The sequence below is a fragment of the Lepidochelys kempii genome, chromosome 3 (genome assembly GCF_965140285.1).
Source record: "Lepidochelys kempii isolate rLepKem1 chromosome 3, rLepKem1.hap1, whole genome shotgun sequence".
Classification (NCBI taxonomy): domain Eukaryota; kingdom Metazoa; phylum Chordata; order Testudines; family Cheloniidae; genus Lepidochelys; species Lepidochelys kempii.
The window spans coordinates 24,906,420-24,978,508 of NC_136382.1; the positions used below are offsets into that span (position 1 = coordinate 24,906,420).

The following is a 72,089-nucleotide window of genomic DNA, read 5'->3' on the forward strand; positions in this document are numbered from 1 at the left end:
TCTGGATATTGATAAAACATTATCTTCTATTTTATTAACAAATATTGTAATTCTGTTTACTTGTTGGGGATGACACGTTATTTTCACTTTCCATCTCTATTCCTGCCATTTTAAATCTGCTGTCAGTTGAGGGATCAGTTGACCTTCACATCAAAGAAAGCTCCCAATGTTAAACTACAGAAGACCGTTCTGTGGCAAACTGACTTTGTAGCATCAGATGTGATGCTACAAATCATCAGATGTGAGGATTTGAAAGATTAATATCCCAGAAAAACTGAAATAGAACATTAATATACAGCACCCGAGAAGAGAAATCTATTCTTTGTAATAAATTTGATAAGCAAAATAAAAAGACTTTTAAAAATACATAAGCATGAGCATAACACATCTTTCTTCATATCCTAAGCAGGAATAAGTAGATTAAATACATAAAATATATTTAATCATATCTATATTTTCTAGAAACTCGTAAGTCCAGGTACAAGAGAGCACATGTAATGAGTCTAGAGACTAAGGACAAGATTCTTAAAATGGTATGGTTAAATTAAGGCTTCTAAACTCATATTTAGATATTTAAATAAGTACCTGATTTTCAAAAGCGCTAAGCACCCAGCAGTTCCCATTGACTTCACTGGGTTATCAGCATGTTTGAAAATCAGGCTATTAACTTAGGCCTTACATCCTCAGTTGTATTTAAGCACCTTATTCCCATTGAAATCAATTGGAGATAAGGACCTAACTACCTTTGAGGGTCTAGATCAAGGTGCCTGAATATGGATACAGAAGACTTAATTTAGGCACCCAGTGTTTAAAATTTTGGCCCAAGTCCACAGATTATTTATTAATTATTATTATTATTAAATATTTATATTGTGGTAGCACCTAAAGGTCACCAAAAGGTTGGGCCCCATTGTCCTAGCCTCTGTATAAGCAAATGATAAATAATAGTCCCTGTTTCAAACACTTTGCAACCTGAAAGACAAGACAAGACTAACAGGTGGCTGGCACAAACAGGCAGGCTGAGGTGGGGAAGGGGAGATGGGGTGACACATTCTTAGCTGGTCTGTGGCAGTGATCACAGAAGACAAATCTGCATGAATGAAAAGAGGGACTTCCATAATGTTTTAGCTTGTGACTCTGGAGAGGAAGAAGAAAAGAAGCTCAACTTCCACTAAAAACAAAACAAAACAAGAGGATTCTGTGCATGCGATCTGAGGGTCAGAACAATGAATGTGCATATTAGTCTGAAATTTATATTCAGGTAGGGAAAATAATGTGCCATTGCTCCCTGTGCTAGGGTCTTCTGAGGCTGAGTGGCCTAGAGGCTAGATTGCTGGTCTTGCGGTCTGTAAGGCCAGAGGGGATGATAGGGGGACTTGGGCCCTACCTCTCTATTGGGTCCCAGCCCAGGACCTTGTGTAGTTTAACTCCTAAACAGGGGATATGAGTCTCCCTCACAGTGGGGGGCAGGATAGCAGTCAAGACCAGTTTCCCTGGGCTAATTCCTATAAGTTTCTTTAGTATGAGCCATGGCCCTGCTAGTCCTGTTGCACCGCAGTTGGGGTTTATTTGCAGGCTCCTCTTGGTGGGAGGAGCTTCACTTGCCTTAAGTGGCTGCGCTGGCTGGCAGGTCATTGATTCATCCCTTTCGGGCAGGCAGACAGAGAGCCTCTGCCTCCTCACCAGTCAGCCCCAAACGGAGCCAGGCTCCCTTCTTTTATCCCCCACCCCCACCCCCAAGCGTGGCATTGGCTGAAGATATGGCAGGGCGAGACTAGCTGTACCCAAAGGTTTTCTTTAACTCCCGCTGTACTGGACAGCAGTTTCTGCTCCCTCACACTCCCCCTAAAAAAAGCAAGAGAGAAGAATGGTATTTAGATTCGAGGTATAAAACCAGGTTACACAGATTACCATACCTTACCATACATTTTAAGAGCAGGCAAGTCTTCACTTCTGTTTATTCTGATTGTCAGATAGCCATCTATAACTACATATAGGCAGCGAGAAATTGGCTGCAATAATTGAATGACATAACTGAATGGTAAATAAGAAGATCGCACATAAATATCGTGCATTACACACAAATGTCCCTGGACAGTAGGCAGTCCTCATATTTTGTGGGGCCCAAAACTGGACAGTACTGTGTCCAGTTTTGGGCCCCACACTACAAGAAGGATGTGGATAAATTGGAGAGAGTCCAGCGAAGGGCAACAAAAATGATTAGGGGTCTAGAACACATGACTTATGAGGAGAGGCTGAGGGAGCTGGGATTGTTTAGTCTGCAGAAGAGAAGAATGAGGGGGGATTTGATAGCTGCTTTCAACTACCTGAAAGGGGGTTCCAAAGAGGATGGCTCTAGACTGTTCTCAATGGTAGCAGATGACAGAACGAGGAGTAATGGTCTCAAGTTGCAGTGGGGGAGGTTTAGATTGGATATTAGGAAAAACTTTTTCACTATGAGGGTGGTGAAACACTGGAATGCTTTACCTAGGGAGGTGGTAGAATCTCCTTCCTTAGAGGTTTTTAAGGTCAGGCTTGACAAAGCCCTGGCTGGGATGATTTAACTGGGAATTGTTCCTGCTTCGAGCAGGGGGTTGGACTAGATGACCTTCTGGGGTCCCTTCCAACCCTGATATTCTATGATTCTATGATTTGTCAACACATAACTCTTCTGTGTAATCATAACACTCTACCTTTCTTCTCATTTGGTTCCAAACTGTGCAAAACACTGTCCCACCCAGCAGAGTTCTCTGCTGCAAACTAAACTTGAGGCCAAATTAATCCCTGATGTAATTCCATCAGGTTCAATTTGTTCTAGGGACAGAACATCTATAGATTGATCCAATGGCCTCATGAGGGAGCTGTCTCCATCATTCAGCAGCCAGTATCAGTGGATAAAGAAGACAAGCTGCATATGTCCTAAAACTGCTGAAGTTACCAAACTGGGATTGGTTGTTGTGAGGACATTCCCCTACCTTGTGAGGCCCACATAAGGGCCGACCAGAATTGCAGTCCCTCCTCAGTGGACTGCAGTCTCCTTCACTAGTCACTCTAGGGTGCCAAGGGTTGCCACACCTCAAAGGGAGCCAGGAAGGGTAAAAAAAAGGTGGAGTCATGGATTTGTGTCCCTTATGTGCTGGCTATAGAGTACACTGCACTTCATGAGGTGGTATAACCTTAAGTGTGCGTAACCATGGGGTGGTGTAACCTGTTCGTTGCAGGTTTCCCTGCTCTGCCTGATCCACAGAAAATATATCGTTTATACTCGTTCATAAGCTGAATATTTTTAGTAAAAAAGTGATGCATCAAAGAGCGGGGGTCGGCTTATAAACGGGTCTACACCAAAATGTGATGATTTTAAACTCTATGGAATCATTGAATTGAATATCTAATACATTGTCATTTCGTTTACCTGGAGAGTCTGCAGGCATGGAGCCCCTCAGCTCCCTGTGGCTGCGGTTCACCGCGGCCACAGGGAGCTGAGGGGCTCCATGCCTGTAGACGCTCCAAGTAAACAAAACGTCCTGACCCACCAGCAGCTTACCCTGACGGGCTGGGAGCCAAAGTTTGCCAACCCATTTTTTGATGTCAATACTGCAGCCTTTTAAAGTTGCAAAGGCTCTGTTTAGTGGATTAGATTGGCTTGAAAGGAATACTAAAAGAGCAATGCCGCAGAACTGCAAGACATTTGACCAATGCATTCCACAAAATGCTCTGCCTTACAAGCCAATCAGAAAAATACAATGAATGATAGTACTATGGCACTGGTGTCCGTCCGCTACTATGTAATTTGATCTCTTCATGCATTTCTACCAATGGACCGCATAAGTCTCGAGCCAATATGAAAATATAATGTGCAGAATCGATGGAATCTCTAATAAAATTAAAATAGCCTGTTATCCCCACAGACATGCCAATCTACAGGGCTGCTTTGAAATAAACAAAGAACAATAATAATTTGACAGTGATAAAGCAGGTGACATTCCTATATAAAGTCCTACAAGATCTATAACTACAATACTAATAATAATCTATTTTCATACCAGTATTTAAAATGAACAACGATGAAATCAAAAGAAAAAGGTCTGCTTATCACGCAGCGTTCGAACTGAAAGTTGTTGAATATGCAGAAGCAAACAATAATTGCACCGCTGCTTGTGAATTCTGTATCAATGAGAAGCAAGTCAAAGAAAGGCGAAAAAATAAAACAACACTAAGAGACATGCCAAGAAGCAAGAAAAAATGTCCAACGAGGTGCACCTCATTTACTGAGCTGGAGAAAGATCTCAATAATTGGGCTGTTGAATGTCCACAAAATGGGTAGATTGTCACTAGAACTGGAATTCGTCTGCATGCTCTGCAAATGTCGAAAGACGACAAATACAAGTCAGTAAAGCCATCAATGTTTGTTGCATCAGCGGGTTGGTGAACTTGCTTCATGAACCATCATGGTCTCTGTCTTCGTCAGTGAACAAAGATAATGAAAAAGCTGCCGAGACATCTGGAAGAAAAGATCGAATCTTTCCAAAGGTTTATTATAAAATATCAAAAGGACTATGCATTTGAACTCTCACAAATAGGAAATATGGATGAAACACCGATGACATTCGATCTCCCGAGCAACAGAACGGTAACCGGTGTTGGTGAAAAAACAGTTTTAATTAAAACCACTGGCCATGAAAAAATCCATTTTATGGTGATTTTATCGTGTTTGGCAAATGAATCAAAGCTCCCTCCTGTTGTTATTTTTAAAAGAAAAGCCTTGCCTAAAAGCATGAAATTTCCTGCTGGTGTCATCGTACGTACACATGAAAAGGGATGGATGGATGAAAGTTGAATGGCTGGGAAAAGTGTGGAATAAGAGACCAGGAGCACTTTTCAAGAAACCTGCTATGCTCATCTGGGACATGTTCAGGGCACACAAGACAGATGAGGTGAAAAATGTGGCCAAAAATATGAAAACTACTTTGGCTGTAATACCTAGAGGCTTAACTTCAGTTCTACAAGCGCTTGATGTCTGCCTGATCAAACCCTTTAAAGACAGGCTACACAAAATGTGGTCTGAATGGATGTGCTCAGGCATGGTGAAGTTGACAAAAGGCAGGAATCTTATGAAGCCCGAAATCAATCTGGTCGCCCAGTGGATCAAGGACACATGGATGTCCATTCCCTCGGAAATGATAAAAAAATCTTTCAGGAAATGCTGTATCAGCAATGCACTCGACAGGTCAGAAGATGACGGCACAACAAAGGCTGATGATGAGAAGGAATCTGAGTCTGAAGACGACACTGCTGACATCTACAATGACAATGCACGTGCAGCTGTGACTGAAGTCGAGTTTAATGAACTATTTGGTGAATCAGAGACTGATTCAGACTTCGAAGGATTTTAAGACTTTTTAAAGTCTCATTTTGTTCTAAGTTACTTGTTTTAAATATCCATTTACTGATTTTACATAGTAACTGTAATTTTGAAGGTGAATACATATTTGTTCAGTTATGATTCTAACAACAACAGGTTTTTCGTTAGATTACATTAAAATAACTCTAGCAAAACTTTTGAGTGTTTCTTGTGGAAATTGGTGCACCACTTCCCGCAGCTCCCATTGGCTGGGAACGGCAAACCGCGGCCACTAGAAGCTGAGGGGCTCTGTGCCTGGGAACACTCCAGGTAAACAAAACATCTAGGCCCGCTAGCGGCTTACCCTAATGGGCCAGGAGCCAAAGTTTGCCAACCCCTGAAATATAGGGTCGGCTTATGAAAGGGTCATATAGTTTTTGCTATTTTTACCTAACCATCTTGGGCGGTCGGCTTATAAACGAATGGGCTAATGAATGAATATATATGGGTAAGTCTTTTACAGCCCCACCTAGGGAGCTTCAGCTCATGCTTTCAGTTCTGGAGGTTCCCAGTTCAATCCCTGGTGTGTCAGCCAAGATTGCAGCCATCCCACGTGCTCCCCCTGTGCACTGGGGAGCCCCAGAAGTCATTCTGCAGCTCTGAGACAGAGTCCTCTCTGGGGAATGTGGGTTCCACCCCACCCACAAAGCAGGATTGTGCCTGAATGCCACTATCAAGTCCTAAATGATTTAGTAACTCATTAGTATCCCCCAAGGACTCATATCTGGCTATGGAGGCAGTGCAGACCAGAAGGCTGAGTCCTAGTTAATTACCTTTCTAGCTAATGTGTCTGCTTTTGTAGGCAGCACTTACAGCTGAATTGCATATTTTTTGGCTTCACTATTTTTACATGGGAAATGTTTGAATAAGCTTAGTACACGAGCAAGCTGCCTGGAAACATCTTCCTTTGGTAGGAAACAGAATGAGAGGTTCATGAGGCAGTTAGTCGAACCTCCTAACATGAGAAGATGCACAAAAATGGCACCATGTAAGGGTAAGGAGAAGAAGGAAGAGCAGGTCACCATCTTAGGACCGCAGGCTGCCAAAGGGGAAAACGTGTTTGGTGACTGCCATATCTTTGCTTCCTTCAATGACACTTTTGTCCACGTAACTGATCTCTGTGGCAAGGAACCCATCTGCCGAGTGACTGGTGGTATGAAGGTGAAGGCCGACAGAGACGAGCCTTTGCCCTATGCTGCTATGTTGGCAGCCCAGGATGTTGCCCAGTAGCGCAAGGAGCTGGGCATCACTGCCCTTCACATCAAGCTGCGAGCTATATGTGGAAATAGGACCAAGACTCCTGGACCTGGTGCCCAGTCAGCCCTCAGAGCTCTCGCTCGTTCTGGAATGAAGATTGGGCGCATTGAGGGTGTCACCCCCATCCCCTCTGACAGCACTCGCAGAAAGGGTGATCGCCTGGGTCATCGTCTGTAAACAGTGGCTGGCTTTTGTTTCACCATTAAATCTCTCAAAGAAAACAAACAAACAAAAAAACCCCCCAGAAAACACTACATTGTAAACCCCTCTGAAGAAAATTACACTGAATTTCCCCTTAGGTGTGTTACCAGGGTTTTTAGTCTGCTCTTGTCATCTAAGGGGGAGATTGTAAAATTGCTCTTGGTTTTATTGTTTCCATTACCATAAAGTAACTTATTATCCAACTACAGGGGAATTATCATGTTGTTTTGGCCATGAGGATATGGAGTTAAAAAAAGCGTTAAAGTTCCAGTTAACTGGTAGTCACTTTAGAAAATTGTCGCCATTATGTCTCCTTTCGTAGTCTAAGGGTCTTGGGTTTCCTTGCCCTAACCCTACTTGCCAGTTGTGGGGTTTTTGCTACTGATCCTACGGTTATTAGTAGCGAGAGAATCATCTTTTACCCAAAAGGTAAAACAAAATTAAGAAATGACAATACTGACCGCTAATATAGCCACATGCTACCAAACAGTCACAAACCCTGTGTTGTGTGTGATACTATATCATTTCCTTCACTTTGTCCCATAATTATAATGATAGTTATAGATTTTAAAGGCCAGAAGGGACCACTGTGATAATCTCTAAGCTGATCTCGTTAATGCAGGCCATAGAATTTCAGTATTCTTTAGAGACAGAGATTGTGATAATCAGGCTCCTGCTGGGTTTAGATTGGAATCAGCTGATCATTTTGGTCACATAGGACTCCCCAGCATCCTTTGTTTTGAATGATCACAAGCTTCAACTTCCTTTCACACTACTGATGGTTGGTTTGTTGCCAACTACTGTGGTCTGACGATTGCAGGAGCAGCTCGCGTAGCTCTAATAGAAATGAGAAAGAACTAAATAGAGGAACTCTACACTAGTAAGAAGCACCTCCCAAACCCCACCGTGTTGTTCGAGTGAGCTTCATTCTCTTGTGACACTGCCCCTTAGACTCATTCCATACATGATAAAGGCACAGTAGAGATGTAACTGCTAACCACAAGTAGCTGACCATCTGTAGCAAAGCATCTCAGGCACAAATGGCTCATACAGGACTGATGGGAAAGGGCTCACTACCTGCACAAAACTACTCTCAAAAAGTTGTTTCTCCTGCAAATTGGACGCCCTGTAGCCGCCTGAGGAAATTTCAGCTATTGTTTTAGTGATACCCAAAAGCAGGCTCTGGAAATTGTCTATTTGTTATATTGTAAGTGTATACTGCAAACATAAATAAATAAATCCATATTTAAATAACTGGAGCACTATCCATATTAACAACAATAGGATATGTTGCACTGTTCAATAATTAAAAACTGATTGCTTGATTAGACTATTATTAATTTTTATCATTTATTATTTACACAGTTCCATTGGTCTGCACAGTTGTTTGCAGCCAAAGTCCCTGCCCTAGAGAGTTAAAAATCTGAACAGAGACAGTTGTATGCAGTGTAGCGGTTGCTGTGTTGATCCTAGGGTATTAGAGAGATGAGGTGGGTGAGGTAATACAGGAAGTTGGTCCAATAAAAGATATTACCTCACCCACCTTGTCTCTGAACAGACGCAGCTCAGACGAGGAAGGAATGAACGGATGCAGCATAAAAGCAAAAAGATTGAGCAGCTTGGGTTTGTGACACACCTTGTTTCCTGGCTAAGGAAAATTCTAACCTGTTCTATTCCAAACTCTAATAAATTCTGAAACAAGACATCTCTCTCCTCCTATTGGTGCTGTTAGCTCAGGGAAAGACGTGAGATACCAGATAGGAGGGTCTTAGGCTCCCTCATGAGGGCACCTTTGAAATGACAACCGAAAATGGTCCAGCCATGTAGAAGCAGGTCCTTAGGAGCCACTACTTCTGTGGCCTTCACACACTTAAAGGAGGAAACAAAGCCCAGGGCAATGCATATGAAAACTGGAAACAAAGCATTCTTGGTCGAGGGGATCCAGCTATGAAACAAATTTCCACAGGAGAGCAGGCCACTCTGATCATCTTCAGGAAATGCTGCCATATCTTCCTCTTTGAAAAGGCCTTTCCAAGCATAAGAATGACACTGACTTTGTTAGTCTCTAAGGTGCCACAAGTACTCCTGTTCTTTTTTCTTTTTACTGACTTCATTGACACTCCCTTTATCTCAACCCCCTTCAAACAAACAAACAAAAAGAGGAAATCAATAAAATCTAACAAGCTAAAACAAACACACCCACACTATGCCAAGCAAGGTTTTAACCCTGAAAAGGGGCAATGGAAAGGGTGCATGAAATCCAGTAGGGACTTCACTGTTGCTAATTATTTTAACATGGAGGTAACATCAGATACAACAGTGATGGGTAGCAGAATGAAACCTTTAGATTAGATTAGATAGGTAGACAGATATAATCTAAACTTCATTATCAGAAACTGCCAGTCGTCCAAGAGCTGTTCTATCTTTTGGAAACTACTGTAGAATGTATTAAAGAAAGCAAAAAGAAAAGGAGTACTTGTGGCACCTTAGAGACTAACCAATTTATTTGAGCATAAGCTTTCGTGAGCTACAGCTCACTGCATCGAAAGCAGTTTCTTAAGGAAATATTATGTAGTACTCAAGATGCCCAGTACATTTTCATCTCAATGTACAGGCATAACTCCCATTATAATTATTAGGAATCACTTGGCAAGACTAGAATTTTGCTTATAAATGCTACACAGTTTGTACACCTTCTTTACCTTATGTCTCTGGGTTGAATTTCTCCCATTGATTTCAGTGAGGTCAGGATTTTACCCACAGTCTCTGTGATTTGCTCACCTGTTCAGAAGAAACTTTGCCAGGCTGTGGAAGCTGGCATTAGGCAAAAAAAAATGCTTAACACCCACTATGCCGTATCCCTGCAGGACTGGCAAAAACTGAGAGCTCATCTGCCCAGTCACTGAATGAGAGATCATTCATAAGCTTAGTCTGATACTGTGCCCTGCATGTAGAGAGGTGGTATCTTCTATTTTTGTAATTCTTGTATATAAAGATACATTGGCTTTTGCATCTTACTAAAATTTAATATTGCTTTTTATTGTCTAGAAGCTTCATGTATAACCAGGTTATTCTCTGACAATTGTATACTTCTGCATCTTGGAAACACTGTTTTTTTTAAATAAACCAGAAATTATTCCTAGATTATAAGGCCAGAAGGGACCACCGTGATTATCTAGTTTGACCTCCTGTTAAACAAAGGCCATTGGACTCCCCTGAATTAATTCCTGCTTGAACTACAGCATATTTCATAGAAAAACATTCAGCCTTGTTTTAAAAATTGCTAGAGGTGGAGAATCCATCACAACCTTTGTAAGTTGTTCCGGTTATTTAATACCCTCACTTTTAAAAATGTGTGCCTTATTTCCAGTTTGAATTTGTCTAGCTTCAGCTTCCAGTCATTGGATCTTATTATACTTTTGTCTAAAAGAATGAAGAGCCCGATATCAAATAGTTGCTCCCCATGTAGGTACTCAGACACTGTGATCAAGTCATCCCTTAACCTTCTCTCTGTTAAGCTAGACGGAGTTCCTTGAGTCTATCACTACAAGGCAGGTTTTCTAATCCTTAAATCATTGCCATGGCTCTTCTCTGAACCCTCTCCAGTTTACCAGGATCCTTCTTGAATTGTGTTCACTAAGGCTATATCCACACTTGAAGCGAGGGGTGTGATTCCCGCTCAAGTAGACATACTCATGCTAGCTCTCACTGAGCTAGTGCACTAAAAATAGTAGTGTAACCACAGTAGCATGGGCAGTGGCATGGGCTAGGTGCCCCGAGTAGAAATCCTCCTGGACAACACAGGTATGTACTCAGGGGCTATCCCATGTCGCCAATGCCTGTGTACTGCAGCTCACTACTATTTTTAGCACCTTAGCTCAATAAGAGCTAGCACATGTATGTCTACTTGAGCTGGAAATCATACCCCCAACCTCCAGGTGTAGACATAGCCTAAAACTGGACACAGTATTCCAGTAGTGACCACACCAGTGCCAAATACAGAGGTAATATAACCTTCTTACTCCAACCCAACATTCCCTTATTTATATATCCAAGGATTGCATTAGTCCTTTGACCCACAGCATCACACTGGGAGCTCATGTTCAGCTGATTATCCAGCATGACTCCCAAGTCTTTTTCAGAGTCACTGCTTCCCAAGATAGCATCCCCCATCCTGTAAGTATGGTCTGTCTTTTTTGTTCCAGAAATATGACTTTACATTTTGGCCATATTACGCATATTGTTTGCTGGTGCCCAGATTACCAAGAACTCCAGATTGCTCTGTATCAATGACCTATCTTCTTCATTATTTATCCCTCCCGCAATGTTCTGGTCATCTGCAAATGTTAGTAGTGCTGATTTTGTTTTCTTCCAGATCATTGACAAATGTGTTAAATAGCACAGGGCCAAAAACCCATCCGTGAGGAACCCCACTAGAAACATACTTGCTGGACAATGATTCCCCATTTACTGTCACATTTTGAGACCTATCGATCAGCTATCTTTAATCCGTTTAATGTGTGCCATGTTAATTCTGAATTGTTCTAGTTTTTTAATCAAATCTCATGTGGTGCCAAGTCAAGTGCCTTACAGAAGTCAATGACGTCAGCACTATTATCTTTATCAACCAAAGTTCTCATCTCATCAAAACAAGATATCAAGTTAGCTTGACGGAATCTATTTTCCATAGACCCAAGTTGATTAGCATTAATTATATTTACCCACCTTTAATACCTTATTGATCAAATCTCATATCAGCTGTTCCATTAACTCCACTCTTGCCTCTCCAAGCTGTGAAAATGCAGAGGACTCCCATCAAGTAGATGGTGTCTCAAGAGCGAAGTTTTCCATTCATCTGAAAAGATTTAAGGTGAAAATGCTCACTTTCCAGCAAGATGGAAATGTGCTACTGGAACAGGTGAGTAGCACCTCTGCAGCCTTTCTCTTGATTAAATAATACCCAGCTCTTATGCAGTACTTTTATCAATAGATCTCAAAGTGCTTTACAAAGGAGCTTAGGATCATAACCCTATCTTGCAGATAAGGAAACTAAGGCAGAGGAAAATAAACTGACTTACCTAGGGTCACCCAGTAGACCAGAAGCAGAGCTGGGAATAGAACCCAGGTCTCCTCAGTGCCAGGCAGTGCTCTAAAACTACTAGTGGTCTGGGGGCTGGCACTCTTGAGTCATGACTCCAGAATAACTATACACAGTGACCACTGCTCCAAAAGTTAAAGCTTTCTCTTACTTAGTCTAATCCTTGCTGGAGTTTGCCACAGAGCACTCTCCCGTCGACGTCTGTACTCCACTTTCCCAAGAGGCGGAAGGTAAGTCGGTGGGAGAGCATCTCCTGTCAACACAGCACGGCGTAGACACTGCTGTAAGTCAACCTAAGTTACATCAACTCCAGTTATGTAACTTACGTAACTGAAGTAGTGTAACTTAGATCGACTTACAGCTTTAGTGTAGACCAGCCCTAAATTTACAGTTAGGCTTTCAGATGACAGCTGTGTACTACCCCATTAAACGTGAGGATTTTAGGTGAAGTTACTTAGACAAGCCGGCATCCACAACTAGCCAAAGAAGACAGACAGTCTTCATCAGGGATTCCCAGTGCTAAGAGGAGTGGACAGGGAGTTCTGCCAGGCACAGATGGATAGCTGGAGCATTTGCTGCCTTCCAGGAGTGAAGACTAAGGCCACCACTGCAAGTATAAACAAGATTCTGAGTTTGACAGAAGTGACTCCTTAGGTGATCACAGTGTTGTTGTAACTGTGTTTGGCTGTGTAGCTTGAATGCTTGTCTCTTTCACCAAACAGAAGCTGATCCAATAAAAGATATTATCTCACCCACCTTGTCTCTCCTTTGGCGATCTACAGTGGCAGTCACAACACTGCATCAGATACCATTTCATGGCTCCTGGAAGACTTCAGGGAAGGGAGACAAAGGAGAGGAATATCATGTGCCTTTCCTGTTCCTTGAGGAAAACAAAGAGAGGATACTGGAGGTGAACAGTGGCTAAGAAAGTGGTGTGGATGGATGAGGGAGGTTTTAGGGAACACAGGGGTGCCTACTACAAGAGAAGAGGTTATAGGGTTCTGACTGCCTCCATCTCAGTAGGGGCACCAATTTCAAGGATGACCAGCTAAGGTAGGCAGGAGGGCTTTACACTATCACTGAAGGGGGAGGTAGATGATGGGGAATCATGGTACAAACATCCAGATCTGTAAATCAGCACCAAGGCATCGCACATGACAAATCCAAGCACTAAAGTGCATGTAAGGAACATATTCTTTGTCTATATACTACTGCTAGGAGCCAAGGTATGAAACAAGAGTTGGAGATCCTCATGCATGAAAAGAAAGGAGGGTTCATGTTACTGAAATTTGGTGGGATAGATCCTTTTATTGGAATATTAAAATAGATGTCTAAACTTGTTCTGTAAGGATGGAATGGGCAGAAAAGGGGCTGGGATGGCAATTTATATAAAAGATGTTAATTATATACAATGCAGGACCTCAAATGTTTATGGATTAAACTTCTAACCAGTCAAACTAAAGGTGAGGTACTGGTGCAAATCTGTTACAGATCACCAAATCTCACTGGAGCCCAGGACAAACAGACCTAAAAAATGGAATCTGGTGATCATGGTCTGGTTATATCTACTTTCTGCAACCAGAATGGGGTATCAACCAGCAATTTGCATGTTTGAAACTTCAAAGGGCCACTCTGCCAAAATGTGAAGCAATTATTAGAATGAGGACTCAAACTTAATGAAGGAGTATTTAATGAAAACTGGGAATTGTTCAAGGATATCCCACTCAATGACAATGCCCAAAGAGCCACTATTCCACAAACACAACAAAGTTATGCTAAGCAAGAAGCCATCCTGTTTAGAAGGAGGTGTGGAAGCAGTGATTAGGGTGACCAGATGTCCCAATTTTATGGGGACAGTCCCAATATTTGGGGCTTTGTTTTATATAGGTGCCTATTACCTCTCACCCCATCCTGATTTTTCATAATTACCATCTGGTCACCCTAGCAATGATTCAGAATAACTTCCTCCCCTTGTGTCCCTTCTTCTCCTCCCCCCCCCTTTATGGTCCAACTGCACTGAATATCAAGTTTAATGTAGGTGAGAAGAGAAGCTAAGCATAGTGTATGCTGCAAACATGAATAGAGTGCTGTGCATTTTAACAAGAGGGTATGCTGCACTATTCAATGATTAAACATTGCTTGCTTGACTGTAGTATTATTTATACAGCACCACTGGTGTGCATGATGCTTTACAGGCAAATTCCTTGACTTGAAGAGGTAAAAGTCTGCACGGACACAGCCCAGGCAAAGGAGGAAAGAAGGGATGCAGCATAAAGAGATGCTGCAAGGAGATCGAACAGCTTCAGTTTGGCCTAAGGAAAATTCTAACCTGATTTAGCGTGAGCTCTAACAAATTCTAAAACAAGATGTGTCCTTCTTCATGCTGATGCTGGGAGGGAGAGATACCAGATAAGATGGTCTGAGGCTCCCTCATGAGGATATTTTTGAAAATGACAACCTAATATGCTTCAGCAATGCTCTTCACACATTTACAGGAGGAAACAAGCCCTGGGAGCTGCACATGAGATCTGGGAACAAAACACCCTGGTCGAGGGGATCCAGCTATGGAACAAACTTCCAGAGGAGAGCAGGCCACTCTGAGCCTCTTTAGGAAAATGCTGCCAAACCTTCCTCTTCCTTTGCATCATAAGAACAAGAGTGCCAATGTTGTGACTGGCTTCTATCCCACACCCTGCCACCAAGCACAGAAAGAGAGAGGAAATTAATAATGATAATAAATGAACAAATAGCTTATCCCAAGCAGAGTGTTGATCCCTAAAAGGAAAAAGAGCCAGATACTCTAAGAAGTTTAGGAGGGAGTGACACAGTTCAGAACAACTGCACCTGTATTCCTTCTCTGTGGTTCCTCAAGGGCACCCACTCTATCCTTTTGGCTCCTCAGCCATCACCTCTCTTGGACAGAGACCCATGTCTCTCCCCTCCTGAGTGGGATTTTTCTAGGCTGTACAGTTCCCTGCCAATACTGTGATATCCCCAGCAAGCCAGACTGCCTAAACAGGACTGCCCCATCTCTACTTTACTTTATCTAGAGATTATGAACAGCTGTAATTGCCAGTAGTTACAAGTTACCACACAGCTATTTATAAGCAAGCACAGTTATTCTTAAGGTGAAAACACTACAGAGAAAACATATAAAAATAATAGAAGAACCTACATGCATGCTAAATAGCTTACCAGAGGCCACTTGGGTAGGTGTTAGACCTTCAGAACCCAATAACTGGATTTTCCTCATGGTTACAATTTAATAACTGTCTCAGATTTGGAACCAGAACACCTGTAAATAGGTTACTCTTTCTTTACACAGCTCAGACCTTTGATCTTAAAACCCTGGGAACAGATAATCAGCAGATAAATGTCCTCTTCTCAAGGCATAGCTTCACAGGCTGGGTTTTTGCACACCCAAAGGTGGGAATTTGCATTTGCTTCCCCCAAGAGATTCCCCAGGCAGACCACATGACTTTGTTTGTCCCAAAAGTCCACTCCTGACTGCCACATTGTTCAGCAAAGTCATCTGATGTTTGTAAAATATCCTGGGTTCACCTCCTCCCCTATATGGATGTTGCATACAATCCTGGCCCACAATAATACATAAACTTTGATTTAATACAATGGACTCCAAAGATATTACAGGAAAATGCCATATTTGTCACAGGGAGTTCATTCTGCCTATTGATTTTACATGAAAACTAATCAGATACTATGGTGATGGGCATCAACATAAAACCTTAAGAGAGAGAGAAACAAGGATAAGCAATAATTTAAACTTCATAATCACGAACTGCACGTCATCCAAGAGCTGTTCTATCTTTTTAATTTATTAGAGTAAGCAGTTTCCTAAGGCAATATTGCATACTATTCAAGGGCTCTGCATCCTAAGATTCCCAGAACATTTTCATCTCAATGTGCAAGCATAACTCCCATCACAATTATTAAGATTCACATGCCGAGACTAGAATTGTGTTCCTAAATGCTACACAACATTTGTGCCTTCTGTGACCTATGCCAAATCTGCGGATATCCATCCACTATATATCCGCGTCTATCCACATCCACAGACCGGATGCGGATATCCACAGACCATGTTTGCAGATCGCCAATGGATGCAAATCCAAATTTTATATCTAGAGCCCTGCAAAACTGCAGATATTTGCTTTATATCCACAGATATCTGTATCCACACCTGCTTTATATCCACAGATATCTGCATCCACGTATGGATATCCGCAGACCATGTTTGCAGATTGCGGATCGGATACGGATACAAATTTTGTATCCGTGCAGAGCTCTACCTATGGGGTGAATTCCTGGCTCAGAGACTCCTAGTCTCTATGGGACTTGCTCATCTGTTCAGAGGAAACTTTGCCAGGTGGTGAAAGCTGGCACTAGGTAAAATAATTGCTTAATACCCACTATGTCCATATCCCTGCAGGACTGGCAATGCTGAGCTTCCCATTTATCTAGTTAGGGAATGAAAGATCATCTATAAAATCGGCCTGATTCTGTGATCTGCCTGGCCAGAGCTGGTAGACTTCTATTCTTGTAACACTTGTATATAAGGTAAAGACAAAGGCTAAGTCTACACTTAGAGTTGCAGGTAGGGTGACCAGATAGAAAGTGTGAAAAACTGGGACAGGGGTTAGGGGTAATAGGCGCCTATATAAAAAAAAGCCCTGACTATCGGGACTGTCCCTATAAAATGGGGACATCTGGTCACCCCAGCTGCCAGTGTGATTCCCAGCTCAGGTAGACATACTTGTGCTAGCTCTCATCAAGCTAACACTAAAAACTGTAGACCTGGTAGCAGCGAGTGGAGGTACAGGCTAGTTGCCTCAAGTACGTAGCCCGGGGGTCCAGTTGAGATTGTACTCAGGGTTGCTAGCCTATGTCACTACTCAGCTACATTACTATTTTTAGCATGGTAACTTGATGAGAGCTAGAGTGAGTATGTCTGCTCGGGCTGGGAATCACACACCCCGTGCCAAGTTTACACATAGCCATAGTGTTGCAGAAGCAGGTTGTGGGATAGATTTTTACCCTTCACAGTTTATATAGCAGCCATAATCCATGAATATAGGGATTTTATAATGGAAATCTTGAAAGATAAGGCCCCCAATAAGCTCTTTTATAATATGATTATATTAAAAAATGGACTCACCTTGTTATTGACTTGAATTTTACAGTGTCTTTTGCTCTTTAGCTACTCCAAAGTGCTTTGCAAAATAATGAGTTTGATCCTGATAGCACCGTGACTATACAACCAAAGTAGTCAGGGGTTATCATGAACTCAGTAATATCTCAGACTGTGTGAGCTGACAGATCCTGCTTTTTTTACAATCCCTTTTGAAAATATAGGCCATTGTCTCTATAGCAATTAGGTAGTCTTAAAATTGGTGGGCAAAAATGTCTAAACCTGTACCTCTCTCCACTCTCCCCCACCCCCAAATCTTTTTGAAAGGGAAATCTTTTTAAAATCCCGATTTAAAATAAACAAAGTTAACTGCACCCTTTGTGAGCTGTTATCAGTTTCTATACTTTTTTTTCTGAAAGTTGTAATGTCATGTTGTTCTTAGTACATTCAAAGGTAAGACAGACCTAATTCACAACATGGAAAGCAGACAGTGTAAGGAGGATGTTAATGGAATGCAGATCTTGCAAATTCTAGGAGCAGAGCTGGGTGCATTTTTTTGCATTAATAGTTTATTTGCCAAAAAAAAAATGAAATTTCAGTCCACCTAGAACTATTTGTGAATTTGACCTAGATGCCATTCACAGAACAGGAGGAGGTGATGGTACACTATTTATAATTTCTAGGCTAGGGCACTCATCTGGGAGAGACAGATTTTATTCCCCCCTCTGGGGAAAAGGATTTGAACCTAGATCTCCAACTTCATAAGACAGTGCCCCAAACCACTGAGCAATGAGATCTTCCACAACAGGACTTTTTCATTCTCTCCTGTTGAAGCTGTTTCACTTTGTATAACTGATGAAATACTCATTGACCCAGGAACTCATTGGCACTCACCTGCTAGGTGAGTGGTCTAACCACTACACTATACAGTCATTCTCACTTGTCTGGCCACAGACTAGTCCAGTATTTATACAAAGTAGAACAGCTTCAGCAGGAGAGATTCAGGGAGCCCCTCACACACCTCTACACCAGAATATCCAATAGACTGGCAGTTAAAGCACACACCACTGATATGAGACTTTGGTTTCATCTGACCCAAAACAGGCATTTTTGATTTACTGAAAATTCTGATTCTGTTTGACTCAAACTAATTTTTTTCCTAATTTTTTGGAATTGCCAGTTCTAACTGGGAGATACACTTGCAGGAAAGTAACTCAAGGCTAGTGGTCTTCAAACTACCTCCATTTGGAGTTTACTAATTATCTCATTATCTCTAACAGCCTCATCAGTATCACTCAGGAATTGGCAAAAATCACCTCTGAAGGAACACAGAAAATAATATAATTAACCATGGAAGTGAATTACTAGGTGAATTGAATTATAGGTGTCTGACTGGGGAAGCAGCTGTAAATGATTTGCATGAGTATAAAAATGGAGCCTTTGCTGTTCTTTCTATTGTGAATCCAAAGCCTTAAGAACGCAGTTTGGGGGGTTTAACACTGCAAGCTTGCTCAGGATTCTCAAACTTTTGGTCTGCTTGTCATAGCAAGAGAAAAGAGGCTACAGCTGGTAGCTGCTCTAAAGCGCAATGGTGCCAAACCTTGTGTTGAGGTGAGTGTTTGTGGTGTTTCTGTTGATTATGATTCTCTCTGTGGGGTGTAGGCTGTGGTAGTCTCATGACTATCTCCTAAAAGTAAAGGAGAACAAGCCTGTATGCCCCAAAGGAGGAGACTTAGACTTGAAAAGTCTAAATATCTAATCCTACCTATAGAAGCTTTATATTAGAATTAAGCAATACTTAAATGAAACTCTTTCCAACTAAAGACACAGTTGTCTTAGTAGCAGTTTATCTGCACATACTTCTTTCTCTTGCAGGTTGTTCCTAATAGGTGTATTAGCCTCTGAAATATGGACCCAAGACAGGCCAGGTAACTAGATTTGTTAACTATTTGCCTGCATTTCAAGGCAGTTTTCAGACCCTCCCCTCCCCCCCTGCTTTTCAGTAAATGGTGTTCAGCTTCAATGCCCTAGTATGGTGCTAGGGCAGGATGTGGCTTCTATAAGCACTGGCCAGGTGTGGTGGCTCTACTTGAGTCTCTTGTCTCAGTAGACAACTTGCTCTATTCTCTAAATTTATGCCTAGAGTACTTAATACTGTCACATGAGAGAAGTGCACTGGCCCAATAAACTGCTCTAGGGATATGGCTACCCCCAGAGATGTGAGGCCAAGCTCAAGACCTACTTGCACTAGCTCTGATCAAACTAGAGCACAAAAAACAATGTAGCTGCAACAATGTGAGAAGTTAGAGGCTGTAAGTACCTAGCCTCTCTGACTGTGTCCCCCCTCAAGCTGGGGACTGCACCTCTAGCATGATCCTCAGAATAGCCTTCCACCTGTTGCCCACTGGCTTCATTGTGGGATCAATGCAGTAGTCCTGCTCAGAGCATTCCTAATGGATCCATCTTCTGCCCCTGCTTAGAAATTTCTTTGGAGGAGGAAGAGAGGGTGGCTCTCTAATTGAAGTCTCAAACATGGGAGACCCAGGCTCAATTCCCTTGGGGGAGGGTAGATGAGAGAGAGGACTTGAACTAAGGGTCTCCACCTCTTATAACCCAATTGTTAGGGTACTTAAGATTCTCATGTGGGGCTCACTCAGTTTCTCCTAGTGAAGCTGTTTCACTTTGGATGACATCTTACAGTCATTAAGTAGGAGTCTTGGAACCTAAGTGCCCTCATACCAAGCTACAGTAATTCTCCCTAGCATCACAATCCTGTGTCTTGTCCGAGTGGTCTTACAACTTGTCAGAAAGACCCTTCTAATGCCTCAGCCTTGCAAACACTTGTTCCCGTAGCTCTGCATATGAGTAGTCCCTGACTTCTGTGGGATTGCTTGTGTGTAAAGTGATTCCCATGAAGGGGTCTGTGGGACTGAGTCCTTAGTTTATAGCTGGGGTTGCCTCTAAAACTCCTGGAGAGCAGTAAATCTAAATTAAATATTTAGCTCAAGGCAGCAACTTAAAGCCTTCTGTTGACAAGCTGTTAATCTCAATCCTAGGTTGAAAAAACAAAGCTACCTTGCAGGGTGGTGATTACCCCAGCCTCTGAGTCGCTTCAAAATGTCCCCCTGTGGTATCCAGCCCCTCATGACTGAATACCTCCCAGATCCTCTGCTCACAAAGCAGTTTACCAGGCATACTCTAGACCATTGCTCCTGTACTATGCACAGCACTTGAGCTCAATTATATTTTAAAAAGGAAATTTAAGAGACTAGGGACTTGAATACTATGACTTTATTTTTATGTGTAACCATACATTCTTGTGCCTGAACTTAACTGACAAGTTCTCACCCAGAGTTATTCCAGACTTGCCAGCTAAGTCTGGCTGAGATCCCTTTCAGGAAGCAAATCCACTCTCCATTTCATCCTAGGTGAAAGATGCTAGGGCTTCTTTCTGCAACCTCAAATATACTAGGACAGACCTTTAATGTTCACCTCAAAATAGGGTGCTCTTCCCCCTGCTGTTTACTACTTCCTGTTAAACTCTGGCAGAGCCTTTAGAAGCCTTCTAAGTCAAATAACAAAATAGGTATGTCATACAACAGGGATATATCCATGGTTGACCACTGTATAGCCCATCACTATCTAGAGATGTTTCACTCAAGACTTGCTACCTTTGAGTGACCTGCTTCTAACTGCAGATTTAGAGAACATAATTTTTAGTGTTTTTATAATTAGTGTGATATCCTTTCAGTAAAGATTTTACATGACCCTTTCTGGTGAACCCATGGGATCCCTGTGCCATCTGCCAGTTGGTCTCAGACCCTTGATGTGCATGAGTGTGTGTTCTCTGACTAGGTGAAACTACAGGTGGCTATGGTCTTAACCATGTACTGACAAAGGGTTGCTGTTTGACCCCAGAAGTGGCTGCATTTCAGTAGTGAAGTCTGCTTTATAAAGAACTTAGCATCTTGCATCCAAGTGACTCCTATGGTGATAGTTACTAATTTGTCTTAACATCTCTACAGGCTCCCTGAGCTCAGAGTGCCTGGGGAGCCTCTTGCGGATTGCACTGAATGCAGAGTACTTCGAGGACAAGTATCTGATCTTTGCTGCTGTTGGTAAGCTAAAGGGGGGAAGAATAAGAGGCAATAAGCATTTTCAAAGCTGCCCCTTAACAGCATGTCCCAGTTATAAATACCTAAACTCTAGGTTACCTACAGCTACCAGGCATTGGGGTGCCAAGTCTCTTATACAACATTCCAGTATTAGAGTATCTACACTGGGTCTTCCAATGTAAAGACCACAACAATATTTAAAGTAACTTCTAATGAGAAGCCAAACATTTAATAGTCTAGCTAATCTGAACAATGAGTTTTGTGAGAAATCCTCATTTGTACCTTATCCACAGATGTCATAGTAACTGTACCTACTAAATTGCCAAATCTAGGTTTATTAAGATCACTATTTTAGATCAACTATAGTATGAAATAAGCTATTGATATCCCAGGTAAACACCAAGGACTAAACTCTACCTTGGTTAGCCTGGTGGTCAAGTGCTCAAATAGACCCTTGGTTTTCTGTTAATGCATGCACTGGACTACAGCAAGACAGAAGCCACAAAGTACCTGACTCACCTGTATGATAGCCTAGCAAGTTGCTGACAGCTGACCTTAGGTCACAGCCAGTATAGCAGCTGATGAGGGGAGGGCCAAGAAGAAATGGAGGCACTGAATCACAGCTATAAAACTAGTACTACAGAATTTAAAAAGGGTGATGTGCCAGCATCATATAGATCCAATCAGCTACAGTTAATGGCCTTCCAAGTATGACACCAAAGCAATTGTCACTGTAAAGTCTACAGTAGGGATTATTGTACAGTATAATCTTGGAATGACTTTCTGGGATGAACTATGTAACTTTGCATGCAATGTCCAAGAAAAAGCTCAGACCATGAGTGTAGCTTGAACAACTATGAAGGTTTCCTGACAGCTATACTTGAATACCTTTTCACAGACCAGTTTGGCACCGCCCAGGAGATTGATGGGACCCTGGCAGCACAGTGTGGCTATACAATAGAGTATAATTATTGGGGTAACATTGAATTCCGTGCTTCCATTATAAGCTGCTACACTCATATTGAGGTAAGCCTACTGTATCTAAAATACCCTACTTTTGTATTTTAGTTACAAAGTCTGTCCTTTCACAGAAGTTCTGACTTACAATGAGTTGTACAGGGACTGTAACTTAGCAATATGTCGCATGTCTACTAACTAGTGCCACTTGGTAAGCTAGGTAGTGCTCTCTCAGAGCTCTTTCCCAGGCCTCTGGGTATATTGTGGTAGAAACACCAGTGGTCTACTAAACACAAACTAATGTGTTAACATAAGCATGACTTTAATTGCCACAAATATTTTTCCCTCCAATATATGAACAGATGGATATCTGTCCTGCTAGTAGCAGGTAACGATCCTTCTCTGCAACCTGATATCTGACTAGCTATGTAATTCATCATCTAATTTGGACCTCCCCCACTGCAACTTCAGGCACTTGCTTTTATAACATGATTATTGGGAAAGGGGCAAGGACTCAATCTCTCAAGTATTCCCTAAAAATATCTGGATTAGGGAGACATGCAAAATGCCCTTCAAGAGCTACACTTATCTCCTCTATTTAGACACAGATGACTTAGTTGTAATGTCTAAACACTACTTTATGAGGCAGCTTTGCATAACTAGTTAGGGTTGAGCAAATAGGAGGTGGTGATGGTGGGAGAGGGGACCTGTTTAGCACACTCAATACCTTGAGTAAGAGCTGTTACTGTGTCTCTGCAGAGTGATGTATACACAGTAACTGTACAAATCAAAACAGCTACTAATCCTGATATGAAAAATGCTCTAACTCACTTGAAGACTGTGAGTTGCCCTTACAGTCCATGGCATCCAAGAGAGTTAGTATGTGAAACCAACTACATGGAGGTAAGATCCCAAGCGCTGATCTTCCATGGGGAAGGGGGGAACTTGTAAAGGAGTGTGCTCTGGATAGGGCCTTGGATGGGAACCTGAACACTTGGCCACTAAAGCATTTATAAGCAGAATGCAGTGCATGTAGTAATAGGATTCAAACAGTCCAGGGCCCACCTGAAAATTGGGTTTATTTTCATCCAATATATTAATGGATATTGCCTGAAGCATCCTCATTTCTAGGAAGTGAGGTGCTCAAATGTTGAGCTTGTCACCTATTGAATGTCCAATAATAGGTTAAAGCCAAATGGTGTATGAAAACAGTATGCCAGTGAAAACTCCCAAGTATGGGAGTTCATCCATAAAATGGAAATAGTTGGTTACTGTTTTGTTCTGTTGGAGTCAAAACAACTGCCTAACTGGAAATAAGAAACCTGAGAAGTAGGTGCACTGGCTAGACAAAGGGTACAATCAAATGGTGAAATGCAGAGAAGCCAAACAGCCTCTGTCCATTAGCTGTTACTAAAGGGCTGTTTGGCAGTCCAAGCAACCAAGATCAGACTCTTAAAGAGAAGTTACTCCCAACCAGGGAACATGATCACTAACTCAAATGTTCCTAACATAGCTTGTCTCCTTATTCCCACTTGGTGTCACTAATGATGGATGTTCCTTTGCAAGGTGTCTGTCAGGAGGAATGTTCCACAGATAACAGCAGACTTGCTTCAAGATGAACCTGAAGACTGGGCTCTAGCCTTTCCAGAGGTAAGCTTAGCTGCTAGCATTGTTACTTCTGGCTCAAGGTCTCCTGTGGACAACTACTCGAGCAATATATTGAAAGCATGCATTGAAGAGTCAGCCTCCAAAAAAAAAGAAGGGAATAAACTCCTGGACTGAAGGATACAGGTGGAGACATCTTCTGGCTTCCTGGCAACAGGATAAGTGAAGGAAAAATAGGAATTGCCTCACAAATGAGGTGACTGATATCACTACCTCAGTAGCATCTTGAGGCCAGTGCACAATCATAGTGGCTACTAAAGACAAAGACCTGTCTAATCCATGCATAGATTATGCAACAGATGGATGGGGAGTACAAGGAAACAATGAGCTGGTGAACATGAAACCAGTCAGTGAACCAGCTGCTTAATTGTTGGATTTTTATAGAGACTAGGTGAGGTAATGTCTTTTATTGGACCAACTTCAGAAGTTGGTTTAATAAAAGACATTACCTCACTCTCCTAGTTCCTAGAACTGAGACAGCTACAACACTAGATTTAGACACCTTAGTATAGGGAGTACGGTCTCTTTCCAGGACAGCAAGATGAGCTTTTTTGAAGTTGAGGGAGGAGGAGAATACAAAGGATCTCAGATGGTGTCTCAATTGTTTCTACAAGTCAGGTGTAAATGAGAATGGAAATGTAGTCTAGTAAAGACACATGGCAAAACTTTTGAGCTGCTTGTCTCCCTCAGGCAACTGCTGGGGCAGTGTCAATCTGGCAAGTAGTATTTCACCTGCCCAGTGGAAGGAAGGCTCTGCTAGCAAGTGATGCTCAGAATGCTGGCTATGGACTCAATACAACAGACACTAGGATTTTGCTGAGATCACCATACAATGCTGCAGAAGCACAGCTAGTCAAGGTTGGTACACTCCTTCACCATCTGTGTGCTCTGTCACTACACAGCTCTAACAGCATCTACTCTTGCAGGTTCGAGGAGTGACTTTCTCTGCAGTGAGAGCAAGTACATTCTACAAGCAACGATGGATGATCTTGATGGTAGATACTGCTGTGGCCTGCCCTATAGGTGAGACTTAGTATCCCTTTGATCTAATGCTAAACACTCAAACATCTTGAAGATACACTGAGACATGCCTAGCTATTAACTGCCCTAAGTACAGTTCTTGACACTAATGGAAATACCTCCCATTCTTTCTAAATTAAGATGGGGTGGATTATACAGATGACACAATTACATGGACCATTCCAAAAAATCTCCGAACCCTCTCTGCTGGGGCAACTAGCTTCAATGATCTCCTTGTTGAAATTGGTGTGGATCTTCACAAACTTTCTGCCAGAGAAATTGCTTCCAGGAAATATGTGCTATCAAACAATACAGATGAAATTACCATCCAGATGCCCATAGGTGCAGAAGGTGGCTATTACAAGGTTAGTGGATAACCATCCGTCTTAGCTACAAGCAGAAAGCTAATGGCTGGTAGGATGAGAGGATTCCCCATAAAGCCCCCTTTCTTGCCTCATTAGACTTTGAGGGAGAGGGGTGTTATGCCCCACCTCTCAATGCTCCACATAAGAACACATGACCTGGGGAGCTCTCATACAGCACCTGAAGACCAGAGACTAGCTCTTCCAATTGACCATGATTGTCTGTCAATAAGGGCTGAACACCCTCAGAACCCATGAGGCATTTGCCACTTAATGATTTTGAGACCCCACCCCACCTTTGTGGGGGAAGATCTAACCTGAGGGGACTAAACTTGAAAGAACATAAAGCTGGTAGTATGCAGGGGGGAACAGGATATGGATTGAGCCATTTGGAGTAGAGAACCACCTGCCCCTTGCATTTCTGCTCCTATACAGAGATTTCTCAGAAAAGCAGGATAATGTTGCTGTTAGCTCTAGTAAATGGCTTTTGTTAGATCACCTTAATGCTCCTGAAACTACATATTGCATGCAACTCCTGTATCTAGGTGTCTAACATACAACTTGCCCTTTCAGACCCATGTGAGTGAGGGACAGCATGGGACCAAATACTACATTAATTTGTTTTTGGAACATCAGTGGGAAGACAACAGGTGGGGAGTGACTAAGCATACCATCATCAAGAAAATAGAAACGCCATTTAAACTTGTACCACCCACCATAACAAACAGTAAGTAACTGAATGAACCTCTAAGTTCACACTTCATTTTTTAGCAAAGGCTAACACCACACCACTTCTTCCTAGATACCAACTCCAGCATTAGGCTGGTCAATGTGACTGTGGGAACATTCCTCCCAGACGTGGAACTGGTGAACTTGACCATAGATGATACAACTGTAACTGTGCCTGAAGCCCTTCAGCATGGATACAAAGTCTATGAGACTAGATACCCCAATGGAAGCAAAGGCTATGTAATAGAAACACCATTCAATGTGCCTAGCATTAAGAAAGAGGTATCTATTTAGTACCTAATGCATGTATTGCAACACTCTACTGGTTGGAGTGTCTAAATGTGACTTGATGCTGGCTCTCTCTTTCTCTCAGTACTTAACAGAAGACACTAGACTCTATATACTGAATGTCACACTTGGATTCATAGTACAGCCAACACATGAGACCTTCACTGTTCCAGTCATAACAATCTCTCCTGTCAAGGATGCAGGTAACAGGACCAAGACAAATGGTCACCCACTTATGGTGCAACTCAGATTAGGCCAATGGAACTCTATTGGCCCTAACCTGTCAGGTGAAATACTAATATTCCATGTACAAATGATCACTTCTCCATCTGTTACAGTGTTGCCTAGTGCAAGAGGATTCTGTGATGATGAAAACCTCTATCTAACAGTTGTTCGTGGCAATGTGGATCAAAACTGGCTGCCCTTCATTTCAAACCTGAGCCTGTCACCAGATGCTGCTCAGAAGCACAACTATGGACTAGATGACAATGGCACCCACTTCACAATTCGTGTTCCTCTTTATGCACCTCATGTACTATATGAGGTAAAGGGACTGCAAATGGGCATGGTATCTAGCCCACTATAACTGATGGGAGGGGAGCTAGAATTCCAGAAGCCTGTCAGAGTAGGAAGGAGGGGAAAAACCTTCCAGCAAGCAACTTGGGGTTAGTCTCCTCAAAGGACTTAGCCCAATATTGGAATGCTGAGCCTACAGTCTCAGAGCAGGGGTACACAGGTCATCTAGGGGTACATCAAGGCCACTAGATGGCTATTGTTTTACAGCAGGCTACATAAAAGACTAGTGAAGTCAGTACAAACCAATTTTGTAGACAATGACTTGTTTACACTTCACATACTGTACCCTGAAATATAAGTAAATATTAATATTCCAATATCTTAGAATATGGTAAAATAAGAGTAAACAAGTAGTCATTTGAATTAACTGACATTTTTTGTATTGCATCTCTTCTGTAAGAGTACAGCTTATGTGAAACTTGAGGGGGCATGACACACTCTTGAAATAGTCTGGAAAGGTTGAGAGCCACACTGGGAAGTAGTCCTGAGTAGAATCAACAGCCCTCAGGAGCCCAGGGTGTGGGAGATGCTGAGCAAAAATCTCTGCTCCAGAGTGGGGAATCTGAACCTGGATTTTTTCCACTTCTACCCAGTGGGCTTTTGACCACATATGGTATCAAAGCCGCACTAAACTCTCCTTCCAGCTGTTGCATGCAGGGTCCATCAGCTACTCCACTTCTAAGTAGGCCTACTGGATTGGTCCCTGCAGGTAAGATGGGAAAGGGGCGCACATAGTTCAGTTATGATGGAACTTCAGCATGAACTAGGTGCCAAGTAGCTTTGTTAGGATTTAAGCAGCTTGCTGCCAGTACATGGGCAGAAATTTGCCTATAGGGTTAGGCACCAATTGAACAGGAGGCTTTGAAGGTCTAAAATTTGGAGTTGGGTGCCTAATGCTCTGCATCTAGCCCTACCAATATGCTTGGCTTTAAACTTGCCATTATTGTGAAATGGTAGCTGAATCAGAAATGTAACAAATCTTGAGTTACTGTAGATAGCTCACCACCAGTGGTGAGCTCTCTCATGCCAGAATAAATACACATGGGAAGCACTCCTAACCTAAGACCAGAGTTTTGTTTTTCCCCTCAACTTCAGACTCAATATAAACAATCCCAACAGTAATCCACTAAACTTGATGAAACTTGAGCCCTTACAAAGAGCTCAAACATGGCACCATAAGGTTTCTTTGCTGCAGAAGTAGCAAACAGTCAGAAAACTACTCTGACTGGGGTCCCAGTCAATCATAGTTTTCAAAACTACACTGAATTACTAGGTAGCTTCTCCCTTAATGCTTTGTCTGATCATAGCTCTGCAGGGCATTGGAGGCCATGGACCAGCTTAACTCGCCTGGTCAAGCACTAGGCTTGATTCTCTCTTTAATAAAGAAGTTTGTAGAAGAGGTTTGGTCAGGCCAATCTGTTGGCATCAAATGGGGTGGGCAAATGGAGCATCTGCAGAAGTATCACATGACTCAGTGACAAAGGATAAAACACTGGTCTCACTGAAGACATCAGTGACAACTAGACCAGGCTTTCACCTTTTTGGCTTTTTAAAACTGGCATGGCAAACAATCTCACTTAGATGATCAATAGGAGTTAAATACTTTCAACTTGTGATCTCTCCTAGGATATTCATCCCTCTGGAATAACTGCTTCACTCCATGTAACAATGAAGGATAACACTCTTGCTGACATGACAGACTTTTCAATCTCTTGCAGATTTTCACCTAAAGAACTAATAGGTACAATCTCTTGTTGCCCTACTTGGAATACTTGACCAAATGATCTAGACTGGTAATGCTGGCTCTCTGCTGTGGGGGGAGGTTTGTGGTTTGGGGCAGGGGGAGGAGAGTATGCTGAATGTAACTAGACAATGGATGTCTGCTTGGTTTTCAGACTGTCTGCCAAATGGAACAATGGCTATCACTGCAGTTAAGCTAGCAGGAATCACAGACCTGGATACCAGCTTATTTGTCTTGAGAGACAAACGATGCAGGCCTGTTACAGTGACTGAGAAGAGTGCAACATTCATATTCCATGTGAACACCTGTGGAACAAGTAGAAAGGTAAAGGAACCACATTGACCTTCCAACTCTATCTGACTGGCTCAGAGCTCATGTTGCAGAACATACCCATGAGATGTTGATAACTGGCTTTCCAGAAATCAATACTACCTTCCTCTTTGGTCCTAACCATGATCTTGACCTCTGTCCCACCTACTGTATTCTCTAGTTAAAGTGCCACACCACCTCAACACTTGGCAGGATTCTAGCCATCTGCAGCCTTAAACTGAAGGCTACATTCTGCCTAGTTAAAAGTTTTGATAGCATGAGTTTAGGATGGCCACACCATCTGACAGCCAAATCAGGTCACTCTCACATGGAGAACAAAGACAAGGTTTTCTTAAACTCAATAACCTCTGTTTTAGAGGCAGGTGTTGCTACTGCTTCTATTGTAGTGATCCAATGGCTGAAACAGGATTAGCAGAGGGGGACCCCTTGAAGTGCAGGAAGCATCAAAGACCACCTATAAATTACCCAGGAGTAAGACCTGGGGATGGATTACTTGTTGGTTACATTATCAAGTAATCAATTCACACAAAATACTGTCCCAATGACCTACCACAGGGTTCAGTTGCTGGTGTCACTGGGCACATGACACCCTTTCACTGCACTGCATATGACACCCTGGACTTACTGGCTTTTATGCTGTTAGTGAATACTGGCAACACTAATGTGCACACTGTCCAATGATCTCTCAACAGCTTGAAGAAACTGACTGTTACTAATAGTAGGTCTTGGCTGAGTACCAGTGATTCACCTTTGCCTCCATAGCTAATGTGGTACTAAGTAGCTGTTGCAGCACTTGAGTACCTCTAGCAACTTAAAACTTGACTTGATTTTGGTGTTAATGGTCTCCTGCTAAATGCTTGGCTCTTTCAGTTTGAGAACACATTTATGACCTATGAAAATGATGTCTCCTACTTCAGACCTGGCAGCATTACACCAATATACCAGTAAGTATTGCTGTACAGATAGAAGGGGAAGAGTTCTTTGGTTAAATATAAAGATTATAACCATCTAAACTCTACTTCCTCACTCCCAGACTGAAGTGTGCATGTCAATATATAATAAATGAGACCATCGTTATCCAGTACAGCTCCAAAAACAACCCAGCACCCAGTATTGAGCCAGGGTTTGGCTCTCTTGCTCTAACCTTGAGGCTGTTCAAAGGTAAGGATGATAATGCTGAGCAGCCTAAGAGCTGGCTTTTTGAGGGGGTGGGGATGGGAATAGCAGGAAATGACTGACCCTAGAAGCAATACGCACCACTGTTGCATCACTATCATTGTAGTGACTTGTAGTGGTGGCATAATCCACCCATGCCACCCCCAATTTCTAATAAGTGAATGTACAGAGGGAGGGTTCCTTTTTAGCAATATAGACCCTTCTGGAAGCCATTCTCTTTGCATCTTAACACCCTACATCCTACACTGCTGGAACTCTGTACTAAAGGGATGGTATTTTACAAATGTAATCCTTTGTAAGGATGGAAACACAAGCATGAAATATAACCCTCCCCAAGGAGGGCTTGTAGTCCTTGGTCAGATGACCTTCACAGTTTCTGTACATGAGCCATTTGCCCCCTCTTCCCCCTATATAAATGCAGCACTTATCTTTTTTGTGTGGATCCAGGGGAGGGGTCTAATCTGCAAATACCCTTCCTGGGCCCTGACCATTTTCATTCCCATTTTCCAAAGATGATCCCTTCACACCCATGTGCTCATCCTTAAACCCCTGCTGAAGCAAAATGAGACTGTGTAGGTGGGTAAGGACTTGGGAAACTATGGCTCTGGGAGAAGGGCTTGTTTAATACAGCAAGGCTTAAAACTCTTATTTCTCACTTCTAGATAAGTCTTATTCTGACTCCTACAAGGACATAGAGTATCCTGTGGTAAAATACTTAAAAGAGGCACTGTATTTTGAAGTAGAACTGCTCCATTCTGAAGACCCACAGCTAGAACTATATCTAGAAGACTGTTGGGCGACCACTTCCCAGGACAGAGACAGCAGCCCTCAGTGGTCTGTCATTACAGACAGGTAACACAATGCCCTCCTCAATCTCATACCACACTTCTTCCCTGCCCGCCCCATGCAGTCTGCAGCTACACTACTCTGGCCTCTCTCCTCCCCTCCCCCTGCCATGGTGCTACCACTGGCTACACTACTTAGGACTGAGCCTGCCTCCTGTTCTGGTGAGCTGGAGTGAGGGGGCAGGGAGCTTCTCTCAGGAGTGGGAGCTGCTGCTGTACTAAACAAGCATTTAAGCTCCTGAGGTCAGATTAAAGAGACAAAATACTGACTCTGCCCCAGCACACTTGTGGTGGTACTCCTCAGTTTCCTGTCAAAGTGCAATGCACATGTATTCTGTAATTATAGCACTTTTACACTGGTCTGCATGTCCACTTTATTTCTCTCAGGCTTAAACTTTTAATTCTTTGAGGTAGAGTTCTGAAATGCCTAACCTGTCCTGGTTGGAGTAATTACAACTAACACATGTGCATTGTCATTCATAATTTAAAAGTAGTACAATCCAATATCCTTCTAGAACAAACTTGTACTCCCCTTAGTGCCCATATCAAAACCCTCTGCTTTAGACACTGCAGATAAAGGCTGCTTATTTTCAAATTGTATTTAGCTATAGCTGTAAGCTTAAAATTTATACAAAAATGCAGTTCAAGTATGATTCTGCCAGTAAGGATGGACTCAAATGTTAGTGAGTAATGTACATAACTGATCAGTAAATATAAATGCCAAAATATTCCTAGTAAGCACTTACTGGATTTTTTTAGTCCATTAAATTTCATTTGGACAATGTCTGAGGCAGTAAGCTGACTTATGTCTACACTAAAGGTAGTGTACAAAGTATCAGACTTGTTTCTGATACCTCAAGGCTAGGGATTGGAAAGAATAAAGCCAATATCTTATTCTAAATTCCACATGCAAGTTTAGAACATCTTAGTTTTTTGTGCAATAACTTGGGAGCACTGTAACAGTGATTCCAGGGGCTGAAGTTGCCCCCACTGAAATCTGAAATGGCTTCCCTGAGTCACTCCAAGTATTAACCTAAACTAGAAGAAATCTATCTTTAGTTCTGAACTAAAACAGTTACTATGCCCTTGAAAGAAGTCATCAGAAGGGGCAATGGGGTTCCTACACAAGGCATCTCTTGCAGCAGAGATGTAAAATACAAACACCATGAGCCTCCAAGACTAGGTGCTCTAAACCTGAGTAAGGACAGACTTGAATTTTTTGTGGCAGAGATCCTTTACTACTGAGCTACATCTGCTAGCTATGATAGAAATTCTTCCCTAGCCCACTTTTTTAACTATTATGGTTGGAGATGTTGCATGTTGACACACAGCTTGCTAATCTAAGGTCTCTAATTTGGGTCTGGTTTCTCCAAGCTGTGAAAATGCAGAGGACTCCCATCAAACAATCTTCCACAAAGTGGATAGTGACTCAAGAGTGAAGTTTCCCACTCATCTGAAGAGATTTGAGGTGAAAATGTTCACATTCATGCAAGATGGAAATGCACTACTGGAACAGGTGAGTAGCACTTAGAAAAAGTCTGCAGTCAAGGTTCTAATGAGCCTGGAATGCCTATATAAAACAAGTACTATTACAAAGGTTTAACCTGTCTCTACCACTAACAAACCTTCCTGGAGGTTACCAGAGTGACACTGTAGGGGGAAGGCAAGATGAGAACTGAATCAAATGGCTGAGTCACAATGAGCATGACTTTCCAAATCTGTAGGAACATCATAGCAACTGTAATTCTTTATCTTGTAGATATACTTCCACTGCAGTGTGGTGATATGTGATGCTAGGCGGCCAGCTTCAGATCTTCTTTGTGCAAGGAGATGTATTCCTAGAAAACAGAGGCTTGGTAAGTAGATCAAAGATCTTCTCTCAAGAGTCCATTAGAGTGCAACAAGCTTTACCTACATTCTGTATGGCAAACCTAAGTATTGACTGCAGGTGTAGTCTAACTTAGAACTCTGAGGAATAATGCTCATACCTGAAGTATTACAAATGGCTTTGCTGTGGGCTGGCCAGACTCTTGAGACTTTATTTTTCTCTTTTAGGTCGTAGTGTTGAGGCATATCATAGGCACGGGCACGTATCTTCTGGAGCAGTCCTTATTGAAAGTTAAGTGAATTGGATGCTATCATCACACAAGGTAATTACATAAGGACTCTAACATATTAGGGTGATGCTACAGAAACATGTTCCATTACATTGCTAAACCACTCTCCTCTTTTTAATTTTCAGCAAAATGAAGACTGACACTTTGAACCTAATCTATCTATGCAAAAATTATTAAATGAGAATTAAAGAGGTCTAGTCTTGTCCTTCTTACTGGAAGTAAGAATTAGATTCAAATGCTGAACTATAACTTTCTCAATCTCTAGTTAGGGAACCTTTTTTCCCCTCCCGGTGCCAACTAATTAATGCTTTAATATTAAAGTGATTTTTTTAAAAAAAAAAGCCACTAGGTCTAACTAGCAGAAGCTTGGTCCTCTCTACCTAACTCCATAGCAAGGTACAAAAAAGGAATCTAGTTGGAAACTATTTGGTATCTGAAAGTTAAATTGGCTATAACTATGCACAGAGCTCATGGTGGGTCACTTCATAAATTAATGAAGCAAAATACCTCTTCATGCTACTACTGGAAACACTGACTCAGATGGTTCCTTTGGCTAACAGCCTCCCTGAGGTCTTGCTTGACACAGCTGTAGCATAAAGTGCTCTTAAATTTCCCAAAACAGAATCTCAGACAAGCTTGCTCCTTAAATGTCAGTTACCAATGTCTTTAAGCACCCCTTCTTCAAAACAGTACTCTTCTCAAGATTGGATTGCTCTAGTGATTAAGACTAAATGCCTAAAATGAGGCTAGGCGTGTAGGGATGAACACCTCTAGTCAACTGTCCCATCTAAAACTTCTATTTAGAGTCTCTGAATTTTTTCCATAGCTCCTAATCAACATGGCTGATCCTAAAAGTTGAGCAAAGCTGTAACTGGGTCAAACTACCATTCTTCTACAAAAAAATGAAAAAAGAAATCTGCCTAGACCATTTGGGGCAATCCTTCACCTTCCTTCCTCTTGTCCATTGTGCAAACTGCACATCCACTAACATAGGGCTCTTTTACTTGTGCAAGCATGCATTGCTGCCTCGCAAGAGTGCTGTTAAGATCTAGTGGGATAAAAGTTCTTAAACTGTGGTTCAAGAAACTTTTTTAGATCCTCCCCTACTGTAGAGATCTGTCACTTGACCTGCAAATTGTACTTGTTCTTGTAGGCACTTAGAATTAATCTTATAGCCTCCTGCTAGCAAGTTCCATTAAGTATGGAGGGCTAAAGTAGGAAAACACAGTAAGTACTATAAATGTTGAGCTGAAATTGCATGTTAAACTATAGAATGCTGGTTCTGAATGCAGCCTTCTCAGTGCAATTTTCAGTAACTGCATAGCCAAAAATCACAATCTAGTACAACTTGATTTGTCAGAATCAAGTAGGTACTCTGTCTAGTTTAATAGAACTGAGCTAGTTTGGCCAATAGCTTGTTGGAGGAAGATAGCAATGTCCTTAAAGGTGAGGACAAAAGTTCCTTCTGAAGGGAAACCTAAACTTCTCCATTGGACTCACTGCTCTACTAAGCCACAAGGGCAGGGAGTTTTTTTAACTTCTCTAGACTATCAAGAACTATCCTTGTGCAATTTCTTAATTCCCTCTTTTAATCTGCACTACTGGGCTGCTCTCAGTTACTTGAAGCTTTGTGCAGTGGATGGGACAAACTTCTGTTAACTTCCACTGATTTGTAGTCTGACCTAGATAATCTTTGCTATCCTCTTGGCATGTAAAGAAGCTACTATACTGTAGCATAGTAACCAAGATTGTATCTTAATGTAGAAATGGCTCTTCTAGCAGCTAGCTCCCAGCTAGTTGCTGCTGCATAAAATCACAATGCTGAAGAAAGGGATTGTTAGTGTTGAGGCCAAACCCAGATCTTAGTTAAACTAAAGTTCATGTGCATTAAACCACTCTAGCACTACTGCAATGCTTTCTGGCCAAACATCTGCCAAATAAAACATTGCTCTGGTGGCCTGAACTCACTTTTGCTGACACTTGCTGCTTGCACTAAACATAGAGCTGGCTGCATTTCAGAGTGCTACCACACTAACCCGACTCCTGGAGATCCTGCAGACCTTATAGGTGGGGAGATACTTCAGAGAAAGTGACTTACTTACTAGTCAAAGGAAAGAATCAACTGAGTCCTCTGAATAAAATGGTGAACTAAACTCCAAGCATGGAGAGCTATACCTCACTCAAAATGGTATGAGGTGATGCTAGTATTGTACTTAAGAGCAGATTTCTTAATGCCCTTAGTAGAGATTGCGCTTCTGTGCTCCTTTCAAAGGCTGTCAGTATAGTCTTGGCTGGCAGACAGCAATTGTCTAAAATCCTTGGGCTGTGCTCCAGCACCATCTGTTAGAGCCTGAACACCAACCTTACTGAAACAAGTTTCTCATGGTAAACTAAAAGCTGCAGAGGCCAGGTCAACTGATTCTTTGAAACAGTACCTCATCCTCTTCCACACCCACCCCCTCAAGAAAAGTCATCTTCTCTCCTCTTCTCCCTCCCCCACCCCACCAGTGGTCAGTCTTGTAAGAGCTTTGTCTCTGCCAGAATGACTGAAGTCATTGATGGGAGGTCTTATTTCTGTTCTCCTCAACCCTTTCCCTTCAAGAATATGAAGGTAAATGAGAGGTGGAGGTTTTTACTCATTTTAAACACCATTACCCCCAAGGCTAAGTTTATGGGTTTTTTGAATGGTAGCACTGAATCTAAACTCTAAAAATTCAGTCTAAAGTCAGAGCAACAGTCTGAGGTAAAACAAACTAAGATCCACTTCATAATTAGTTACAAATTTGTACTGCTCCATTGTAAAACTTGATGCTTTTTCCTGGAGCCTCTCCCTCTGATAAGAGGAACAATTTTCCATTCAAAAACAAGAGCACCAAAGTACACTGTCCTAATTTCTTTAGGAAAGTTTTCAGAAAGATGGGGTACAAACAGAACATTGCTTCAGGAAATAGAAAGTGATTTTGTCATCCTAATGTAGCATTGTCAGTTGACTAGAGCTACAGTATAAAATGGAGCATAATCCTGCTTATAAATATGAGCTTTGACTTGCATCTCCTCTAAACCTGTTTCGCTGGGGTATCACTTCTTCTTCTCCAATACTAGCTCAAAGCAAGCTGTGTGTAACTGATGCACGTGTCTTTGGCATATTTACCTGTGTCAATCTGCTCATGACTCAGCTTGACAAGCGCCACTCTAGATATCTCTGAGGGACCAGCAGTCTTTTTCAGTGTGCACACAGACCAGCACCAGTCTGCAGACCACCACTTTGAGGAGCACTGATCTAGAATACCTTGCCTGTTCTGCCTTCCAGGCAGTCCTGACTTGGTTGCCTGTTTCTAGGCAACCATATGAAGCATGCATGGCACTTCTCCCTTTCTACCCTGTCCCCAAGATCTTAATTGTGCACACAGTTGTTAATCTCTGAGTCTTTCCTTAAAGACTAAACTCTAAACTTTAACAAGTTTGTAGATGCCTGTTCCTATTTGTGTACTGAAGTCAGGGGTGAAAGTAAGTTGGCATACTGGTAAGTCCAGAGTCCTGAGCAGGGGGCATGGCCTCAACCAGAAGGCCCAGGGCCTTAAATCCCTGGGCCCTTTAAATCTTGATCTAAAGGCCCAGGGCTCCAGCTGCAGTAGTGGCAGCTGGGAGCCCAGGGCCCTTTAACTCACCCCCAAGCTACCAGCTGCAGAGGCAGCTTGGGGCAATTTAAAGGGCCCAGAGCTCCAGCTGCTGCTACTACCCCATCCCAATCTTTCACACTTGCTGTCTTGTCACCCTACCTACTATTCCCTTAGTCTGTTCTGATAGTTAATCACTTTTTTATTCTCTTCCTTCCCCCCCCACCCCACCAAAATACACTCACTGAGTTAGCATGAATATAAACATAGCTGTGGAGGTAGCCTACCTATAGAGTATTTATCTACAGGTTTCAGCTAGTATATAATCAACATGGCTCAGCTGTTCTTCTGCCTCTACCAGTGCTAACATGCTAAACATACTTATTAGTTCTCAATGAGGTCAATAAGACTAGCACACCTGTGTACAAACAAAGGAATAGCACCCTGGGTGTAGATAGAATCCTACTCTGTCAATTTTAATCTTTAAAACCACTTCTAGGGCACTCTGTACCCCTCCAGGTTTTTCAATATCCCTTTTTAAAATGTGGACACTAAAACTCCTAACATTGTGGTATTGGTCCAGGTAATACCATGTATAGAGGTAAAATTGCCATCCTACTGATGCACTCCTATCCTATAAATTGGAGGATCACATTAGCCCATTTGGGGGGGGGGGGGGGGGGGAGGAGAAAAAGTCCTCTCAGAATCACTGCTTGGCAAGATAGCCTCCCATTTTCTAGGCATGGCCTAATTCCTTGTTGCAAATTTACAACTTTACATTGATAGTCTTTGTTCAAATCTTCATAAATGATCTGGAGGATGGTATGGATTGCACCCTCTGCAAGTTTGCAGATGACCTTAAACTGGGAGGAGAGGTAGATATGTTGGAGGGTAGGGATAGGATACAGAGGGCCTTAGCCCAATTAGAGGATTGGGCCAAAAGAAATCTGAGGTTCAACAAGAAGTACAGAGTCCTGCACTTAGGACAGAAGAATCCCATGCACTGCTACAGACTAGGGACCAAACGGCTCAGCAGCAGTTCTGCAGAAAAGGACCTAGGGGTCTCAGTGGATGAGAAGCTGGATATGAGTCAACAGTGTGCCCTTCTTGCCAAGAAGGCTAATGGTAGTTTGGGATGTACAGGTAGGGGGCATTGCCAGCAGATTGCGGGACAAGATTGTTCCCCTCAATTTGACATTGAGGCCTTATCTGGAGTACTGTGGCCAGTTTTGGGCCCCACACTACAAGAAGGATGTGGAAAAACTGGAAAGCCCAGTGAAGAGCAACCTAAATGATTAGGGGACTGGAATACATGACTTATGAGGAGAAGCTGAGGGAACTAGGATTGTTCATTCTACAGAAGAGAAGAATGAGGGGGGATTTGATAGCTGCTTTCAACTACCTGAGAGGGGGTTCCAAAGAGGATGGCTCTAGACTGTTCTCAATGGTAGCAGATGACAGAACGAGGAGTAATGGTCTCAAGTTGCAGTGGGGGAGGTTTAGATTGGATATTAGGAAAACCTTTTTCACTAAGAGGGTGGTGAAACACTGGAATGCATCACCTAGGGAGGTGGTGGAATCTCCTTCCTTAGATATTTTTAAGGTCAGGCTTGAAAAGCAATGTCTGGGCTGATTTTAGTTGGGGATTGGCCCTGCTTTGAGCAGGGGGTTGGACTAGATGACCTCCTGAGGTCCCTTCCAACCCTGATATTCTATGATTTGTTTGAAAGAGTCCAGATTACCAAATGATCCAGAGTGCTGTGAGACTGCAAACAGATTGGCAGAGTGACAGAGCAAACTCTGTTGGTACAACTTTACTTCCATATCCTTGATTTTAAATGTTGAGTAGCACAGGTTGTAGTACAGGGCTCTGTACAACATCACTAGAAACATACCCATTGACTATTTAGCCAATTCTTGGTGTACATAGTACAGGGTTGGTTGGTGTAGTGCAAACTTTTAACAATGGCATAATAGATTAAAGTCTATAATGTTACCTTTAACAATCAAACATACTTATTTCCTTCTTTGAAACTGCATGTTGGACAAAACCCTTTCCATGGAACTGTTTACTGGCACTATTTATGTCCATCAGTAGAATCACCTCAGCTCATCAATCCAAGGCAAAAATAAATGGATGTTATTAAACAGCTCTATAGCTGCCTGGATTATCCTGCTTGCTTTTTTTAAAATATAGGCATAACACTTTTTAGAATTTCCCTAGTATTCAATTTTTTTTTAAATTTCTGGGCTAGAGCAAAATCTGCTTAATCACCCTTAAATTCCAGTATGCAAGTTTTCTAGGTCTTCTGACTTGAACTTATCCATGGCCTATGTCTAACATCCTTTCCTACTACTAGTTGATTGGAGAGCTCTTCATCTGAGTAATCTGTACTTGGAAAGCAGCAAGAACAGAATTGTTGTAATATTACTGACAGAAAGGAGAAAACAATTTCACTATGCCCATCTGGTAATAGACCTAGCCCACTGTTAAGATTTCTTTTGATACTCATAATACCCATACTCCCTCAGACTAATGGCCCATCTAGCACAGGGGCCCGTATGAGGAGATTCAGAGGGAATGAACAGGGCAACTTAGTGAAGTCACCAATCCTGTGTCCATTTCTGGCTTCTGTCAGAGGTTTAAGGACACCTATAGCATAGGATTGCATTCCCTGATCAGCTTGGCTAATCATTCATGAACCTATCCTCCAAGAACATCTAACTTTTTTGAACTATTACACTTCTGGCCTTTACAACATGGCCTGGCAATAAACTCCCCAGGTTCACTGTGCATTATGTGAAGTGTTTTTTCTGTGTGTCTTTAAACTTGTTACCTATTTCAGCAGGTGTTTCCTGGTTCTTGTGCTTTGTGTAGAGCTAAATAACACTTAGCAGATATGGTGGGGGGTGGGGGTGGCTTTTTTTTTTTTTAAAAGTTGTCCCTTTTCTAAGTGGAATAGTGATAGTCTTTAATATTTCCTCATATGGAAACTGTTCCACTCTCCTAATTATATTCTACTTCTCTGAATGTTTCCACTTCTAGTATCTTTCTTAAACATAGTACTCAAGATGCAAGCATACTATGGATTTTTATATGGGCTTTAATAGATATAGTACAATAACCATTTTCTTCCCCTGATATCTTGCTTGTATTATTGCACAGTAACAGAGTAGTTTTGAAAGGTATTTCTCCTTTTCTGAGGGGGTGTGTTGCAAATTATACCTGATAGGCTACATGCAGTTAGAGTCTAGGCTGAGGCCCACAAACAAAGTCCACAACTGCAGAGTTCCCAAAGATATTAAGTTTATTACACTTGAGTATGGTTCCCCCCCACTAGTCAGGAGGGGACCCTGAATGCAGGTTATACAAAGACTATATACCTTTCAGCAAAGCATGTTTCCCTCATGCATTGGAAACCTTAGCCAATAGACACAACCCTTTCCTTATCTACCACCTATCCCTGCTAGGTACATTCCCTATGCTAAACTATTACTTCAACTACACAACATGGTCCTGAAGCAATGCATCAGTAACCTGAGGCAGGGAGCTAAGAACAGAAACCAGGAGTTGAGACAGACTAGAAACGAGGGGGAGGATTTTCACAGGAATGCAGTATCTAAGGAACACTCCTCCTGGTGCATAATGTGCTTGCTTTTAGACAAGGGTGGGCCCCAAAGCAAAATGGAATCACACATACTAACTTTTCCTTAACAGTCCCCTCCTTTTCTTTTGTACATCAGTAAGCTATATCAGGGCTGAGTAACCACAATGCAGAGTTAGCAGTTGCCGACAGCACGTACTACAACATTGTAGGCATACAAAAAAACTCACAAAAGCAATAACAGCCAAAAGGACAAAATACACTGTCCCCCAAGCCCCCCACCTCTGGCAGCCATGAGGTAAGCCAATTCCAGACCTCCTGGAATCCAGCGCTGATATTGTCAAGGCTGGCATGGTGGAATAGGGCTGCCCGCTGTATGAGGATGTGGATGTCAGTTTCCACCCTGTGGTGCTGATTTACAAATACACAACAGCTTGAGTTAACCAGAGCACAAACCCTGCCCTGGTTTGCAAGGAGATAGTCCAGGGCTAGGCAGTTTTGCAGTGTAGTTTGGGACGGCTGAGTTACTTCAATCTGAAGGGCAGATAAGGCATCTGCAGTAGCATTTGCTATTAATTCTAAAGCTGCTGAAATGTTAACTATAGCTTTTTCTAGCTCGCTTACTCCCACCCATGGCAGAAACCAGTGTACAAAGGAGTGAAAGCCTGTGGGCCGTTGAGAAAGAGGGTTTAAAGGAATACTTTGTCAGTTTCTTCATGCTAGATTGCGGATCTCTCCCTGGGTCAGGGTCTGGTGTACTGTCACGGCTGGTACTATAGCCCCTAAGGTACATGTACCACACCATCCTGCCGGGAGAACCTTATAAGCTGTGTGATTGCATAACCAATACCAGCCCAACCCCTCAGGGCCTGGCCACGGGGCCCCAGAGTAGGTGGAGGGGCCTGCCGCACCAGAGCTGATCTGGGTCGTGTCCTTGCACCCCACAAAATGCCTCCCAAAAACTATATTTTCCATGCCCTTACATGACACACATAAAGCATAATTACCCTGGGCCACCATATCAATAGACCATATTTGGATCGTAACATTCCAGTTAAATGTAGTGTTTGCCCATAGCTTAGCTTAGAGCGTTCAATTAAGAGGGATAGGTATCCCTACCGATGGGACTCTCTGACCCAAATATGTGGGGTTATGAATACGAATACAAATCCAACAATGCATTCAATTTATACCCTGTTTTATGGCACAGGTTAAATTCAAAAAGCTATTGCCCTCCTATCCTTGTACTGGACTTGGGAACAGGGAGAGGAACCCTCAGGCAAACCAATGTCAGCATCCTCCTCTACACCATACAAAAAACACCACCACCAATGTAAGTCCAATAAACAGGAACACAAGAAGTCTTGGTGGGCTGTAAAGGTCCCAATAGCTGGAAAACTCAGTTCATGGGTTGGTAGTGGCGTTCATTCGTGAAATGGCTCATCCAATGGCTTGTCAGGGTCAGGTGGGGGTCCCAGCGCCAACTTAACATAGCTATGATGGATCCAGGAACCTTTACCTGCAACTTTTAAAGCAGAATAAGTATATAACAGAACCTGGTACAGCCCCTCCCACCGGGGTTCCAGGGGGTCGGTGTGGGGGATCTTTTTTAACATTACCCAGTCCCCTGGGTTAAAAGAATGAACCTGTAACCCTATGGGTGCAGTTTGAAACAATTGAGCTTCAGACCGGTTGTCAGTCAGCTCCTTTTGCAGTCTGGCAACATATCTGGCCAAAGTTTCATCTCCATCTAAGAGGCTAGCATGTGCAGGAACATAAGTTCCCGGGACTAAAGCTGGTCTCCCAAACAACACCTCAAACGGGGACAGGCCTAGGGGCATGCGTGGGGTTCGTCTTATGTGCCATAAGACTAAAGGCTAGGCATCTGGCCACTTAAGTCCGGTCTCCTTACAGAACTTCGCTAACATTGTCTTTATTGTTCGGTTAGCATGCGTTCTGCCTGACCTGCAGACTGGGGGTGGTACGGAGTATGTAATTGTCAAATAATCCCCAAGCACCAGTACAATTCCTCCAAAATCTTTGCAGAAAAGCATGAGCCCCGATCTGAATCGATGACTTCAGGGACACCAAACCTGGGTACAATGTCTTTCATTAAAAACTTTACCACAGATCTCGTGTCTGCCTTTCTGGTTGGTATTGCTTCAGGCCATCCGGAAAGTTGGTCCACTATAACAAGGAGGTGGTGAAACCCTGAGCTTTTAGGCATTTCTGCATAGTCCATCTGCAAGCGTTGAAACGGGAAGTTTGCCCAGGGTCTCCCCCGCTTCGAGTCGGCAATTAGCCGAGTCTTAGCAGAGAAGGCCAGGCAAGTAGGGCATGAGCTGAGAGCCTGCTTCACCGCTGGATAGACATGGGGCGCCGCCCAAGATTTTAGTATAGCAGCCTCCGTGCCCTGGATACCAGCGTGACCCAAGGAATGAACATAATAAGCAGCTGGGAGTAGATAACAGCAGGGGAGAATAGGTTTGTTCCTGATTCGCCAAACCTTGTCGGGGCCCTCAGATCCCTCCCAGCATTTTCAGTCTTGAAGGTCCTCTGAGGATATGTCAGCATACAACAGCGTCCAGTCAGCAGGCGGGAAGGGCATATCCAGGGGGAGGGAAGCCGAAACCAGGAAGGGCTGTAGAGCTGCAGCCTTCGTGGCTGAGTCAGCTAATGCGTTGCTCTGGGATACAAAAGTGTTATGCACATAAGAGTGAACCACCGCCACATGGCGAGGGGCCTGAATGGCATCCAAAAGGGCAGAAATTAGAGGGCCATTAGCAATTTTTGTGCCTGAGGAGGTAAAAAATCCTCATTGTTTCCAGAGCTGGCCCGTAGCATGACAAAAAGCAAAAGCGTACTTAGAGTCTGTGTAAATAGTAACAGTCCTTCCCAAAGACAACAAACAAGCCATGGTAAGCGCGTATAACTCTGCATCCTGGGTGCTGAAGGAAGGTGGTAGGGGGGCAGCCTTGATAATGTCTGCCTGAGAGGTAACTGAATAGCCCGAGACCCGGTGGCCATCCAAATAGTACGAGGACCCATCGTTGAAAAGGAGTAAATCGGGTTTGGTTAAAGGGGAGTCAGCTAAATCCAGGCAAGGCTTACCATCCTGCCCAGCGACATCCATCCATACATGGTGAGGGGTACCGTCCTCCAGAAGGGGCAACATCATGGCTGGATTGAGGACGTTGCAGTGGCGTAAAGTAACATTGTCAGCAGCCAACAGGATTAGTTCATATTTATGAGCCCGCTGTGAAGACAATGCCTGTGTAGAATGTTGTTTTAAGAGAACCTCAACCTCGTGAGGGACCCAGACAGTCAGAGGGTGCCCCAAAACAATAGGTCGCGACCGCTCAACCATGACAGTGGCAGCGGCAATCGATCGCACACAGGAGACAGAGCCCCAAATGACAGGGTCCAGTTGCACTGAGTAATAGGCTACGGAGCATGGGTGATCCCCCAGGTATTGCAAAAGGATGCTGCTGGCCACCAACTGGTGTTCGTGAGTGAAAAGAGAACATGGTTTACCGTAATCCGGGAATCCCAAGGCGGGCACAGAGATCCGAGCCTTCTTGGTGGATTCAAAAGCAGCTTCCATTTCCGGGGTCCAGGAGACAGGATCGGGGGTCGATGTTGTGGTGGCCTGGACTAGGCGTTTGACCAGTTCCCCAAAGGCCACTATCCAGGGTCGACAGAACCCCGCAGCCCCCAAGAAAGCCCGTAACTGCTTTTTTGTAACCGGGCGCAGGCAATCCCAGGTTGCCTGCACCCTGTCAGGAGAGAGCAAACACTCTCTAGGCCGAATCTCAAAGCCTAGATAAATTACCTGATCTTTGCACAGCTGCAATTTGGATGGAGATGCACGATGACTCTTATTGGCTAAGACAGTAAGCAAAATAACAGAGTCAATTAAACATGCATTATAATCAGAGGCAGCAATTAACAAATCATCCACATATTGAAGTAGGACAGACGAACTAGGCAAGACAATGTCTTTCAAATCCTCGGTGAGAATCCAGGAAAAAATAGTGGGGGATCCTGAAAACCCTTGGGGAAGACGCGTCCACGTTAGCTGCTGGCCCTTCCAGGTGAACACGAACAAATATTGAGAATCGGGGTGCAAAGGGATACTGAAAAATGCCGCACACAAATCTACGACAGTAAAACAAGTGGCTGACTGAGGAATCAGTGTTAGAATGGTGCTCGGATCAGGGACAACTGGATGGGGGGCTATAACATAACCATTTATAGCCCCTAAATCCTGAACAAACCGATAGACTGGACGCCTGTCCGGTCCCGGTTTAGGCTTCCTTACAGGAAGAATGGGAGTATTATAGGGCGAACTGCTGGGGACTAAAACCCCCTGAGACAAATAGCTGTCAATAAGAAGAGAAATGCTCTCCTCCGCCTCCCTCGGCAAGGGGTATTGTTTCATGGAGGGAGGCGGTCCGTCCCTTGTTTCTAGACTGACTGGGATGGCTGATTTAAGAAGACCCACATCGGTAGAATTCGTGCTCCACAAACTGTGGGGAACACTGGACAATTCAGAGGGGACATCAGGAACAGGGGTAACCGATGCCATAAGAGAAGCAACAGCCGAGTCCAGGACGGACATGTGGAGCCCCTCAGGGGCGCAATATATGTGTGCCCCCAGTTTGCTCAGCACATCCCACCCAAGAAGGTTCGCGGGGCCCTCTGGCATTACAACAAATCTGTGTGACAACTTTAAAGAACCAAGGGACAGGGTAGGATAGGGGAGCCGGGCACGGATTGCCCTCTATACCCTGCACCCAAACTTTGGTATCGGAAAGAGAGCCCGGAACAAAAGTTAAAGTGGAGAGCGTGGCACCGGTATCTACTGAAAAAGGCACAAGCTGTTCTCCAACTTTTAAATAAATTTGCGACTGTAACCCCAAATCCCATTCCAACTCTCCCAAGGTTCCCAAAATCTCCGCCTCTAGTCACTGGGGGTCAACAAGGTCCTGGGGAGCATTAGGAGGAAACCACTGAGGAGCAACAGGGGAAATAGAAGAGCCAGCCTCAAGCTGACTTTGCCCGGGGGCCCTCTAAGAAGTAGGGGGCATTCCCTCTTCCAGGGCCCTGGTTGCTTACAATAATTACAATTCCCGTTTTGTGGTCCACCCCAGCCTCCGCCCCCGTCCCGTTCCCGGCCCTTGCCCTCTGCCTCTCGTATTACCACGTCCCTGCCAATGCTGATTTTCCAGAGGGACCTGCAATGCAGCCACCAACATACTTACCTCCTCTTTCTTTTGTTTATGTTTCTCTTTAGCTTTCTCCTCATCCCTTCCATTAAACACAAAAGTGGCCAGGCGCACTACTTCGTGCAAGGGCTTTCCTGGCCAATCGGGAACATGCTTTGAAAAATATTTTTTTATATCTGACGTTGCCTGATCAACATAGAAGGAGACCATCACAGGATGGTTTTCCTCCGCTTCAGGGTTTATATCGCCCCCGTACACCAGGAATTGTTTGGACAACTGAGACAAAAAGGCAGAGGGGTGCTCATTAAGCTCCTGCTGGCATTCACGGATTTTAGACCAATTAGCCGTTTTACTACCAGCTTTTCGTATAGCCTCCAAAAGACCGTTCTTACCAGCCTTTAAAAGGCCCATTTAGTCGGTCATACTGGGATTCCAATTGGGATCAGTCAGGGGCCAAGGAGTCCGGGTATTATCCTCCCCTGCCCAGCGCCAATTGGCATCCAGAATGGAATAGTTCTCATTAGGGGTGAAAAGTGTGTCCAGGATTACCTGAACATCTCCCCATGTAGGATTGAACGCAGTAAACACAGACCGAATGGTTTGCAGAACCTTCTCTGGGTCATCACGCAGGTGGGGCATCTGCTGTTGCCATATTACTAATCGCCTGGGCCGAAGGGGCGGTGAACATGGTGGAAGACGATCTGTTCACCGTCGTCCGTACCATGGCTAACAAGGGGTTGTTGAACGAGGGGAGCTTGCAGAGCAACCGGCAGGTCAATAGTGGGCCTGTACGGGTTGGGGGTGGCAAGCAAGGAGGTGACGGGCATAAGTCAGAAAGCCGAGGATAAGCCGGAGGAGGGGCAGAAGCAGGCATAGCACAGAGCGGGGCTGGAGACCCCTGAGATAAATAAGAAAAGGAGGAGGAAAGAGGACGGCCTTTCACAAGCGCATAAGACCAGTTGTCCCATACATACCAATAATCCATCTGGGCTGGAGCTTTGTCCTCCAGCCTTTTCCTCAGTGCTGTTAATTTTTCCCCAGCAAAGGACCCATCCGGTGGCCATTCGAGAGGTGTTTGAGTTGTTAGTGCTGGCCACTCAACCTTGCACAAGATTACAGCTTTCTTTTTATCTACCCATGGGTACCAGAAATATTCCTCCAATTCTCGAGAATTTCAGCCAAAGGGGTCCCCTTACTTACACTCTGCCCAGAACCCATAATGGGCTACCAAAAAGGACACCAAATGTGCCACCTTATCGCCTAAGCGATGGCTCACACTCCCGCTCCTCAGAGTTCTCAAAGGTGAACTCACCCTGTGCCGGCTGGAGCTGTCCAAGAGGAAGAGTGCAGTCTCGCTCGTCGGGGCGAGCCTAGAGTCCCTTCGTGGTCGCCAAGAACTGTTGCGAATTATACCTGATAGGTCACGCGCAGTTCGAGTCTAGGCTGAGGCACACAAAGTCCACAACTGCAAAGTTCCCAAAGATATTAAGTTTATTACGCTCGAGCGTGGTGCCCCCCTGCTAGTCAGAAGGGGACCCCGAATGCAGGTTATACAAAGATTATATACCTTTTAGCAAAGCATGTTGCCCTCGTGCATCGGAAACCTTAGCCAATAGACAAACCCTTTCCTTATCTACCACCTATCCCTGCTAGGTACATTCCCCATGCTAAACTATTACTTCAACAACACAACATGGTCCTGAAGCAATGCATCAGTAACCTTTCTTATCATGATGGGAGGCCCACATCACAAGGCCAGGAGGCAGGGAGTTAGGAATAGACAAAGTACAGAAACCAGAAGTCGAGACAGGCTAGAGACAAGGGGGAGGGTTTTCACAGGAATGCAGTATCTAAGGAACACTCCTCCTGGTGCATGATGTGCTTGCTTTTAGACAATGGTGGGCCCCAAACCAAAATGGAATCACATATACTAACTTTTCCTTAACAGGTGTGTGGGGGAAGGAGGGAGGTGAGTTAACTCTTTGCCACTCATGCTTGGAAGAATATTTTTCCAAGCCTATGTCCTAGACCAAGGTTGAGAGCTCAGAATATTTTGTTCATTTTATACACTTTCAAGTTCTTCATTACATCAGTCCAGTCCCACTGTTTACCAACACCTCATGGGTACCGGTCCTAGGAGCATCATTATTGTTGATGTTTCAGTGTCATATTATTCCTTTTCATGATTGTTGCCATATACCAATGAATTTTGTGATCTGCATGAACTCAACTACCAGCAGTTAAAGGCTCCCCTTGTCTTTTCTGATAACAATGGGTAAAGTGGAGCTGCTAGGGCTGTCTAACCTCTTACTAGTTTGCTTGATTTTTGTTCTGTTCTTACACCAGCCTCTTTCAAAATGAATGTACTTTTAGTCCGTTTTTCCATTGATGCCAGACCTTAATGGAGAAATAAAGAGCATTTAATACTCTTTCATCAGGAAAACCATTCCTGAGCGAGCAACCATCAATCTGACTTGCAGTTGAACATTGCAGACTGCATGATATACATATGATTCTATTGATTTTGAACTGAACATTAAAGCAGAAACTTAGTGGAGTTTTTTGGGGTCAACTGGAGCAATAAAGCAGAGGTATGTCTGCTGCCAAAGTATGATATCTTTATTTTCATGGGAAGGAACATTTATAATCTCCAACCCTGTGCTCTGTAAACAAGCATCACTCCCTTAAAGCAGGCTACTCTCACATCTCAGCTCCATCTTAAAGCTATACTGTAATGTAAAAACTGTTTCTACAATTTCCTGCTAATTCACTTTTTAACAGAAACACCATGGCCATAGTCAAAGTACAAGTATGTACAAGTGTGGGTGTGGAAGGATGGGCCCTCTTTTAAGGGATGGGATTTGTTCTGTTCTCTGCTGTATTGCATGGTTTATAAACATTTTCAATAAAACTCATAACTATGTAGCTAAGCACTCTTGATTTTTAAGGTGCTCCTCCTTGCCTTAGAGTCATAACCACTTGGCAGAGCTATGACCTATTGATCAGCTTTAGTAAAATGGTGTATCTGCCCCCTTCTCAAGGCAATGACCTAAACTTTGTCAATCAACTTTCACACCTCTGAGCTGCTACCCTCCTGTTGCTACTACGAATGTCTGTGAAGTCAGAGATCATGGGAGATCTTCAACTATCCAAGGGATTTTTGGAGTACTGCCCTCTGAATCATTCAATAAGGTTTGTGCTGCTGATTTCCCTTTTCACTCTTCAAAATTTGTCCATGTGGTAAGTAATCCTGGGAAGGTACAAACAGATGCAGCTCGTAGCCTACTTGCAGTAATCGCTCACCCTTCACTGAGAGTTCTAGGGCTTTTGTTCAAATAAAATGAGTCTCTCTAATCTGAGGTTTCAGAGTAACAGCCGTGTTAGTCTGTATTCGCAAAAAGAAAAGGAGGACTTGTGGCACCTTAGAGACTAACCAATTTATTAGAGCATAAGCTTTCGTGAGCTACAGCTCACTTCTTCAGATGCATATCGTGGAAACTGCAGCAGGCTTTATATATACACAGAGAATATGAAACAATACCTATTCCCACCCCACTGTCCTGCTGGTAATAGCTTATCTAAAGTGATTTCCAGCACAAATCCAGGTTTTCTCACCCTCCACCCCCCCACACAAATTCACTCTCCTGCTGGTGATAACTCTGTTATCACTTTGGATGGGCTATCACCAGCAGGAGAGTGAATTTGTGTGGGGGGGTGGAGGGTGAGAAAACCTGGATTTGTGCTGGAAATCACTTTAGATAAGCTATTACCAGCAGGACAGTGGGGTGGGAATAGGTATTGTTTCATATTCTCTGTGTATATATAAAGCCTGCTGCAGTTTCCACGATATGCATCTGAAGAAGTGAGCTGTAGCTCACGAAAGCTTATGCTCTAATAAATTGGTTAGTCTCTAAGGTGCCACAAGTCCTCCTTTTCTTTTCTCTAATCTGAATTACCACTGTGTACTGCAGTCATGCTCTGGATCCCTACTCGACATGTGTAACAAAAATCCCTATCTCCAATAGTCCATGATGTAAGCAAATCTCTTTAGATCATAGAGAACCTACACACCCATTCCCTCCCCCATTCTTCAACATAGCTAGTTCATTCTCTTGCTGTCTTTTAAGGTCACTAAAAGCAGTAGGGAAGTTTAACTTCATTATTCTCTTTATTGCTTTGAAATAAAAAAGTCCTCTTCATCAACAGAGGTGCCTAGTGTTCCCTTTCATGAAGCAAAAAGAAAAGGAGTACTAGTGGCACCTTAGAGACTAACCAATTTATTTGAGCATAAGCTTTCGTGAGCTACAGCTCACTTTTAGCTCACGAAAGCTTATGCTCAAATAAATTGGTTAGACTCTAAGGTGCCACTAGTACTCCTTTTCTTTTTGTGAATACAGACTAACACGGCTGCTACTCTGAAACCTTCATGAAGGTAACTTCCACTGCTGAGCTAGCACCATGATCTGAAAAGGGGCGAGGCAATAAACTATGGTCAAAGTCAAATAGCATATGCTCATTCAATAGTTGTGGTTTTGTCCTTTTTAATTAATAAATTAAACATTAGGCAATTTTTAATGCATTTTAAAAGTCAGCTAAGTGCAGAGAGGTTAATAATGTAGGTTTGGGGGTAAAATTGGACAAGTTTAATGTCTTTATGAGAATTATAATAAAACCTATTTCATCATACCTACAACCCTGTTCATTAGTGGTCTTCTAATAAAACTCCCATTAAATCAACTGGGTTAAGATTCACCATTAATTTCAGACAGCTGGAAAACCCTCTACATATGGAACAAAAATTTATTTTAAACAGTAAATCTTTTTATAAGGAAAATGGTATTAAACAACCTCTCCACCTCATGTGCCTGTTTAAATTAAAATTCAGGAACTGGCTGCCTTGTTTTAAATTAAAAAAAAAACAACAAAAACCCCCCACAAGTGTTGAATCAACACCTACCTGCCTTTTAAGTGGCCATTTTATGACCACATACTTTTCCCACTGGTGGTTGGGATGTTATTTTTATACCCCTGTTAACACAAGTTTGAAAGGAGATCAGTCTTCATTGTTTAGGCTTAATGTCTACTGCACATTTCAACAGGTGAATGATAAAAGACCAAGTGAAAAGAAACATCTAGTGACTATTTTGATAAGAAAATAGAAACATTAGCAGAAATGTATCACAGTTATTACCACTTGAAATAAACTTGGTAAAGTTTTGTTATTTCAGCTCATGGCTGGAGCTATTGCCTCAATATGTCTCATGTTTAATGTCTATTAACACTGAATTTAGATTAGGGTAAACCTTTCAAAATGAACCATATCTTGGCATTTTTTAAAAAAGAAAGGTTTACAGTATTAGGGATTTTTGGTATTTGGCACTGAACTGTAAAAAATATTGCAAAATTAAAAGGGAGGGAAAGCAGCTAAATGTCCTCTCTCCTTTTCTTCCCCTCAGTCTATACACTGGGACAGTAAGGTCCAGTGGTTAGGGTACTAGCCTAGGCCTTGGAAGACCTGCAATAAATTCCCTGTTCCACTACAGAATTACAGTGTGACCTTGGATGATGTGCTTGGCCTCTCTGTCTGTTTTCAGCTTCTAATGAAGATACTAGAATCACTGACCACACAAAGGTGATGTTAAATACAGAGGTGCTCAGATACTAGTGGCATGGGGGCAGTATAAGTACCTTAAATAACTGGGGCCTGTAAACCAGCTTCAAAGGGGCTACAGTACGGGAAGAAAGGGCCCTCTGAGTGGGGACCCCCACACAAGGTCCACGGAGTAGTGGTGTCTGTTATTCTAGTGAAATAGTGCGCACGTGCACACACACACATTCACCCTCAGCCAGGGAATATGCTGCAGCCCTATGGCCTTTTCTGGGTTTGGGATTATCCTCTTTAAAAGCCCAATTACATGTAACCCAGTTGTTTAACCATAGCAATTTGTTAGGTGCTCACACGCAGCCTTTCAGTTTAGAATCGCAAAGTACATTACACATGCTAACTAAATCAGTCTCTCCACACAGCTGAGAGTAATAGTATTATAACCATTTTATATATAGGTAAACTGAAGTAAAGAAATTAAGTGAGTTGCCAAAACACATTGTCAGCGGGAGAGCTGGCAATAGAAGGTAAAGAGTCCTGCCTCTAGCTACTTTGTTCTAACCACTCTGCCATAAGGTCAGTCCCTTATGCATATAAATAAAAGATCACAGTTAAAGTGGTAGCATATTTTCCCTGCTGGCTGGGGATAGGTGCAGGGTCCCTCCTCCTGCGCTGTAGTAATAAATTGAGAAATCACTCTCCACTGATGACTGCAACGTACAGTTTCTGAAATGTGTATGAGCAGTGTGCTGCCCAACTTTCCCAGTGCAGTCTAATTATAACATTGTTAATAAACTATTTATACAGAGTAAAGAGTAATTAGCAAAAAGTAGGGAAAGCTCACACATGATTCTCGTTCATGAGACACAGGGAAAAGAACTTGGTCAATCCAAAAACCTGCCCTGACCCTTTTCAGTAGCTCCTCCAGCTGGCATCCAGAAAGTGTCCAGTGGAGGGCAACAAAAATGATTAGGGGACTGGAACACATGACTTATGAGGAGAGGCTGAGGGAACTGGGATTGTTTAGTCTGTGGAAGAGAAGAATGAGGGGGGAATTTGATAGCTGCTTTCAACTACCTGACAGGGGGTGCCAAAGAGGATGGATCTAGACTATTCTCAGTGGTAGCAGATGACAGAACGAGGAGTAATGGTCTCAAGTTGCAGTGGGGGAGGTTTAGGTTGGATATTAGGAAAAACTATTTCATTAGGAGGGTGGTGAAGCACTGGAATGGGTTACCTAGGGAGGTGGTGGAATCTCCATCCTGAGAGGTTTTTAAGGCCTGGCTTGACAATGCCCTGGCTGGGATGATTTAGTTGGGGATTGGTCCTGCTTTGAGCAGGGGGTTGGACTAGATGACCTCCTGAGGTCCCTTCCAACCCTGATATTCTATGATTCCAGAACTCAGAAAACAGCAGTCATATAAAATAGCTGCAAGCTAAGAGCAGTTTAGGGAAGTATCTGGTGACCTCTAGTCCAGTGGTTTAGCTTTTGGTGCCAAACATTGGTCTCACTGAAATTTGTGGCAAAATTTCCATTGGCTTCAGTGAGACCAGGATTTAGCCATTGGGAATTAGTATCAGTACAAACCTAGATTAATTACATTTTTGATATCAGCGGTTAGGTAGCACACTGACTTTCCCCTCTCCCATCCTACCTCCTTTCCTTCCTTTTCTTCTGGAAAGGAGAGTCCAACAGCAAACTGTCTTAATCATTGGCATGCAAATTATTTTATTTGCTGTTTGTTTTTTCATTGAACTTCCTCATCTCTTTGCAGCTAGTGTGTGTGCATAGTCCAGGGTTTTTCCTCTTCAACTCAGTATAAGTTTTGAAAGAGAGAGAACATGCCTTATAAAATAATAATATCTAAGCCAAGTGTGCAACAACTGATACTTGGTTCATCCTGTCTGTGGGTATAAGGAAGATGATCAGAAAATTGAAAAAGGGGAACCATTGTGTTATGGCTACTTCTTCCCCTTTGCCTGGTGATTTTAAAATATTTCTATCTCAGTTACTGGTTTGAAACATTAAAGTCCCCAAAAGATCTAATGTTCTCTTCTTTCCTGTCCTGGGTCTTGCTGTGTGATAAGTAATAGAGTCCCAGGAGCAACAGAGCTGTTCTACACTGACAGACTCTTCTTAGTTCCCAGGCAGAGGGCCTCCTGGCAGAGCCCTGCAAGGAACATGAGCCAGCTAGGAAGGCTGGAGTGTGGAGAACAAGTCTGCTAGAGGAACGCTTCAACTGGGACAGGACTAAGAACCCTGCACCAAGCGTTGTGAACCAGCTGGGAAGTCTGGGTGGGAGTTTTTATGTTTCCTTGTGAACTTTGTTGTTAAACCCAGACACAAGAAGAGTTGTTATATGATACACCTATGTTGAATTTATAGGAGAGCCCAAGAGGGGGAACTGAGGCAGCAGTCAGACCAGACAGATGGTTTTGCTACGCTCCAAGTGCTGTATAAACATTAAGGGTTTGATCATTTCTGGCTTTGCCTTGCACACTAAGCCCAAGCTCTTCTGTCCACACACAAATCAGTCTGACTCAGGTCCACAAGCCCTCAGCACCCAGGTCCTAGAGCCCTGCTAAGGGGGATGGTCAGAGCCCAAGTGCCCCTGTGACTTGGGTCCGAGCCCTGTCATTTTGCAGCATGGATGCCAGTCAGGCCACAGACCCATCAGAAGGTCTGTGTAGCGCAGTGTGGACACAATCACAGGCTTGGAAATACTGAGTACAGAAGCCCAGGTCCCCAAACCCAGACTTGGTGTGCAGTGTAGGGTATGTCTACACTGCAATGTAAGCCCATGCTTAGTAAAACTCAAGCTAGCAGCCCCTGGGTTTGTTAACCCAGGGTTTGAGGGTCTGCACTCGTTCGTAACTCGAGGTTAGGAATTGTTGAACCATGGTCCCAAGTTGGGGCTCCAGTGTCTTCACTGCATTATGCGAGCCTGAGTCCAACCACCCATATCCCAGACTTCCTGGTGCCCATCCAAAATGTGGCCACTCTAGCCTTTATTCATGGTGCAGTGTGGGAAAACTTGACTGTCCAGGGGACAAAAAGTTAGCCCATGGGATTGTGGGATACTTTTGGTGGACTTCCAGTGGGGCTGCATCTCTACTGCAAAGCAATAGGGCTTGAACCCTGGGTCCCTCCCACCTGGAGGCTTGGACCCTCCACCCCCATGGGATCCTCAGGGCATGCACACTTTAGGCTGCCAGTTCATCCATATGCCAATGTCCTGCCTAAGCCCCAGAGTGATTCATGAACCAGCCATGGAGCCTAAGCCAGCAGGTGTGCTCAGAAACTGCCTACCAGAGCAGGTCACATGCAAGAGGTGGAACTGGGCACCTTATAATTTTCAGTGTGGGATGTGGATAATTTTCACATGGGATGTGGAAGGCCCAGGTTCAAGTTTGCCTTTCCTCTCTTTTTTTTGGCCCAATTATTGTTTAAATATTTATGCGTGGAGGACAAGTTATTGGGCAAGCAAGTATGATTCTATCGTCCAATGGTTAGAGCACCCACCTGGCAGTGGGGAGACCATTGGTTCATTCTTTCTGTTCCCATCACTCTTTCATTAGTTATCCAGCATCCAAGTACTTCAAGAAGAGACACTGAGGGAGCCCCACATAAAAATATCCCAGAGCTCAATGGTTAGAGTGCTCTCCTAAAAAGTGGGGAAACCTCTGTTCAAATCCTTGCCTTCCCCTTCTGACAGAGAGAGGGGGGACTTGAACCTTGCTCTAACCACTGGGCTTAAAGTCATACAATATAAAGTTATACAGCTCCTCCTCCTTCTGTCCCCCACCCCCTCAAAGGGGCTTAGCCGCCTAACTGCAGGTGTCAGGTTTCTGTTTGTGGCATGTTAAAGTGACATAGGCATCTCCCTGCAGCCTGCCTGTAGGTACCTATCTCCAGGAGAGGGGTGTGTGCTAAGCATCTCCCCATAGGTACTGCCTCAGTGGAGCACCCACAGAAAATTTTTGGCGGATGCTTAGCACGCACTGGCAGCTAACCTCCTCGCCTCCCCCCCAGCGCCTCCTGCTCATTGGCAGCCCCGCTGATCAACTTCTCTGCCTCTCGCCCAATGCAGATCAGCTTTTCCGTGGCATGCAGGAGGGGCTTGGCAGGAGGGGGACGAGTGGGGATGGGGAGCGCTCAGAGGAGGGGGCGGAAAGAGGCGGGGCGGTGATGGGAAGAAGCAGAGTGGGGTGGGGCCTTGGGTGAAGGGGTGGAGTGGGATGGAGTGAAGGCAGGAAGAAGCGGGATGGGGTGGGGTGGGGAGCGGTGCCTGGGTGGAGCTGGGGTCGAGCACCCTTCCTACAGAGGAAGTCGACATCTATGCATCTTCCATTGGCTCCCCACCTAGTGTGCCGGCTTTTGTGGTTCACAGTCCAAGGTGCCCACTTCTCCCACTTCATTCCATCGGGAACCTAGATTCATAGATTCATAGATTCATAGATATTTAGGTCAGAAGGGACCATTATGATCATCTAGTCTGACCTCCTGCACAATGCAGGCCACAGAATTTCACCCACCACTCCTAAAAAAGACCTCACACCTATATCTGTGCTATTGAAGTCCTCAAATTGTAGTTTGAAGACCTCAAGGAGCAGAGAATCCTCCAGCAAGTGACCCGTGCCCCATGCTACAGAGGAAGGCGAAAAACCTCCAGGGCCTTCCAATCTGCCCTGGAGGAAAATTCCTTCCCGACCCCAAATATGGCGATCAGCTAAACCCTGAGCATATGGGCAAGATTCATCAGCCAGATACTACAGAAAATTCTTTCCCGGGTAACTTGGATCTTACCCCATCTAAAAACCCATCACAGTCCATTGGGCCTATTTACCATGAATATTTAATTACCAAAACCATGTTATCTCATCATACCATCTCCTCCATAAACTTATCGAGTTTAATCTTAAAGCAAGATAGATCTTTTGCCCCCACTACTTCCCTCGGAAGGCTATTCCAAAACTTCACTCCTCTGATGGTTAGAAACCTTCGTCTAATTTCTAATCTAAATTTCCTAGTGGCCAGTTTATATCCATTTGTTCTTGTGTCCACATTGGTACTGAGTTTAAATAATTCCTCTCCCTCTCTGGTATTTATCCCTCTGATATATTTATAGAGAGCAATCATATCTCCCCTCAACCTTCTTTTAGTTAGGCTAAACAAGCCAAGCTCCCTGAGTCTCCTTTCATAAGACAAGTTTTCCATTCCTCGGATCATCCTAGTAGCCCTTCTCTGTACCTGTTCCAGTTTGAATTCATCCTTCTTAAACATGGGAGACCAGAACTGCACACAGTATTCCAGGTGAGGTCTCACCAGTGCCTTATATAACGGTACTAAAACCTCCTTATCCCTACTGGAAATACCTCTCCTGATGCATCCCAAGACGACATTAGCTTTTTTCACAGCCATATCACATTGGCAGCTCATAGTCATCCTATGATCAACCAATACTCCAAGGTCCTTTTCCTCCTCCGTTACTTCTAGTTGATGCGTCCCTAGCTTATAACTAAAATTCTTGTTATTAATCCCTAAATGCATGACCTTACACTTCTCACTATTAAATTTCATCCTATTCCTATTACTCCAGTTTACAAGGTCATCCAGATCCTCCTGTAGGGTATCCCTGTCCTTCTCTAAATTAGCAATACCTCCCAGCTTTGTATCATCTGCAAACTTTATTAGCACACTCCCACTTTTTGTGCCCAGGTCAGTAATAAAAAGATTAAATAAGATTGGTCCCAAAACTGATCCTTGAGGAACTCCACTGGTAACCTCCCTCCAACTTGACAGTTCACCTTTCAGTAGGACCCGTTGTAGTCTCCCCTTTAACCAATTCCCTATCCACCTTTCAATTTTCCTATTAATGCCCATCTTATCCAATTTAACTAATAATTCCCCATGTGGCACAGTATCAAACGCCTTACTAAAATCTAAGTAAATTAGATCCACTGCGTTTCCTTTATCTAAAAAATCTGTTACTCTCTCAAAGAAGGAGATCAGGTTGGTTTGGCACGATCTACCTTTTGTAAAACCATGTTGTATTTTGTCCCATTTACCATTGACTTCAATGTCCTTAACTACCTTCTCCTTCAAAATTTTTTCCAAGACCTTGCATACTACAGATGTCAAACTAACAGGCCTATAATTACTTGGATCACTTTTTTTCCCTTTCTTAAAAATAGGAACTATGTTAGCAATTCTCCAAATCATACGGTACAACCCCTGAGTTTACAGATTCATTAAAAATTCTTGCTAATGGGCTTGCAATTTCTTGTGCCAATTCTTTTAATATTCTTGGATGAAGATTATCTGGGCCCCCCGATTTAGTCCCATTAAGCTGTTTGAGTTTCGCTTCTACCTCAGATATGGTGATGTCTACCTCCATATCCTCATTCCCATTTATCATGCTACCATTATCCCTAAGATCCTCTTTAGTCTTATTAAAGACTGAGGCAAAGCATTTGTTTAGATATTGGGCCATGCCTAGATTATCCTTGACCTCCACTCCATCCTCAGTTTTTAGCGGTCCCACTTCTTCTTTCTTTGTTTTCTTCCTATTTATATGACTATAGAACCTTTTACTATTGGTTTTAATTCCCTTTGCAAGGTCCAACTCTACTTGACTTTTAGCCTGTCTCACTTTATCCCTACATATTCTGACCTCAATAAGGTAGCTTTCCTTACTGATCCCTCCCTTCTTCCACTCCCTATATGCTTTCTGCTTTTTCTTAATTACCTCTCTAAGATGCTTGCTCATCCAGCTTGGTCTACAACTCCTGCCTATGAATTTTTTCCCTTTTCTTGGGATGCAGGCTTCCGATAGCTTCTGCAGCTTTAATTTAAAATAATCCCAGGCCTCCTCTACCTTTAAACCCATAAATTCTTCAGTCCAATCCACTTCCCTAACTAATTTCCTTAATTTTTGAAAGTCAGCCCTTTTGAAATCAAAAACCCTAGTTGCAGATTTATTTTTGTTAATCCTTCCATTCAGTTTGAACTGAATTAGCTCATGATCACTTGAGCCAAGATTATCCCCTACAACCATTTCCTCTATGAGGTCCTCATTACTCACCAAGATCAAATATAAAATGGCATCCCCTCTAGTCGGTTCAGCAACTACTTGCTGAAGGAATCCATCAGCTATCGCATCTAGGAAAATCTGAGCCCTATTATTATTACTAGCACTCGTCCTCCAGTCTATATCTGGGAAGTTAAAGTCTCCCATGATCACACAGTTTCCATTAGTATTTACTTTATTAAAAACATTAAAAAGGGCTCTATCCATATCCAAATTAGATCCCGGCGGTCTATAGCACACCCCAAGCACTATCCCAGGGGAGGCTCTAATAGTTTTCTTCCCCAATTTAATTGTTGCCCAGACAGACTCAGTCATATCCATTTCATCGCTTCTTATTTCTTTACATTCTATCTCATCATTGATATACAGTGCTACTCCACCACCTTTACCTTTATTTCGGTCTTTCCTAAACAGCACATACCCTTCAATACCTGTAGCCCAGTCATGACTACTATTCCACCAGGTCTCTGTTATACCTATAATATCTGGTTTCACTTCCTGCACCAGTAACTCTAGTTCCTCCATTTTGTTACCTAGGCTCCTTGCATTAGTGTACAAACATCTTAATTTTTGCTATTTGGCCTCACTCACATTCTGTACCCTATTAGGCACGGTTATTTTACTACCAGTATAACCTATTAGACTTGTATCTACACTGCCCTTCCTCCTACCTACAGCTGTATCCACTCTTACTTCATTTTCTTTCCACTCTATGCTAAATTCTGGCGTGGAGATTACCTGGACATCTCCCAACCATCTCCCCCAAATTCCTAGTTTAAAGCTCTCTTAATCAGTTGTGCCAGCCTCCATCCTAGAAGTCTATTTCCTTCCCTACTCAGATGAAGTCCATCCCGAGAGAACTGTCCTCTATCCATGAATGCCTCCCAATGGCCATACATCCCAAAGCCCTCCTTATAGCACCACTGCCTAAGCCATCTATTGATAGTCATAATCTTGTCACACCTTTGTTGCCCTTCTCTAGGAACAGCCAGAATCCCACTAAAGATCACCTGAGCCTCAATTTCCTTAAGCGTCCTCCCCAGCCTAGCATAGTCTCCCTTAATACTTTCCAGCGAGAATCTAGCCGTATCATTTGTTCCCACATGAAGGATAATTAGGGGATTCTTTCCCGCTCCCTTTAGAATCCTTTTCAACCTCAGGTCTACATCCCGTATCTTAGCACCTGGAAGACAGCACACCCTCCTATTTTCTGGATCAGCTCTGGTTACAGGCCTATCTATTCTTCTCAGTAAAGAGTCCCCAATCACATAGACCTGCCTTTTCCTAGTGATGGTGCTATTCTCCAGTCTATCCCCTGTTCCCTCTGGCTGCAAGTTCTTTCCATTCCCATTCTCCCTTGTAATCCTTTTTAACCCATCCTGTATCCTCCTGGGGCTCATATTTGGTGTAATCTCCATTAACTCTTCCCCTTTTCCTATAGGACTAACCGCTCTTCTCTTCTTCCTTGCCCTATCACCTTCAGTGACTACCTGCTGAGCCCCTTCTTCATTTTCCAACTCTGCAAACCTATTCTGAAGCTCTATTTCTCCTTCACTAGCCCGTCTTTTCCTCTGCCTAGTTCTTTTAGTCACATGCTTCCACTGACCACTTTCCTCACCCAGTCTCCCCTCAGAATTCCCTCACTCCATTTCGTGGATTGCATGGCTGTTCTTGCGATTTTTTAAGGGCCTAAACGTTAGGCCCCCAAGATGCTCAGCATTGCAATGCCTAAGTCTCTTCATGGCTCCCACCCTTCGGCTATGTCCATGCTCAGAGCTGTGAGTCCCAGCTGGTGGAGGCATACTGAGGTTAGCACTCAACAAACGACCTCGCTAAAAATAATAGTTCACAAAGTAGTGAGTGGCAGCATGGACTAGCCACCTGAGTATGTAGCCAGGGAGTCCGTATGGTTTTGCACTCGGAGCAGCTAGCCTGTATTGCTGCCCAAGCTACCACAGTGACCCTTCTATTTTTGACGTCCTAGCTCATGAAAGTTAGCACAAGTATGTCTGTCTGGGAAGGGCATCCTCACCTCCAAGTGTAGACATAGCCTAAGTGACTTACTGGGTCCCACAGGAAGTCTATGGCAGAGCCAGGAACTGGAGCCAGATATCCTGAGTTCCAGTGCATGGCCTTAGACCTGCTCTTTCTCACTGAGAAGGAGCATTTCCATCCTGATACCTTGGCTCCTGTGTAGGGTCTGATCAAAAGCTGGTCCTTGTGCAATGCCCAATGCTGCTGCTGGCACTAGTCACCCCAGATTGGGTTTGAAGGATAGGCAGCAAATGGGCCCATGGTTCTGCTCCCATTTCATACCAGCAGAGGTGGCCCTATGGGGTGTAGGGACATTAGGCTGCAGCATTCTCTGGAGCTGTGGGAGGCACGGATTCTGAGACATACACAACACCTGCAGGCGTTCCTCCTGGGGCAGCGCTTTTCCACACAGCCCCCGCTGATATGGTGCTATGTAACAATATCTCTTAAAAGTCCCCTGTGAAACAGCTAAGTAGTAGTATCTTCATTTAACAGATGGGCAAATTGAGGCCCAGAGGCTACATGACCTGACCAAGGTCAAACACTGAGTCTGCCAGAGCTAGCAAGAAGAGCCAGGGTTCTTGCCCGCTATTCTGTGGCTCTGATCATAAGGCCCTCCTTATCTCCGGTAACACTGGTTTTACTGATTATTTTAGTTTGTGGGGGATTAAAGAACTAGGCGTGAATCAAAAATCACAGTAAAGACTATCTAGTCTGACTTTTAGGATTTGTCAGTCTCTGTACTGCTACATCCTGGACACAGTACAGCAGTTGTACAAATTTATGTGCAGGAATTTTATATGGTTAGTGAACTATATGGTTTGTGTGTGATATGTGCCTATGTTCTGCCTTGATAATCTAATAGGTCTTCTTTATTTGTGCTGTGATTGCTCATCTCTCAGGATGCAGGTGAGATCGCTCAGCTTGTTTCACTGAACACACAAGTTGGACTGGAAATCTAGGCTGAGTTAAAACAGATTTGGAGCATATGGAATACTTTTAAAAATGTGCCTTTTTGTTGAAGTCAGAGACATATTCTATTTACAGCACAGTATTGAACTCAGCTATGTATTTCAGCCACTATATGAATGACATGCTGAACATATAGATATGCACGTACCATGCTAAAATAACATTGTGTCAGATCAAGCCTAGCCTTGGAAAAACACATTCCAGGGACAGATTTATCCCCCAACCCCATTGCCCCCCAACAACTGAATGTCTCAGAATATGTAAAGAGAAACGAAAGACCTGGAAAACATACAGTAAAGAAATAACCCTTTAGTGCTCAAATTTAACATGTTATGTCCCCCAAGAACACAAAACAAGAATCCAACATAGTGACACTCATCTATTCACCCTTCCCATGCACACAGTATGCCGTACATCCCTAGATTCTGTGTAGAATAATGGTGCTGCCCTGGTTATGTCTTATATCCCAGGGCTGGGAAAGGGTTAACCCACTTTGTTCTGCTCCACAGAGCTCAGACCTGCATTGCAGCAGTGCACCAGTTCTTCTCCTCTTTCAGTCCGCTCTGCATATTGCTGGCCTCCGAGTGCAGAGCGAGGGCTTTCTGAATGAATTTGGAGGAACATATATAATGCAAACTTTTCTTTTCACTGTATAAATGTGATGTAGCCTGTGTTGCATCTATCACGGAAAGTTAAAGTAATTTAAGATTTGAACTGTTTCCTGGTTATAGAGAAAGCAGAACAAACTGTTCTTGACTGCAGGAAACTGCTGATCTTTTGACATGGAGACCTTACAGTTACCCTAGGTTTCAAAAGTACCTAGAGTGTGAACCTTGCAAAATTCTGTAACTTGAAGTGATTCTCTGAGATTAAACATTTAGATTCTGGCCGACTGAGTTGTGGGAAGAGGGAGGGAGAGAAAGAGGAGGTCGTGATCTAATCTAGCCCTCTGATAAAAGGCCCACAGAATTTAATACGAATTTAACCAATCAGGTTCTATATACAGTAAATATGTTTCTATAGAAATTATTAAAACAAATAGAATTTAAGAGAGAATATCTTCATAGCATTTTAAACCATTCTATAGAATTTAATATCCCTGCTGTGAAAACTTGTAGGCAAAGTTTGACAATTCTGTGAGAGGTTATTTTCTATTAGATTCTATATGGATCTAAGAATCAGTCATTATTGGAATATGCTTTTCTGTCAGAGATACAATACAAGATATGGAGTATGAAGCAGTGATATTTTTATTTGTTTTCAAAGACATTCTTAATATTACTTACGTTTCTTCATTTTAGATACATAATTCTAGAAATGTGGATAAATAGCCTGATTTATCAGCAATACCTGAACTAAATATCCAGGCTCTTCCAAACCCTAATATTAAAGTGCCTACAGACCATTATGCTTAGTATTTTTGTTTTTATTTTTTTACATCTTTTAAGAATTCACTTTAAACCCATTGATCTTTTAAAAAAAAGTGAATAGATTGATTATTTCGTTAAATAATCAGTCCTTATTAAACAGAAGATTGGTCAGACCTGTGGTGAGTGAATCTTATCAGAATCTATTTGCCTTGCTCATTGTTGAATCAGACTGATTTTAATATATTTTTGAAGCTCATTAAAAAAAACCCAACCCAACAACCCATAACTCAAATAATGTACAAGTCTACACATCCCCTTCGACTTAGAGCATTCTGAGATATGTACAGCAGCTACCCCTCCACCTCTATTCCTTTTGTTCTGTCTTCATTTGCTCAAGACACTCAGGATTTTTTAAAGGAAGAACTAGCTCAAAGATCCATTCAATAATTTTTAAAGATTCTTTAGGAGGAGGGATCTCAAAGTTCCAGTGGCAGGTTTGTCTGGCGGTGGGGGGAAGGGTGTCTATGCCCGTTTGACATTGTTCAGCAGGTCTGTGAGTTCACTGATGTACTTGATGGTGTATTTCAGTGTCTGTATTTTGGTGAGAGGCTGGCCTCTTTGGCTGTAGACAGGAGGTAGGTAATTGCGCAAGGTGTGTAAAGCATCAGCCAGGGTCCTCATCCTGAGCTTCTCTCTCTCACTGGCTTTCCTTCTGCGCTGAGCTGACATCCTGGCCTTGGTGCCTTTCTGAGCCTTGGCCTGTCCAGAATTTGGTAAGTATGTAGAAGGAAAATCCATCAAGCTGTATCCGATCAGGCTGCCACCGCTGCTGCTGTTATAGGGCATCTCAATCACAGCTGGGCAAGGCGAAGAAGAGTACGATTCAAAGGAAGGAGATGGAGATAAACTGTGAGGGGATGAGATCTGGTTCAGCTCATAGGTTCCTGCATTGCTCTTCCAGTCCCAGGAAGACAGAAAGACAGAATTATCAGCGCCCAAACCATCTTCCATATTCGGCAAAGTCTCATGCAATTTATCCATCCAGGAAGAGCAGTTGTGAGAAGCAATTCCCTTAGCTTACAAGCAATGGCTGAAGTCTATGCAGGGAGACCCTTTTATGACGGGGTGGGGAGAAGTGACAAAGTGGGAAAGAGGGTTTGGTGAGGGGAGTTCAAAGGAGGTCCCAAGTGCTAAGATGGAAAATGAACTCCTGAAGTGTTATTTTCTTCTCACCGATAATTATCAACCTTCAGCTAAAATACCTTTAAACTAACAGGCAACAGTGAGAAGGAAAAAAGATTATCTTCTTGTAACTAACCAATTAAGACTGCACATCTACATTTAACATTGCAGTGGGGAATAATTATTAAAAGAGTCAAAGGAAAAAACAAAACACAGCAACAGCTTTATTTGATTTTTTTAACATTAAATCTAAACAAAGATTATATACTGTGAAGCGATCACTTGGCTAGAAAAAATTATCATCTAAAACCACGTAGCATTATTTTCTGTGTAGTTATTTGAAGTCAGTATATTATATCTGTGATTAATTTGGCCCACACTCACTGCTGGAGCAATATTCACTGATAATCTGTGTTGTAGACATAAGTCAGAAAGATGGGTTGCTTGGGTTTCTGTTTACACTTATAGCTTTACAGATTTCCCTTGACATTTGGTTATAACTTCTCTTTGAAGCTCTTTGTTTTTATTAGTAGAACAAGAAGCATAAAGGCTTATTCCCTGCAGCCTACACGTTCATTTACCATTATAAATTGCCCAACTCAAGACAAAAAGAATCGGTAACTGTAAACAAAGTTGAAGTAAGTATTATAAGTGAAAAATTACAAATACAGGTGTATTTTTTTTAAAAATAGTGTATAAGCTCTATGCCCAGACAGTAAACATTTACATAGAGGTTTTTAACTGAAAGTCATAAGTACAGCAAACATACACACAACAAAACTAAAAGCTATTTATGTAAGATGCAGTACTTCTAGAAATCCATCTCTTGTATTAAGAGAGGCAACTTTCATATATTCACAGAAATCCTCTCCCTGCATCCACTGCAGTCACTGATAAAACACCGAATGAATTCAGTAGTGCAGCATTAGATCCATATCCCTTAAATGGGTGACAGAGGATGGATCACTTGATGATTACCTATTCTGTTAACTCCCTCTGAAGCACCTGGCATTGGCCACTGTCAAAAGAGAGAATACTGGGCTAGATGGATCTTTGGTCTGACCCAGGATGGCTGTTTTTATGTTCTTAAATTAATAATACTCCATGCACATATAGCACTTTTCATCTGTAAATCTCAAAGCACTTTAAAGAGGGTAATAATCATTTACCCTTTTACAGAGGGGGAGACGGATGAGATGCCTTGCCCAAGGTCATCTAGTAGGTCAGTGGCAGAGATTGGAATAGAACCCAGAGCTTTTGACTCCACTGCCCACTTAAGCATGCAGCCTCCAGACACAACTTAACATTAGTTAGTAATGAACGTGTCACAGAAAGAGCGAGAAACATAGAAGAGAGGAAATTTAGAGTCAGGAGGGAGGAAAAGCAAGAGGCTCCCTTTTAAGGCCAAACTGTGCCCTTGCATGTCCAAATGCAACTCTTCTTGAAATCAGAGGAAATCCTAAATCTATATATGAAGGCAAAACTTCATCCTTAATTGTAATCTGGAAAATGATACTAAATTCCATGAAATTCTGCAATTTTTTTCTGAATCCTGTAAATGAGGATTCATTTACAGGATTCAGGTGGGGGACAACATCCATTCTGAAAAGGGTGGAGGGGAGATGCCCAAGAATGTTATGCAGCCAGTGAATATCAAAAATTGATGGGAACATTCCATTTCTCTGTGGTTATGGCACTTGCACTGGGTTCATTAAGGAAACTTATTTGTGTTCAGTTAGCATCTCGAGCCAATGTTCACCGAAATCAACAGACTCCCATTAACAGCAATGGACTTTGGATCAATAAGTTGTGTACAGGCCTTTATGCAATCAGTTCATGGGAGGCATGGTATGATATTAGAGTGTTCTTGTGCATGAGGTAAATAAGTGAGAACCACAAAGCAAAGGTGAACAGTTCTGGCACTTGGAGTGGAGGCTTGTTTAACAATATTGAGCAACAGAGTATGTAACGTGTTAGGAATTCCACTATTGCCCCAAGCAGGATTTGTTCCAGATTTTACGCTGAGTGAGCCTATTGCCATGCTGTATGCTGGTTTATTTCCTCATTTAGGAAAGTCAGTTGACTTAACCATGAGAAACAGATCATGCCCCTGCCTGTGGACATTAAAAACCAAATGATACAAACTGAGGGACATGCGTGCAACTGATAACATGAAAAAAACCAAGAAAGAAAGTTCTAGGGCACCTATGTATGGTAGCTATTTTTGTCCTCATCAAAACCTCTCCCCCACCTCTTCCCCCACTCCTTCTGCCTCAGTTTCTCTCTCCTTATATTCCCTGGTGACCGTCTCTTTCAAATTTTACCTTCTTCCATTTTATTTATCATTTTTCTATCAAAATACTTTTTCCATAGTGTCTCTTAACACAAGAACTGAAGTGGGTCAAAAACAGAGGAATGTTTTTGAGGGGGAAAAATTGGGAGTGGGGAGTGCTGGGTCAAGGAAGTTTCCAAAAAATTAAATTGCTCTTACCACTAATATTTGATTTGGGGTCAAATTTTTGAATCCTGAAGGTGAAATCAAAGTTAGACTCAATGATTTCGCCCATCCTTACAGTTTCCTTATTTTAAAGTAGTTGAAACCATCAACAACAAATGCATCAGCAGCGTGCGCAAGTATGTATGTATGTTCACAGTTCATTTTTACTAAGCAATATCATGTAAAAACAACAGACACAAACACAGGAAGGTTCCATAGCTATAAATTTTGGTTGCATATGAACAGCTTGTCTAGTATACTATGTACATAAAATTGGAAGGGATTTGGACAAGATATTTATGGGGGATGATAGGAAAATGCAGATTATCCCATATCTGCTTGCTATGGGGTTTCTTATACATTCCTCTGTAGCATCTGGTGCCGGCCAGGGTCAGACAGGATACTGGACTACGTGGATCACTGGTCTAATCCATTATGGTGACTCCTATGTTCATACAAATCTACAAAATGGGGGAAAGAAGGCAATGGGTCAGATTCTGAGATGTGCCCTCTCACTGTGCTCACAATTTTGTGGCCCAAAATAGGAGGTCAAGATGAGCCCCAAGGACCTGATCCAAAGCAACTTGAAGTAAATGGAAAGATTTACATGGTCTACAGTGGATTTTAGGTTAGGCCCTAAGCCTCAGTGTGCAAGCACTGGAATCACAAATAGATGGTCTCTATCAAACTAATTTGTATTACAATCATAACAGGAATAATTTCTTGATACTTGCTGAACACTTCATCATGTTGTTTTGACACTAGTAAAAATGAAATTATTTAAAATGTGCTACAGGGTGGAAAGATTTTACAGATAGCCTTCATTCTCCAACTAGGTACCAGATTTATTTTTTTGTACAATATAAAATATTTGATACTCTTTCCCCTGCAAGTCTCAGTAGAAAATCAGAAAACAGAGAAATTCAGTTATTATGGGCAATACATCCCGACAGCTTTCCTTTAAGTTATGCAAAATTCATACATTGGGAATCTTAATTTCCCTCCATCTCACACAAATCTCAGAATGTCCCTTTTTTAAATCTTTCCACAATGTAATAATATTGAAGGTCATTGAGTTACGAGTCTAATATCATAGTAATACTCACTGACACTTAAATGATAAGGCATTTTCTGCTTGCCTGATAGTTTTGTTTTTTGTTTCAGTAATTTATTCAGCAGTATAAAGGCTAACGTTTCAATCTTCATCTCCTTTAAAATAAGAGATTTTTTGGTCAAATTTCTGACCTATAAGAGAAGGGCGGGGGAGGAAGAAAAGTAGGAAATTATTATTAAGCTTGTTTCTGTGTGAATTATTGCAGACAAAAGTCATTTTCTTAAATAACCAGAAAAGGCAGTAGAATAGAATATAAGATTTATCTTATAATATCCATCCAAATTGTGTAAAGAAGCCCTCTCACCCATGAATATGGAAAATTTTTATTAATGCAAATTTATCCTTTGGGAAAATTTACTATGAGAAATAAATATATCCAGTAGTGTGTTTTTGGCAAGCTTGGGGAATGTGTAGGCAGAACAAACATATAATAGTAAGGAGGAGTACAAAAAGAGAGAAAAAGTGTTGAAATTCGGGAAAAATACAGGAGCATCAGATTTTAAATGAATGAACGTGGCAAACATGTTTCAGTAGCAAAAAGAGAAAGCAACATTTTAATCTAATTTTATTTACAAGCAGGACAAAATTCCAGTGAGAACGCCTTTGTTTATTTCAAAAAGATGGAGGATACGTTATCATCAATTGCAATGGGACCTTGGCCTCCAGGAGCTGAGAACTATATAAATATATAACAAAGAAACAGTCCCTGCCGCACGCTGCTTACCATACTTTGTTTTGCTTTTCACATAACAATTCCCCAGACACTTTACAAAGGTTAACTAATTAATACCTCTTATCCAGCAATTGTGAGACTTTTATTTCCTGTTTTACAGAGGTTAAACATAGGCACATACCAGTTAATTACATGAATTTCAAAAATGCTGAGTGAGCATTCACAGTCCCCATTGACCTCAGTAGTTCAGCACTTCCAAAAATTAGCCCATAGGGTTCTTGCCCTAGGTCACACTCAAAGTACCCCAGATTCCCAATTTTCAGTTGCACTTTAACCAATAGACTATGCTTCCTCCCATGCTTGTCAGTAATTTGGATACTGGGTTTTTCAAACACAAGGACTTTTTCAGTATTCTTGCTCATGATGTAGGCCATGATCTCATTTCAGATAAATAAGAATTTTCTTAAGAGGACAATATTTTAAATAACTTTGATGAATAGCAAATTACAATTCACTCAGAAAGAAAACTAAAAGTCTTTAAGACAAGAAGACAAAAAGATGGGTGGACCTAACAGTGGACCTAACTCTGTGAAATGCCAAGAGTCCTCAGCTCCTACTGAAGTCAATGAGAGTTGTGTGTGCACATGTGAGGTTAGAACTGGGATAATAACTGTTACTTTCAACATTAGCAGAACATTTATGAACAGTTGGGGATGGGATTTTCAAAAACACTCTAAGCGCTGGTCTAACTCTGCTTTAATTAAAGTCAACTGGAGTTTTACTATTCTAAGCACTTTTGAAAATGTGATCCTTAAACTTGTAGCTCACGAAAGCTCATGCTCAAATAAATTGGTTAGTCTCTAAGGTGCCACAAGTACTCCTTTTCTTCTTTCAATGTTCTTAAGACACATTTTAAAAAAACCCTAACAAGGTCCCCAATCCTACAAGAGAATCATGCAGACAGATACCATTGACTTCTGTTGGACTCCGTATGGTCACAAGAGTCACCCACACAGTTCTCTTTGCAGGATCAGGGCCTATAGCTTGACTTTAAAACCTCAGATGTGAGTATTTGATCCTCCAAAAAGTGGCAATCCCAACTGACTGAAAAGTGACAGCAGCTCCCCAATTCATTAAAACAACTGATCTCTAAGCAACTGGCTTCCTAGATGAAAAGACTTACGTGTGGAATTTACACCTACCCACCTTTTAAGTACGGATTTTATTACTTAGTGTTTTTCAACTGATATTTGGGAATGTCTTTTTAATACCCCTGTTAACAGAAGTTGAAAGGAGAATAGTCTATGTGGTTGGTCTTTAATGTCTGCTGGCCATTCCAATCAGAGGGAAAGGGCAAAGGGGAAAAAATAGCCTAAACTGGCTTATTTGGCTCAGAAAATGGAAGACGACAGATGTGATCAAAATAATAGAGACCTATTCAATCAGGAGAATTTCAGCGTCCAGTTCTACGGCTCCATTATTTCAGCTGTTTTTCAGACACCTGCAGTGATATTTCACCTCCTTAATTCAATCTGGCATATTTCAAAGTTAATTTTGATATTTAAAGAACATTTGAAGACCAACAACAGTACCCATATTCCATTAAAAGCCTAGCCAAGTTATTTCCAAGGGATTCTCATATATTTTCCATGAAAAGCTTAATTTTTTTTTGGTTAACATTTTTTATTGGGTTCAGATAGTACCTATTACTACAGCTATGATTTTGTCATGGAAAGTTTTAGTATATTTCATGGCAGAGGTACAGGAAAAAGAACAATAAGCCACTTGAAGGTCACAAAATATTGTAGTTTTCTCTACATTAATATATACAGGAGTATAGTGGGGGGTGCTGAAAGGTGAGGTCTGGGCGTTGGGGTTGGAGAGTGAGCTTACACTTCAGCAAACGGCTCCTGTCCTGCAGGGCTAGACCCAGCTCCTCACTCCAGGCATTGTGACCTGGTTCATGAGATCACAGCATCCCTCAGGTAACCTCAGGTTTGGCTTGTCTGCCCCCCTCCCTTCTCCTCCAACCCCCATAGATGGAGACAGGGGGCAGACATGCCAAACCTGAGTGGCACTGCAACATTGTGTACCATCTTGCAACACCATTCAGTTTGGGGGCCTAATCAAATGTGTTTTTACAACCACTTCCAAGATTTTGTGGACTTTATTCAAATTCATGATTTCCATGACCTCTGTGACAAAATCATAGCCCTACTTATTACTTATTTAAATTGTGGTAGAGTCTACAGATGCCTACAGGGACCATGGCCCAGTTGGGATAAGGCATTGTACTAACAAGTAAAACATGTTTTTCTTCCATTAAAACAGCACACACTGCCTTGCATTCTGAATGGACAGTTTTCCAGAGCGACAATTGTCATCAGGATGTTCAGAACCTCTTTGCAGGGCTCACAACCAGCTCCAGCAGCTGAAGAAAAATCAAATTAAAAACAAAGATCTATCTTTATTTCAAGTCAATTTGTATATTCTTTAAATGCTACTTAGTAGTAATTTGAGTGGGTATGAACAGGGGGTGCTAACCAGTTATTCAGGCCAAATTTCAGCACATGCTGTTCTATTTTGCCTGCCTAAATTCCCTCTTCAGTTTCAACTGGAAAAGATCATCTTTACTTCCTGTCCTAAAACTGTTGTGTAGCATTGGTGTGTGCTGCTAGATAGTTGCCCTATTTCATCCCAGAGGTGGCTCCATTTTAGTGCTGGATGAAATGATCACCGGGGACATAGCTGGCATATCAATTTAATAGTTATAAAACTATTGATATCCTATGAAAAAGGGCAACGTATACATCTGAGATCATAAACACTAACAATAATTAGCCTTAATATAGTTTGCATGTTCAAAGAACTTTGCAAATATCAGGGCCCAAATTCAATGTAATACCTAAACAAAGACTAAAATCCAATTTTTTAAGCAAAGCACTTAAGCACATGCTAAAGTCATATTGACTTCAACTGCAACCGTTTCACATTTCTTAGCTCTTTTTATCTGCTATGGAAATTAAGCATATGCCTAAAGTGAAGCATACATCCTTAAGTGCCTTGCTGAAGTGAGGCCTAACAAATTAAACATGGCACACCATTGTGAAATAGACAGGTATGAAAGTATTATCCCCCTCTTACACGTAGGTGAACTGAGACAAAGTCAAGTAACTTATTCAAGGCTACACAGTAAGTCGATAGCAGATCTGGAACTAAAGCCCACATCTCCTGATTTCTGGTCCTAAGTTCTAACTGGAGAATGCTGCCTTTTCACATGGTATCATTAGACTCTTCCATTTTTCTTTCATGTTAAAATCAATACAAAGTCTAGGAAATGTTATGTTGTGAAGAATAGTGCCAGGTAATCACCAGGAAGGAATGTGTTGCCTAATGAGGCCACAATACAAGTTGGGTACTTGTGCTCAAATTGTTTTCAGCATCTTGCTCCTAGGGTTGTCACTTATCATGTTTTTCACCCTGACAATTTGTATTTTTGAAGGTTAAGTTCAGCGTGGCAAAATTTGTCATTTTTTTCTACAACCTAGCAAAGATGTGCATCGACTTTCTAATAATCACATGCTCGCCAATTTTTTATTCTTCTAAGCTTTTAACCTTCTTTGGGTCTCATACCCATAAGTTGTTATACAATTGCAATATTTTTTTCAGATTTCCCACCAGAGCTCTGGTGATTCAGGACTCCAGTATTTTTCCTGCAATCTCCTAATGCCTGAATTGGTTCTTGCTAAGTCAGAACTCCCCGTGGCTGAGTGACATAGGAGGCACAGTTCCTGGGGGACTGGATTTTCACTGGCTGAAATCCTGGTCCCATTCAAGACAATGAGAAAACTCCCTCTTTACTATCTTATTCCTACCTTCATCTTGTCTCCTCTGGCTCCTACCCCTATTATTATCTTCCTCTTTCCCTGATTATCCCTCTTCTCTTATACTCATTATCTCATCTCCCCTTCGCATCATCTCATCTCCTGTAGGTTTCCCCATTAAATTCATCTTCTCTTTTCTTCATCCTTCTGGATTTTCCAAGTAGAACATGCTCACAAATCACACATACAT

The 72,089-nt window shown here is 42.6% G+C and overlaps 2 protein-coding genes and 1 pseudogene across 2 annotated transcripts; 2 read left to right on the plus strand and 1 right to left on the minus strand.

Moving 5' to 3' along the window:
• Positions 1–6,377: 6,377 nt before the first annotated feature.
• On the plus strand, positions 6,378–6,852 carry LOC140908133 (small ribosomal subunit protein uS11 pseudogene; annotated as a pseudogene).
• An 11,893-nt stretch (positions 6,853–18,745) lies between these two features.
• Positions 18,746–33,033, plus strand: LOC140908377 (uncharacterized). Its single transcript, XM_078851952.1, has 22 exons — positions 18,746–18,762; positions 18,982–19,034; positions 20,962–20,993; positions 21,104–21,224; positions 22,120–22,247; positions 22,938–23,081; positions 23,745–23,828; positions 24,534–24,701; positions 24,770–24,866; positions 25,005–25,228; positions 25,799–25,952; positions 26,028–26,236; positions 26,328–26,445; positions 26,581–26,786; positions 28,445–28,559; positions 28,714–28,883; positions 29,760–29,833; positions 29,923–30,050; positions 30,728–30,917; positions 32,285–32,426; positions 32,670–32,766; positions 32,966–33,033. The coding sequence occupies exons 1-22, from the start codon at positions 18,746–18,748 to the stop codon at positions 33,031–33,033; spliced, it is 2,739 nt and encodes a 912-aa protein (XP_078708078.1).
• A 30,038-nt stretch (positions 33,034–63,071) lies between these two features.
• MSGN1 (mesogenin 1) lies at positions 63,072–63,590 on the minus strand. Its single transcript, XM_073335104.1, has one exon. It carries the CDS (start codon positions 63,588–63,590, stop codon positions 63,072–63,074), a length of 519 nt encoding a protein of 172 aa, XP_073191205.1.
• Positions 63,591–72,089: the final 8,499 nt, after the last annotated feature.

Bases quoted from the DNA above. Each gene is read 5' to 3' on its own strand.
- LOC140908377 (XM_078851952.1), top strand. The intron at 24,702-24,769 runs GTTGGTACACTC...CTACTCTTGCAG, and splicing joins CAGAAGCACAGCTAGTCAAG to GTTCGAGGAGTGACTTTCTC. The intron at 32,767-32,965 runs GTAAGTAGATCA...TTTCTCTTTTAG, and splicing joins TCCTAGAAAACAGAGGCTTG to GTCGTAGTGTTGAGGCATAT.
- MSGN1 (XM_073335104.1), bottom strand. From the start codon at position 63,590: ATGGATAAATTGCATGAGACTTTGCCGAATATGGAAGATGGTTTGGGC.